Source organism: Chelonoidis abingdonii, chromosome 1 (genome assembly GCF_003597395.2).
Source record: "Chelonoidis abingdonii isolate Lonesome George chromosome 1, CheloAbing_2.0, whole genome shotgun sequence".
NCBI lineage: Eukaryota > Metazoa > Chordata > Testudines > Testudinidae > Chelonoidis > Chelonoidis abingdonii.
In genome coordinates this window covers 264,252,996-264,320,554 of record NC_133769.1, presented here as the reverse complement: position 1 = coordinate 264,320,554, position 67,559 = coordinate 264,252,996, and the positions used below count along the sequence as shown (strand labels likewise).

General features: G+C 41.0%; 3 protein-coding genes across 7 annotated transcripts; 2 read left to right on the top strand and 1 right to left on the bottom strand.

Moving 5' to 3' along the window:
* Nucleotides 1-9,436: 9,436 nt before the first annotated feature.
* LIG4 (DNA ligase 4) lies at nt 9,437-17,697 on the bottom strand. Of its 5 annotated transcripts, none has more exons than XM_032794328.2 (3): nt 17,576-17,644; nt 16,566-16,692; nt 9,437-13,377 (listed from the first exon to the last, which is right to left on the bottom strand). In XM_032794328.2, exon 3 carries the CDS (start codon nt 13,358-13,360, stop codon nt 10,619-10,621), a length of 2,742 nt encoding a protein of 913 aa, XP_032650219.1. In that variant the 5' UTR covers nt 13,361-13,377; nt 16,566-16,692; nt 17,576-17,644; the 3' UTR covers nt 9,437-10,618. The 5 variants fall into 5 exon arrangements, with proteins under 5 accessions (XP_032650219.1, XP_032650222.1, XP_032650223.1 ...); XM_032794331.2 differs by having other exon boundaries at nt 16,621-16,692; XM_032794332.2 differs by having other exon boundaries at nt 16,647-16,692.
* Nucleotides 17,698-30,994: 13,297 nt separating this feature from the next.
* On the top strand, nt 30,995-58,027 carry TNFSF13B (TNF superfamily member 13b). Its single transcript, XM_075061503.1, has 8 exons — nt 30,995-31,067; nt 42,016-42,475; nt 42,579-42,684; nt 53,240-53,296; nt 53,578-53,690; nt 53,783-53,933; nt 55,106-56,650; nt 56,726-58,027. The coding sequence occupies exons 2-7, from the start codon at nt 42,032-42,034 to the stop codon at nt 55,216-55,218; spliced, it is 984 nt and encodes a 327-aa protein (XP_074917604.1). The 5' UTR covers nt 30,995-31,067; nt 42,016-42,031; the 3' UTR covers nt 55,219-56,650; nt 56,726-58,027.
* ABHD13 (abhydrolase domain containing 13) lies at nt 31,030-36,361 on the top strand. The gene has a single exon (XM_032794338.2). The coding sequence runs from the start codon at nt 31,030-31,032 to the stop codon at nt 32,041-32,043; it is 1,014 nt and encodes a 337-aa protein (XP_032650229.1). The 3' UTR covers nt 32,044-36,361.
* Nucleotides 58,028-67,559: the final 9,532 nt, after the last annotated feature.

Below are 67,559 nucleotides of genomic sequence, written 5' to 3'. Positions count from 1 at the left end.
AAACTATTATTAAAGTGCCAATAGGCCGGCCCCGGCCTCTCCGCGCAGAGAGAGGCTGTCACGGTGGCAAGATGGTGATCCGAAAAGGGGGCCGGCCGAACGCCGGAGGAGTGGGCCCGTAAAAGGTGGAAACGAGATAGATAAATGCGGTCCAGCCGGGAGTGGCACGACCGATGGGCCTCCACCCGGACGAAGGTGAACGTCGAAACGTCATCCGGGTGGTGGTCGCGCCAGACGTCCACCAGGGAGTGGCGTTCGACAATCTCCCGGAGGACGTCCGCGGCGTTATCAGACACCAGGAGGTTATCAGACACCAGGAGGAAGGTCCTGTGGTGAGGATAAAGAAGGTGTTTGGAGAAGGCCATGGGGAAGTAGCCCAGGTAGTTGTAGCTGTCATGCAGCTGTTACAGGAGGCACTATAGACACTGCGATCCACAGGGCCCTGGGCTGGAACCCGGAGTAGAGGGCGGGCCCGGGTTCCCCCCAAACCTCCCAACTCCTGATCAGACACAGGAAGAGTTGACCCAGACTGTGGGGAAGATCACTGAGGTAAGCAAATCTGCCAAGAAGTGCAGGACCCACCAAGGTAGAGGAGGAACTTTGTCACAATGTGTATGCACAACTCTAATTTAATTGATTTCATGTTGTGTAGTGGCTGCTGTTTCTAACTCCCTGAAAGGAATCAAACTGATAAAACTTCCATAAAATACTTCTCCAAAGCATATAAAGACATCTGTACCCCTTGCATGGGTTCACATCGCATATTCTCCTTGCTCAATAGGCCTGCACTGGATCAGTTGCCTTTTGGATTGTATGATCCTGCGAAAGGAAAAAGGCTGGATCTGAGCCTATTAGGAGGGTGTGTGTGTGCGTGGAGTGGACAAGGGGCTGTTTTGGTGTGGTTTTCTTTATTAAATTGTTTTAAATATTTTCTTATCAAAAGCAACTTAAAAGATACCTGATACTTTGTGCAGTTAGTTATTTGTGCAACAGAAATGGCTTTGTAGCTGACCAAGAAACTACACCACCATAGATTTTACATTCAATTGCTTTAGCCCATCTGTATGTCAGGTGTTCCATTACAACAAATCCTGCAAGCTGCACTGTTCCGCTTTCTTTTTCTCCACTGACAACCTATCTGGAAAATGCTTGTCACAAGCCACTGAACAGGAAAAAGTTTCCCCAACAGCATCTTTTATTATGTTTTTTTTTCTTCTTTTTTCCTCTTTCCTTAAGAAACAGCATGGCCAGATATCACAGCATTAAAATCATCTTAAAATAAACATAAAACCATTGCATTACAGCGATCTGTTAGGAGGTTTGCTTTCGAGCATGATATTTGTTGAAAACACGGATATAAAATTTATGCCAAATATAAAAAGTCTAAGGAAATAAAACTAAAGGTAATCTCCTCCTACAAATTTCCTCTATACCCAAAAGACAATCCAGATACGAGTCAAAACATATCAAAAAACTGGCTGCACTTATTTTGACAAGAAGCACAACAGCAGCAGATAGGCTGATGTTTCAGTACTAAAGTAGGATCCTTTGATATTGAAACACCAGATTAATACTTTAACACTGAAACACCAGACTGCTGCCAGCTATTTCTGAAATTTATTTCTGAAATAAAGCAAGACCTTTTATATGATTACGTGACATAGCAGGGTACAATTTAGACTAAGAAACAGTTGTGCCACCCTTGCCCTGTAACCTTGGATGCCTTACAATGCCTTGCTGAAGTAGCTCCCATGTGGATCATAAACAGCCTTTGAGCATGCAAGCCACATCCTGAGTTTGTGTGTAACTGCAGCCTGCCAGCCACACTTGGGTTACACTCTGGCTCTCACCAGTCTTGGTTATACCACAGGGTGACCCCAACACACCACCAGTCTTACATTTTCTCCCAGAAATGTATGTCTCTGGGACAGTACAAGTTTATATGGAGTCTGTTATTTCTTTAATTGGAATAATATGAGAACAACTTGCCACCATAAATGGAGTTTCCCAGACACTTCAATTTAAACACACTGGATTAAATAAAACAAGAAAACAAGTTTATTAACTACAAAGAGAGAGATTTTAAGTGAGTACAAGTAATGAGACATAAAAGTCAGACGTGATTACAAGAAAAAATAAAGCTAAAACACAATTGGTACATAACATAACAAATTATGTTCAATTTATTACCACAGGCTTTCAGAAGTCTTACTGACCAAACTTCTTAGGTCAGAACCCCATCCCCAGTCCAACGGCTACTTACATTGTCACTTCAGGTGCAGTGAATCAATGGGTGGTGGTATGGGGCGGAGGGTGGGTGTGCAGGTGCCTTGAGCTCTTTGTTCCTCCTCTTTATAGTTTCAATCCCGCTCTTGAAAAAAATTTCTAGCTGGGCACCAGGAGATCAAAAGTCTATGAGGATGGATGTTCTCTGCTGCTTTTTCCTCATGTGTTTGAGTTTCTTTTGTTTCCCTTCCCGCTTGATGAGTCTGTTTACTGCTTAAATACAAATTAAGCAGAGCATCCCTTTGTTTGAGACACCCTTGTTTGCCAACTTCTGTTTGTAAGGTGTTAATAATACCATACAGTAGAATCTAACTTCACATACAATGTTGCCACACATAGTTTATCAGGATGATACTCATGACTAAATTATGCGTTTTTAAATGATACCTTAAAAAGGCATACTTTGAACAAAGATTGTTGCAATAGTGTATAGCGTGTAAACCTGGGTGCATTGTCATGATTACACTTTACTTTGTTTTTTAATCAACTTGATTTATTACTTGTCTATCTGGATGTGGCAATAGTTTTTTCAGTGGGTTGAATGATATTCACAATTTCTAGGTCTTGCTTATAGATTATAAAAATACTTTGCCCTTTGGATTTTTCTGTTTTGGAGTTCTGAAGTTCCTCACTTCTGAATATTGAACACCAGCAAATGTAAGAATTTTGTCAGTTCCACATAAACATGAAAAATGTTCAGCAAAATTTGGTTAATTTTTATAAACAATTGATCTGCTTAACACCACCCACAGTAGGAGGCTGACTACAGTCCAGTTATACTATATTACAAAAAGAAATAGACATTTCTTTTAATACAGTGTTTCTTAGAAGCTTCCATTGAAAGATTTGTAGCAGTGGTAGCTAGATCTTAAAAATAAAAACATATTAATAAAAGTTTGCATTAAAGGTTAAATCAAGCTTTAACAACCACCTTACAAAAGTTGAATGTCAATGTTGGCCTTACCAGTCAGGCCAGAGAATCTGGCCTGCCTCACAGGTAGTGGATTCCCTGACATTTGGAGTGTAAATCAAGACTAGGTGTTTTTCTAAAAGATATGCGTTATCACTATTAAAAGTTATGGGTTTGATGTAGGAATTACTGGGTGAAACTCCATGCCCTGAGCTATGGAATCATAGAAATATACAGTTGGAAGGGACCTCAACAGGTCATCCAGTCCATCCCCACCATGCTGAGGCAGGACCATGTATACCTGGACCATCCTTGATAGGCGATTGCCTGTTTTTAAAAACCTCCAGTGACAGGGATTCCACAACCTTCTTTGATAGCCTATCCCAATATTCTTATAGCTAGAAAGATTTTCCTTAAGTCTAGCCTAAATTTCTCTTGCTACAGCTTAAGCCCATTACTTATTGTCCTACCTTCAGTGGATATGGAGAACAGTTAGTCATCATCCTTTTTACAACAGCCGTTAATGAAGCTGAAGACTTATCCGTCTTTTCTTAAGCCTCAACATATCCAGGTTTTTTAAGCCCTTTCTCATAAATCAGTTTTCTAAGCCCTATCATCATTTTTGTTGCCCTTCTGTGGACTGTCTCCAGTTTACCCACATCTTTCTTAAAATGTAGCACCCAAAGATGGCCTCAGCAGTGCTGAGAGTGGGACAGTTACTTCCCGTGTCTCAATCAGGGTCCAAACTTCCTAAGGGTAGAATGGGGGTCTGAACCCCAAAGAATAAGTAATTGTTATCTCATCAATGTGTTATATACAATGTTATTGTGTATAAATATGTCAAGTAAGATCTTTTATTAAAGTGTGTAATGTTCTGAACTTGATGGTCATTAGGAGATACATATGCAGATTATGGTTTTGAATTTATGCACATATAGCTGTGTAGAACATTATAATTGTTACAAGGGTGCAACTACATTACCTCACAGCAATCAGACAGGGAGGGGGACTTCCCAGACTAGTTATTTGCACAAAATTAATTCCAAGCACCCAGCACAGGAAGACCCATAGAAAGGCAACGGTGGACCATTGAAGTTAATGGAAGGACACTGTAACGGAAAAGAAAACCCAAATCTTGGAAAACTAAGAAAGGATTAACTCTAGCCATGAAAGAAAAGAAAGCTCTCTTAATAGGAAAGGATTTTGAAGCCAAGGCTATCAAAAAATGGAAGGCATGCATCTAAACTGGATGTGGTCCATGAAATACTGGATTCCCTCTGCAATGGTGCCAAACTCAGGTCAGATTTTCAGAAATCAGGGTAGACACCTCAGACTGGTGGTATAGTCTATCATTAGATTTCACCAAGCCAGGAACAGATGTTCTCTTGGATCACAATATTTGTTTTACCATGGAGTGACAGACAGTCCTTTTATGATCTCTAACTTCTCTTTACCACCCCCACAAACGGGAATTTATGATGAAAGGTTATTAAAACCAAAATTAGTTTACTTCCAACCCCAAAGGGCCAGTCAGTTACCCCAGTCTCACCAAAGACAACACTGTAGCCAGTCCTATAGTAAATTAAAACTAAAGATTTATTAATTAGGAAAAAATAATGAGAGTTATAGCAAGGTTAAAGCAAATAAAATACATTGCAGGTGAATTAGCATTTGTAGGTTCAAAACAAAAGCAGAGATGTAGCAATCTGCCAGACTCACAGTCTCTTCAAAAATTCTCTCTGAGCTTCCCCAAAATGGCTTTTCTGGACCCCTATCTGACATCTTTTTAAGTGACAAATCTGAGGAACTATCCTAGATTGAGATGTCATTATGGGAGGTTTTGGAACAAATTGATAAACTACAGTAATAAGTCACCACAACCAGATGGTATTCACCCAAGAGCTCTGAAGGAACTCAAATGTGAAATTGCAGGACTACTAACTGTAGTCTGTAACCTATTATTTAAATCAACTTCTGTACCAAATGGCTGGAGGATAGCTAATGTGACGCCAATTTTTAAAAAGGGATCCAGAGGTGACCCCAGCAATTACAGGCCAGTAAACCTGACTTCAGTTCCCGGCAAACTGGTTGAAACTATAAGAACAAAATTGTCAGACATATAGAAGAACATAATTTGTGGGGGAAGAGTCAATGTGGTTTTTGTAAAGGGAAATCATTCCTCACCAATCTACTGGAATTCTTTGAAGGGGTCAGCAAGCATGTGGACAAGGGGGATCCAGTGGATATAATGTATTTAGATTTTCAGGAAGCCTTTGACAAGGTCCCTCACCAAAGGCTCTTAAGTAAAGTAAGCAGTCATGAGATAAGGAGGAAGCCCCTCTCATGGATCAGTAATTGGTTAAAAGATAGAAAACAAAGGGTAGGAATTAATGGTCAGTTTTCAGAATGGAGAGCAATAAATAGTGGTTTCCCCCAGGGGTCTGTACTGGGCCCAGTCCTATTCATAAATAATCTGGAAAAAGGGGTAAACAGTGAGGTGGCAAAATTTGCAGATGGTACAAAACTATTTAAGATAGTTAAGTCCCAGGCAGCCTGCGAAGAGCTACAAAAGGATCTCTCAAAAATGGGTGACTGCCCAACATAATGGCAGACGAAATTCAATGTGGATAAATGCAAAGTAATGCACACTGGAAAATATAATCCCAACTATGCATATAAAATGATATGGCAGGGGTCGGCAACCTCTGGCATGCGGCTCGCCAAGGTAAGCACTCTAGTGGCCTGGGCTAGTTTGTTTACCTGCTGCATCAGCACGTTCAGCTGATGGCCACTCTGAGCCAATGGGGGCGGCGGGAAGTGGTATGGACCAATGGATGTGCTGGCCGCGACTTCCTGCCTCCCCCATTGGCCCGGAGTGGTGAATCACGGCCAGTGGGAGCTGCAATTGGCCAAACCTGCAAAGGTGGCAGGTAAACAAACTTGTCTGGCCTGCCAGGGTGCTTACCCTGGCGAGCCATGTGCCAGAGGTTGCCAACCCCTGTGATATGGTCTAAATTAGCTGTTAGCACTCAAGAAAGAGTTTTCTGAAAACATCCACTCAATGAGCAGTGGCCATCAAAAAAGTGAACAGAATGTTGGGAATCATTAAAAAAGAGAGACAAGAAGACAGAAAATATCACATTGCCTTTATATAAATCCATGGTACACCCACATCTTGAATACTGCATGCAGACACGTCATCACATCTCAAAACAGATATATTGGAATTGGAAAAGGTTCAGAAAAGGGCAACAAAAATTATTAGGGGGATGAGCATTTGCCATATGAGGAGAGATTAATAAGACTTGGAGTTTAGCTTGGAAAAAAGACGACTAAAGAGGGATATGATAAAGGTCTATACAATCATGACTGGTGTGGAGAAAGTAAATAAGGAAGTGTTATTTACTCCTCGTAACACAAGAACTAGGGGTCACCAATGAAATTAACAAAAGGAAGTATTTTTTCACATAATGCCCAGTCAGCCTGTGGAACTCCTTGCAAGAGGATGTTGTGAAGGCCAAGACTATAGCAGGGTTCAAAAAAGAACTAGGTAAATTCATGGAGGATAGGTCCATCAATGGCTATTAGTCAGGATGGGTAGGGATGGCGTCTCTAGCCTCTGTTTGCCAGAAGCTGGGAATGGGCGACAGGGGTTCGATCATTTCATGATTACCTATTCTGTTCATTCCCAGTGGGGCACCTGGCACTGGCCACTGTTGCAAGACAGGATACTGGGCTAGATGGACCTTTGATCCGACCCAGTAAGGCCATTCTTATGTTCTGTCTGATACCTGGAGTCTCCCTGTCAGCATTCAGATGGATCAGAGGTAAGGATTGCTCCCAAGGCTACCCCTTTATGGTTGAAATAGGCTAGCAAGCTGGCAGGCATCTTCTCTGCATGGGCTTCGATGAATAGCAAATGCAGACAGTTTGTGATCATCGTTTAACAATCAACAGCCATTCAAAGATAATGTATTTTGTAAAGGCCATTCAGACGATGAAATGTAAAATGGTCTACAGGTAAATCAACAAGTTTCAGGTAAATGAAGACATTAGCATTTCACTAGTTTTCATACATTAATTAAATCATCTAAATGCTAATACATCCTTTGATTTAAGTTTAAGCAAGCACAGGATACAGACATGAAAAAGGACATTACAACAGGTTAATTTAGTTGCATTAATATACATCATACAGGATACATATACAATGTAAATAGCATTCAGCTGATTACAGACAATGGTAGGGAATAATGTTAACATTTAACAGACAAGTGAATTGGGACACTTAACGCTGCCTTGAGGTCTTGACCTGAGCTCAGTTAGCTGCTAGTACCACATCCTCTCTGATAAACAGCACACTTGGAAACTTTTCAAAGGCAATAGGTAACTTGTTAGAGAAGGGAATTTAGCTAACATAGTTTGCATCTTTATTATTATTTTCTGTGTACCTTTTATGTGTTTGCTTTTCCTTACTATTTCATCTTTAAAACCATGATTTTTCTATTAAATAAACCTTTTGTTATTTTTATTCTAAGCAGGTTTCTGTTGTACAATCTGGGTGGTTGGTCCCAAGTGGACAGATAACTGGGAACACGTTTCACATCACAGGGGGTGACAAAGCAGAAGGGGATGTAAGGTAGTTAAGAATTTGGGGGAGTAATCTGGGGAAACTCAGGACCAGAAGGACTGTTGGAGTCACTCTGCAAGGAGTAACTAGGCAGGCGGAAGCGTGTTACATTTTTTTGCTTAAAAGCTTGCTACTATTATCAGAGCTCTCAGCCATAGTAGCATAGCTTAAGCGTACCCAAAATTAGAAGGCTAGCAGCGACCAAATGTCTTACTGATCTGTGTGACCCCCAAACATCAACACTCCTGTTAGAACACCCAGGATTTGCTCTTGTATCATACTTGAACCTAAGCAGCATCAAAGTCCTCTCTACCAGGTCTTCCTCTGAAAGTACCACTTTGCAATGTGTGATAAACCATTCCTGGGGGCTTGATGGCCCTCACATATATTTAGTTCAGAAGGTGGAGAAAGCTACTAGGAAAGAAGCTGTTCTAGATTTGATTTTTGACAAGTAGGGAGGAACTGGTTGAGAATTTGAAAGTGGAAGGCAGCTTGGGTGAAACTGGACTACAATTAGGATTAAACTGATTTTATTGCACTTTGTATTTCATTGTACAAGTATGAAATGAATATAGAGATAAACCCTTAATAAGGGTCAAGAAACCTACAAACAGTGATTCAATCTGGAATATCTGTATGAATTACGTTTCCAGTAGCAACTCCATGGAAGAGGGTACCAGCAGATTGTTCCAAGTTTTATTTTTGACCTTCAAGACCACACTCCTCCCTTTTTTGTTTGTAGTATATCAGACTTGGGATTAAGGCAAAAATATTTTTCTTGAAAGACAAGTTAAAAATGGCTTAATAATAGATAAGGTGGAGAGAAAAAAATTTAAATATATTCAGATTTAAAAAAATGAGAAACATTTTGGGGTTGGAAAATCTCATGTATTAAATCTGCTATAATGCTTTCCATTACACATTACCATTAATAATGAGCTAATAAAGTAAATTGTATCGCATTGTAAGGGACCTTTTAAGATGACTGTGTGTCAGGAGTGTTATGTACCGTATAAACTCCTTCATTAGCCCATTCGTTTATAAGCCGACCCCCCAAAATGGCTAGGTAAAAACAACAAAAAACTATATGACCCTTTCATAAGGTGACCCTATGTTTCAGGAGTTGGAAAACTTTGGCTCCCGGCCCGTTAGCGTAAGCCACTGGTGAGTTGGGACATTTTGTTTACTTGGAGCGTCTGCAGGCATGGAGCCCCTCAGCTCCCTGTGGCTGTGGTTTGCCATTCCCAACCCAGTAAACTACATTATAAACACATTTTTTCTTATGTTTACAAATTATTCTTTCGTTAATTTAGTTTTTTAAATAAAGTTAGCCCATCATATTTATACTAATAAAAAGGAAGCAAGAAAATGAGAAACTTACTTTCTTCCTCTTTGGTTTTTGATATAATGTTCCTAATTATTTATGTAACTGTTCTTGAAAAAATCCATGGTCAAATACTGTTATGTGGCACCTGATCATGATTCCATCGAAGTTAATGGCTAAAGTCTTATTTACGTTAATAGGGCAGGATCAGCCAGTAAAGGTTCATGTATTTTTTCCCTCCATTAGAGAAATATTTTTCCATTACAATAACATTTCAGACTGGAATAAAAAAATATCGATCTTTATTTCAATCATTCAATACAAAGTCTTGATTAAAACTAAACTGTTTTGGGAAATAAAATGCTATACATTACTGAATACCTTAAAGTAACTCATATATCATCACTTATAGAAAGGTAAGCTGAAATCAGGGTAGAAATCCTAACTTCGTTGAGGTCAATAGGCAATTTGACTTTGACTTCTATGGAGCCAAGATGTCACTCAAGTTTTTAAATATGTGCATATTTTCAATATACAAGTCACTTTGATATTTTATTCACCCTTCAACTAAATCTTTGGATCCAGGCCTACGTCTACTCACACAGTAGCACTTATACAAGGAGTCTTATTGAAAATGAAGTGTTACTTAAAGGACCCAGTTTGCAACCCCTATTCATGTTAAGTACAAAAATAATTACAGTTGTGATACAATGAAGGGATGATAAATTTCACAGCTTTTAGAGTATATACAAATTTTTTTTAAAAATTGTAGTTATGACTATACAATTATGATTGATGTTATGTTTAACACTTAATGAAAGTTCTAGAGATCTGTTCTAAACAATTGAAAAAAATATTCTTAAAATGCATGAAACTCATTTTCTCTAAATTTACACACAGCAGATTCCGAAAGCTTTCAAACGTGTTAAATATCTACTTCAGAATGTTAAAATTTATATAGTACTATCACTATTTAATGATTAATGTAGAACTGTATAAAAACATTTAACTGTGTTAATGCTTTGGTTTAAGAGGCTTTTTGTAATTTCTTTATTGAATAGCATATTCTCTTTAAATATTATTGATTTAAAAGTTCAATCTCACACCTCAGAAAGATCAAATGGTATAAAATAGCCAGCATTTAAATAATGGCAAGTTTTGTCGGTGGTATAAGATTATCTTCATAGCTATAAGTAAAACAATCTCGTATGGGAGATCTTTGTAAAACACAAAGCATGTAATTATTTCTTTAGCACTGGACATTTACTCCCACAGTGTAATGTAGTCTGAAGTCTTTCCCTCCTTCCCCAGCACAGGAGATGCTACCTTTCCTTTTCCAATATATAAAAATTAGAGGTACTCTTTAACCATAGATTAGGTATACACCTGGAAACATGCAGGAAGACCTCACCAAATCTGGAGTCCATCAAGTTAATCACAGTACCTTTACTTCCAGTTAAAACCTGCTTTAAATTAGGTATGGATTTTCATTCTGTAACTTCTCCTCCTTTATTGAATCTGTTACCCACAGCTCAGATAGGATTTTAAATTTTTTCTCAAATGTTCTCCTAAGTGCTTTTATCTCTTTCACATGAGTATGATCTTCTCCCATAATTACATGGGACACGCCCTCCTTTAGCTCCGAGACTATTTTTGCTCCATGAAAACGGAGCTCCAAAGCTCTAATTGATAGCATTGTTCCATGGGTCTTGGTACTGGGGTCATTAACAACAGCATAAAGGTCCAGATAAATGGTATTTTGCCTGAACATACAGAGTGGAGAGCTATTCCACAAATAACGTTCTTCTAAGTCAGCAATCATGTCCAGAGGCATCTTCTCATCATTCTTATTATTAATTCTTGAGAATACTTCCTTTAGTTGGATCACATCTGTATCTGCTGTGTAGCTGTCACCATAACGATCGTACTCACATGCAAAATGTTGTTTTGTATCTGGAGACATGTGAATCATGAAGGCAGGCTGCCATGGTACGAACATTTTTGTTTTAAAACACTGTAAAAGCCACTCTGCTCTCACAACATCATGCTTGTTGGAAGATATAATATTTTTTACTCTGACATTCTCAATTCCTGCAATAACACAGTAAGTGTCTGGTCCAGGATTTTGCACCACATTACCACCACTTTCTGCTACTTTACTTTCCAGTTCAGATTTTGAATGGTTTTCTGTTCCAGTCATAACACAAAACTCAACATCTTCAAATATATTAGAAATCTTATTTACATTGGAAAGATCGGGGGCTTTAAAATGATCCATGATTCCAATTATTTTCTTAATCTTTGGTACAGTTTTCCGTTTCTTTTCTTGTGGTTCATCACCACCCATATCAAGGTGCTTAGATGCTAACTTCCCTGATGCTTTACCTCTGAGCTGTTCTAAGAAATCCAAAGTCATACATTCATGCCACTCTTTGTCCTCTCTTATTTTCTCAATTCGAGGGAATCGCAAAGTGCAATCAGTTTTGTACATATCACTAGTAACAATCTCTGCTGCCTTAATCTGAACTATGACTGAGTTACAAGGCTCTATGTAGACTTCAGGCTTCTCAGTTCCACATAAAATATTACAAGGAGGATCTCTTTTACGGTAAGGCTTCCAGTGTTTGGCCAATTTCAAACCAAGATCGTATAGCTCCTTCATAGTGTAACCAGAACCAACACGACAAATAGAATAAAAGACAGATGGTTTTTCACCAGGAGGGGAACTCTCAGCAACAGCACACAAAAAGTGAGACATCATACCACCACGCAAACCTTTCCCCCAGTAACCGCCAATAATTAATAGGTCTAGTTCATCCACGAGCCCATTGACATACTCTGGTTTTATTTTTAACCACCCTTCCCCACGTTTGTCTGGCTTGTAAAAGGACATAGGATCTTTTATCACGATTCCTTCTTCTCTGTTATCTATTGCTTCATTTAGAGCATCAACTACTTCTTTCCTGGTGCTAGCCTGTGTTTTATGCACTATGTGTATTCTGCCTGTTATTGGTGTAAACAGCTCATTTAGAATCTCATATCTTTTGCTTAGTATCTCATGACCCAACTTCTGATCATTAACCATTAATACATCAAACACACAAAAGCATGTCTGCAGATCAGAATCATCTACCATTCTTTTTATGTCAAATTTGTTTCCCTTCTGCATAAAAGTTTGTGTATTGGGATTGTAGGCCATCATTTCACCATCAAGAATGCAGTTTTGTATACTATTTTTAAACACATTATGAATAAATGGAGTTAATGAACCTTCAAGGGGAGAAGCACCAAACTGCTGAGTATAATCAAACCCGTTACGAGAGAAATACTTGTATACATCTCCATCTTTGTGCATCTGCATACGTTCACCATCTAGTTTAGTTTCTATGTAAAAACTTCGGTAGTTCATTTGTTTCTCAATTTGCTGGACATTAGCAATAGCAGCAAGCATAGGTTTAAAGGCAGAAAACAACATGATGGAGGCATTACTGAGTGATACAGAAGGGTCATGCAGTTGTCTGCAAACTTTCTCCAGGTCAGTTGTGAAATTGTGTAACTCAGCAGCATCAGGATGGAAAAGGGAAAATATGGTTTGCTGACTAATACCAAGTTTTAGATCCTTTATAATCATCCGGATCAGCCACTTTTGTTCAAGTGCTGAGCTCTGAGTTATTAACTGAAGAAGACTTTTCTTTACTAGGTCCTTCCTTTTGGCAGCATTATTACTAGCAACTGAATCCAGGAACTCAGTCACCTGTTGTATGGTCAGTCTGCCTTGTTTTGGGCACCTCGGTTTCAGTACAAAATAGGCAATCATTGCAAAGTCTCCAGTATCTCCACGGGAGCCAGTAGGTGTTCTATAATTTAAAAGTTTTAGGGCATCTTTTCCTTCTTTGGGTAAATTGAGCAGTTCAATATAGAGCTTAGCAAGCATGGTTTCTTTAATTCCATAAGCCATTCTCTCTCTCTCCAATTGTGGAAGAATAAGTCGCATTGCTGGATAAAAAGAGTCTGAGACATCTTTCTCTTTTTTATGAAGAGCATCATGAAATTTCCTCCATGAATCTAAAAATTCCTTGAAATACTTGGTTTTCTCTGGCCGGGATTTACATTTCTGTATTCGTTCTAAAATTGAACACAGATCTGCAAAAGGAACTACTGAGGCCACAGTTCGTTTAGGGGAAGATTGTGAAGTAGGTGAGGAAGACATCAGGATTCACTTTTTCACTATAATAAAAACCAAAAATATTTCAAGTGAAAGACAACATACCACCAAATTGCCCTCTTTCTCTAAAGAATTAGGTAGGTTTTTAAAAATTACTTTTGCATAGAACACTCAGTAGATATTGCTACACTTAGTTTAACTACCGTTATTATCATCACCTATATTACAATACCACCCCACAACCGCAACTGAAATCAGGGCCCTCCTGTGCTAGGCTCTGAAAAAAAAAAAAAAATGCAGTAAATCCCTGAAGAGAATACATTTTACACTGACAACACAGTTAAAAGGATGGAAAAAGGAAATATTATCCAATTTTTACTGATGGGGAACGGAGACACCATGAGATTACAGGTAAAATGTTTGAAAGTGCCTAAGTGATTTAGGAGCATAAGGGCCACTATCAAAAGTTACTAAGGCTTGGTCTATACCTAAAACATAGGTCAACATAGCTCCATCACTCAGGGCTATGAAAAATTTCATGATCTGTTCAACATAGTTAGGATAACCTACCACCTCTTGAGGGGAAGAATTTCCTACAGCAATAGAAAAACCTTTTCTGTCACTAAAGCGAGTGTCAACATTACTGCGCATAACTGCAGCATTTACAGTTGTGCTGTCACTGCACTTGTAGTATAGACATATCCTGAGGCACTTAGGAACATAAGTCCCATTAACTCAAGGACACACAAAAGTCTGTGGCAGACCTTCAAATTGATCCAACATCTCCTGCCACCCAGCCTTAGCCTCAAACCATCATCTCTCTTCTATCCAGACTCCCATACTTGAGAGGAAATATTGCATCATATAACAGGACTGTCCAGGACATTTAATCATTCTTATTTTCAATTAAACTGAGGTATCAGATGGTTCAAGGGACAGTAATGAATTACAGTCTTGCATCTCTGTGACAGATTTAAATATAGTGCAGGTTAGTAGTACATAATTAGATGGTTCTTAGGTAGTTACTACTGAGCACGTTGAGGCATGACTAAAACCCATAACCCAACAGAAAATGATGCATCCTGCCAAATTTGGCACCCAAGCCCCCTAATTCCATCACCTAAAACACAACTTTGGAGAAGGAGACACAGAAATCTGCATGTCCACTCCCTACTCTGTATTTTTCCAGTGTCAAAATGCTGGGTTCTGTTATTTTTTGGGGACACTAATGGCAGTTAAAGATGTTCTTTATTTGGGGAGTGTAATTTTGACTCCAGCACAAAAAACAGCAGGATTCAAATTTTACTCTTTACTTCTTCTAGTGGACAAGCGGTTAGGGAGTTCGAGCACTACAATCATGCATTATTACAACTACACACATATACACACACCCCAGACTGTTTGATGTATATGCTTATTATCTCTGGTCTTACACTGTGGCTACATCTACACAGAAATGCAAGCCTAGTGCTAATGGGACTTGAGTCAGCTGACCTGTGTCATGGAACCTGGGGCTTGAGCATCTACATTTAATTTTAACTGCAGATTAAGAATTTTCTGACTCATGCTCCAACCTAGGGCTCTGGCATCCACACTGCAGTGCGCAGTCCCAAGTCATAGTATCCAGAGCCCCCACTCCCCAGTATCGACACTCTAGCCCTAGGAACATGTGCATTGTGGGAAACCTCTACGGCCCATTCTGTTTCCTAACTGCGGGTGGTGCTATTGATGGGACTCATGGCCACAAGGAGCATGAGTACACAAACCACATATTTAGCTCCTTTGGTGGCTGTGTCAGTAGACCGACTGCAGTTTGAGAAGGCTTTATACTGAACTATCATCTAATCTGAGAATTGGGCTCTATAGCTCTAGGCTGAGTCACAGTGGCATGAAAATCCCCACGAGCACCTGTTCTGAGTATAATTAGGACATCAGTCTCCAGGCCTGTCAACTATTAAACTTAAACTTTGCAATTCTTAATTTTTAAAACTGGATGTTCAATGAAGATGTGTTTATTTGTTCATTCATTCCTTTTTGTTTTGAAGTCTGACATAAAATGAAGGTATCAGAGGAAAATGACATCCCTGGCTGCTGCTGATTGCGGAACAGTTAAGTGCATCCCCCGGGCTTGGGGTGCAGTGTTCTCCAGCATTCTGTGAGGATCCCTTATCCCTGCCCCCTCTGTACCCTAGGAGGTTGCAGGGAAATTTTGGGGCTGTTTCCCACTCACCACCCAGGCTGTATGCACTGACAGCATATACAGCCTGAGTGTCCCTGCACACTAGGGTGATCAGACAGAAAATGTGAAAAACCAGGAGGGAGAGTGAGTGAGTGAGTGAGTGAGTGAGTGAGTGAGTGAGTGTGTGTGTGTGTGTGGTGGGAGAGGATAATAGGAGCGTATATAAGAAAAAGACCCAAAAAATTGGGGCTGTCCCTATAAAATCGGGACATCTGGTCACCCTACTGCACACACAGCCCCAGGGAGGGCAAGGGAAGCCTGGGCGCAAGGGCCAAAAAGCAGAAGAACAGGGATCAAGTGCTGCCCTGCAGGGATAGGGAGTGGTAAACCTCCTGGCTCAGAGCAGCTCAGAATAGGATGACCCCCAACATTCCAGCAGCTAAGAGCTACCTCTCCTTTGTCAAATTTTGCTCCTTGCTTCGGGCAAGTTCCATGCTTCAGCGAGGAGCCGGAGCCGCAGGCACCACTGCAGGCAAATTTGGGGGCTGGCACCCACTCACAGTCCTGAAAGTGCACACAACCTGGGTGCGCACACACCCTCCAGCCCCAGGGAAGGCTGGGGGAACACTGGAGCAAGGGCCAGAGAGTAGAGCAGGGACTAACCACTGCCCTGCAAGGGAGGGAAAGCAGTAGAGCTCCTGACTCAGCCTGGCACAGGGAGGGATGAGCCCCAACATCCTGGAAGCTGACTCTCACTTTGAAACTTTGCTCCCTGCTCTGGGCAAGTTCCACACAGCAGCGAACAGGAGATGGAGGGAAGAGCAGGAAGGGACAGCGGACTTGGCCAGGCATTAATGTTGATTCTGGCCTGCTGCATAGCAGAGCCACTCTGCTGTCAGGAACCACGAGATACATCTGAAGGACTCCTGAGATGTGAGCCAAGCCAGGGCCACATGTACATAGGAGACCAGTAGGGACCCTAGGTCCCGGCTTAACATGGGCTTAGACTCTCCTACCCTGAAAGGTCCTGGGCCTGAGCTCTAGTTTAGCACAACTGCAGTGTGGACACACAGGTTTTTCTTGAACCCAGGCTCAGACCCAGGCTTAATCTGTTGTGTGGACATACCCTGAGAATCTTTGGACAAGAACGACCTTCTGCGTTGTGTGTCCAGCACTTGGTACTTTGGGACCCAATCCACTGCAATACAAATTAATAATAATTAGCCAAGCTTGCAAGGTCTTACATTTCGCTTGATGTATACAGTGTTGTTACAGCTGTGTTGGTACCAAAACATTAGAGAGACAAAGTGGGTGAGAGATCATCATTTACTGGACTAGTGTCTGTTGTTGAGAGACAACCTTTTGAGCTTACATAGACTTGAAGAAGAGCTCTGAGTAAACAGCTCTCTCTCTCACCAACAGAAGTTGGAACCATAAAGATATTACACATAGACAGGCAGAAATGCCATCAAGCTGAGTGGGTGAGGTAATGCTGCATCCCATCAATTTCAAAACATCGGATAATGTTGCAGGCATAAGTGACCAGACGCCTCTTGATTTGGGGAGAAATCAGGGACATACAGCACCCACCGCCTTCTTGTTTTTAGCATAGCCAGGGCTTCAATCACTTTTAAAAGTTGTCTGCCCAGCAAACCACCAGTGATGGCATCATGAACACTTCCCAGGACAACAATCGCCCGGCCCAGCTCTGCTCGTGCTCCCAACACAGACACCCGGAATTATTTACAGATAATACTACAACGGCGACAAGAGTGGGCGAAGGGGAGAGGCGGGTGCACACAGAGCCCCTGCATGGCGGTGGGGGGGGGGGCGTGACGGCGGACTTCGCATAGCGGTGGGGACACCCCCCCTCAGCTGCGGGGTTCTCGGTAGGGGAAGACTCGGACTGAGGGGGGCCGCGGGGAATCCCTGTCCTGGCGGGGGATGGGAGGGCGGCACGGGACTGGGGGGGGGGGCGGGGGCTGCAACCTACACACCCAGAGGCCGCTACGGGTAACGCGCCTGCGTCACAACGGTCCCAACGCCTCCTGACCCGCCGCCCCACCTTCAGCCCAACTCACCCGCCACCGGCAACGAGCCCGGCTCTTGCCCCACCACACGTCACAACACGTCACTGGGGGGCACGCACCACCCCGGAAGCTCGTTCCTCGGACCCGCCCATTCGGAAGATGTAGGGGGGGAGTTTCCCGACGACGCCAGGTCGAGGGCCCTCCCCGCGCGCAGTGATTCAGTCCTGGCCGGGACTAGCTCTTACACCCGGTGGGTTGGTTCGTCCCAGGAAGAAAGGCATGTTGGTCCCGTTCTACCTCCCTCCCCCGTCCTACGCAATAATTCGTTGTCCTAGTATCAGGTCGGGGGAGGCGCCACAATGATGCCTTTGACCCCGGAAGCGGAAGTGGCTGCGGCGGTGGTTTCGTTCCCGGAAGCGGTGGTGGTTGAAGTTGGAAGTCCCGGCTTTGGCCCGAGCGAGCGTGGCGGGGGCGCGTGCTCCAGCTGCGGAGGAGAATGAGTCGCGGGGGCCCCGCCGAGACCGATTTCAGCCTAGGAGCGGTCCCGGCAGCGCGGCGCCTCTGAGTGAGTGAGAGACACGCGGGGAGGCGCGAGGGCGGCGTGGAGCTGCGGGGGCCGCGGGGGCGTCTTCCTGCTGCTGGGAGCCATCGCAGGGCTGCCCTGGCCCCTCCCCCGCGCCTGTCACTGGAGGAGGGAGGCGTCGCCCCCCCTCCTCCCCGCGGCTGTTCCGTGCTTGGTGCTGGGCGGGCTCCTGCCGAGACCCGCAGATCGGAGCCCAGCGAGACTCCCCCGGGCGGACCCTGCCCCGGCCACGCTGGGTCGGTAGCTGAGGCTTCGCCGACCCCGTGTCTCGGCCGCAGGGCAGGTCGGTGCCTGTTCTGCTCCAGACCACGTGAGGCTCGGTCGGGAATATTTTTCCTGGGCCAGAATGATACGGAGTCGCCAGATAACTCCACGCTCTGTGCGGGGACTGGAGCGGAAACTCGCAGTGAACACGAGTGACCAGGAGGAGGAAGCGTGTAGACAAAGCGTGTGCGTGAGGAGAGCACGGCACGGCAGAGGAGGAAAAGCAGCGGGACACAAAATGCTTTTTCCGGATGTATTAAATCGATCGAATAATAATGAATAATCTAAGCTTGATAAATTAAGTAATCAAAGGTTAGATGTGTAGCTCAGTTTAGTCAATAACCTGTTTCTCTAAACAGTTGGATAGTCATCTGTGCTTAAATATTCTTAAATTATTTCTTTTCACTTATGCATTAAGGTAGCTGATTTCCACAAGATCCTCACATTTATTGTACAGCTTAATTTTAATAAACTATCCAATACACTAATTACTAGAGGCTATATACATTTTATAGTAAGTAATTTGTTAAAAGTTTCAGATGTCTTGGGATTTTCTCCTCTTCAGTGAAACCAAATAGTATTTTATAAGCTTTTAGAACTTTCTGGCATGCAAGAATTGAGGTTGATGGGTAGAGCAAGAGTGTTAAGAAACTAACTTGCAGGAGTAAAGTAAGTAGGTCTAATCTTTAGGACCACCAATGTTTACTGCATGCCTCTTAAAATCTTCCCAAATAATCAGAGAGAAATCATCCTTTTTTAATAACTTAAAATTACAAAGCTCGCAAAACTCATTGATCTCAAAAATAAATGTTTGTTTAGAATCCTAATACCTGGCTAGCCAGATCTTGGTTTCAGTGTCCAGTGCAGCTTGTCGGATATGTCACTGCAAAGGTGGCTATGAGTGATGTATGTGACTGTCAGGTACCAGTCCAGGTCTGAGAAGCAATGGAGAGTGGTCTCAGACTGCTCTAAATTGTGCAGGCTGTAATAGCTCCCACGGGTCTATAATAGCAAAAAGGGCTCAAGTTCTCTTTCAGCCAGCATCACCCCCTAGGCTGGCATTAGGATGGAGGTAGTGTAGAACTGACACTATGCCATCTTGGTACTCTTCTTTGCCAGGAGTATGTCCAACCAGCCAATTAAGTTGCCTTTGTGACTGTCTTGCAGGTACCCAATATCTCATACATATTTTCTATTTACATTACTAAACTCTTAGATATTGCTACTTACTGCTAGTCAAGAACAGTTGGCTTCAGGAAACTCAAAACAAAATCTTTGTGAAAATGTTAGTAATGCTCATTAAGGATTACTGATTTTGAGGTCTGCATGTCAGTCAGAACTGAGATTTCCATAACAAAAAAGTGAATTTTAGATACTTGTTTCATTGTTCTTGGTACCCCAGGCTCTGTTTTGGCCAATGTAATAGAATGTGTGTGTAGTGTAAAAATTTCAAATATTAAATTGTTTTAAGAATTTTTTGATAAACTAAAACATTTGACTCTCATCATAGTTTTCCAAGAGAAACAGTGCACTGTTACTTGAAACATTGTGGACCATGACTTCTCTCTTTAACTAAAATCATTTGGATTTTTTTGGCCATGACAAGCAACCACTTTTAGTGGTTATAAAGGGCTAGTATTTTATCCAGGAGTGGGAAGGAGGCACATGTAGACAATATAAATTCAGTTTCTTATCTGCTGGCCCACGAGTCAGGAGTTGTCATCTTAGCTCTTCCAGTAACCCATACAGTCACCCTTGAACAAGTCACCTTATTCCTCTGCTTCCTAGCTTTCACATCTGTAAAATGAGGAAAATACTTATCTTCTTTCATAGGGCACTCACATTTACAGATAGAAAACACTATAAATGGATGTCTTGTACTTAAAGATAATATTGACTATTTGTCATATTTGGGGAAAAGAAGAAATATTGGTTAGCTGAAATTTAGTATTTGAAAGGGAATGTTGTTAGTCTGGAAGACACTGAAGGAAATTACTGTTTGGCTCCATGATTAATCCTCGGGGAATTTTGTGCCAAAAAATTAAAAATTCTGCATACAATATTTTAAAATTCTGCATATTTTAATTATCAAAATAATACAGTATAATCATACCAGTTTCAATTATTCTTGGTCATTTATTTCAAAATACCTGTCAGCAAGTATGTCTGTGACAATACAGAAGATAAAATATTGAGGAAATTTTTTTTTGACAGATTACTTACTCAGCATATAAGTATAGAACTTTGAATAATTCATTTAAACTACAATACAGAACTGTATCTTGTGCCCCCTGAGAAACAGTGCAGAGTCACTGATGGGGAAGTCAAGGATAACGGAGAGGCTGAGGGAGAGGGAAGGAGCCTGGGAGGGAACCTGGAGGGTTGTTGGATATGGCGGGGAGAAATAAGGAACAGATTTCTTGGAGGGCAGAGAGGGATTGTTAGGGAGCCTCCCCCATGCAGATCCTGGTGTACCCCTAGCCTTTCCCATTCAGTCAGGCACATCTGCCCCTGTTCCCATGTGTTCTTGCACCCCTTCTCCCCTGTGTCCCTCAACCCCTACTCAGACACCCACTCTCCCACCCTCATGTGGCTCTGTACTCAGTCACCCCCGTGTGTCCCTGCACCCCCACAGCCAGCTCCCTCCCAATCCCCATTGAAGGGTTAAAATCCATGTGCATTTTATATAACAACCAGGTATATGAATTGTGCTGGCTCTGTTCCAAACCCAAAGTCCAGAGTATGGTCAAAAAAACAAAGGCCTAGCAAATAGTAATCAGCTAAGAAAAATCTGGGGTAAACAAATAATCTTGTTTTGCTAAAATAAGACCAGTCAGTAGATTGCCAGATGTTAAAGCTAAGAACTAAATAATTGCAACTAAAAACTTGCAAATTAAACAAAGAATCCCTGTTCCTATTGTGATAGTTTCTTCTGTAGGGAGACATTCTTTCCACAGATCCAACTTTGAGTTTATAAAAAGTTGGCACGTCAGTATAAAATATGGCACCCTCCCTTTCCCAGGGACCAGTACCTGCCTTAAGACATAAAGGAGACAATCTTTATTGCTGTATACTTTCCCTGTTTCTTTTCTTTAACCCCTAGAAATGTATCTGTTGAACAATCAAAGGAGTTGCTCCATTCCTATAAACCCCAAATCAAAATTCAACATATATATTTTATACTAATAACATTTTATTGAAGTATTAATTAAATGTTAACTTGCTAACTTAAGACCATGGGCGAAGACATTATGTAACCTGTTAACCATTGGCTAATGTGCTGTCTTGTCTTGCGGCTAAATCTATCCCAGGATGTGAAACTACCTTCCCTGTCACTTTTCCCTGCTTATGAAAAATCCATATATTCTATTGTAATCAATTAACAGTGTCTCTAAGCCTAGTAAGCAAGGTAACACTTTGCCAGCGCTGTGTGTAATAAACTTCTATGCATAGCCTCTACATGGTGTGAATTTATGTCCTTTGCCCATGTGTCTCTATACCCCCTTCCCTGTCCCCATTGTGACACTGCACCCCATATTCTTCATAGAGATATTATGATATGATAATGGCCTAATTCTGATCTATTTTATTCAAGATAGTTCATGTGGGAGAGGTTATGATTGATTATCCTATTTGTATGCATGTATCAGTTTTGTATCCGATTTTACTAATATTGACTATATATCTGTATTACAAATGTGTTTACATTTGGGGAATGCCCACTAGACAAAACACTGTCAGTCTAGATGGCTGGCTGGGTAGGGCCAATTCAGATTAATATGCCATTAGGAGAAAACAATAGGCCTTAAAATAAACTTATCTCCCACCTGAGGACCCTACAAACAGCGTCCAAGTTATGGCTGCTGTGACCCTACAGGGACATGTGATCAGGTCACCTGGTGCTGGATTCCATCTTGGGATACCAGTGTTTTTCCACTGTCTGGCATGGGAACCAAGCTTTGAGACAAAGGGTTCCCACCATATGCAAAAGCTATTTAAGGCAGAGACGTGACATCATCATGGTTCTTTACTGACTCCCCACCCAAAAAGACTCTTGGAAACACCACAGAACAGAGACACTGAACTGAGGGGAAGTGTTGGATCCCAGCTAAAGAGATTTTTAGCCTGTGAATGGAACACCTGGAGATTTTAAACTGTAAATTAGTGCAGCTTGCCCTTTAAGAATCTGCTGCCTGCTGGTATCATGGTTTAGGATGAGGATCTGCTGTTCATATTCAATCTCTTTAGTATATTAAGCTCAGTTTGCATGTTTTGTTTATTTGCTAGATAATCTGCTTTGATCTTTTTGCTATCCCTTGTAATCACTTAAAATCTGTCTTTTATAGTTAATCAACTTGTTTTTGCTTTGTCTAAAAGCCAGTGTATGGGAGTCATAACTCAGGGCAGAAAGTTGTTGAATATTTCTTCTCCACATTGAGGGAGGGGGTGACTTTCATGAGCTTACGCTGTACAGTTCTCTGTGCAGCGCAAGACAGTATAATTTTGGGTTTACATGCCAGAGGGGTGAGTGTGTATGTGCCTGAGTAGCTGAGAAGTTCCTTAGCTAAAGCCTTCCTATGCAGAGCTGATCACAGCATCTGCATGCAACTGCAGCTGTGTGTGTGTTTGTCCCTACCTGTATGTGTGTTGGTGAAAGTGTAGGCTGGAGCCTGGGAGAAGGCTCGGCAGGCAGGTCACGCCAGTACAGCATAAAGTGAGTCCAGGTTGGTGGGTGAGGGGGGCTTAATGGTATCCCAGTTCCAGGTGGCACCCCAAGGGGTAACCTATCACACCCATATGTTCCTGTGCCCCCATTCAGCCACCCCTTCCCCATGTGTCCCTGTGTCCTCAGCCACCCCCATCTGGCCCTGCAGTCCCTCCCCCGTCCCCATCTAGCCCTGCACTTCCATTCCCATTCAGCCTCTTCCCCAGTCTGTCCTTCTCCACTAACCCTTATTAAGCCCAGGCTGTGACCCCCACTCCCCAGATCCCAATGTGCCCCACGCTGTTTGTTTGCCCCCTCCCACCCTATATACTTGGTCTTCTGACTTGGCCCCACTGGCAGGGCGCTGTGCTGCCAGGAAGGCAGCCTCTTTTCCTTCCTATCACAGCTGGCTAGGGCCCTGGAGTGGCTGCTGTGTTTGGTGCCACAGTGACCCCTAGTGGGTAAAAGGCATAACTGCAGCTGCTTTTTGGCAGAAGTTATTTTCTGCAGGGGGATAAAAATTGTGTGTGGCACATGAATTATGAGCAAGCCCTGTGAAGCAGAATTCCCCTATTAGTATCCATGATATAAATACAAACGGTGAGGGAGGCTTTTGACATGTTGACTGAAAAAAATGAACAGCTGTACAGGAGTTTGATTACTTTTAGGTACGGCATATTTGCTTTTACTTGCAAAGACTAGCAGTTAGAATTTTTTTGGTAAATTTCCCCATGCAGATAGCCTCATAATAAAAATAATTATCTTCAGAAAATGAGATGGTGTAAAGCATAATTTTCAAGGTTTATTTTGTTTTCATAAACCTTGCTTTGTCCTCTCGACTATCACCCAAGCCTGGTTTAAAGTATTTTTGTGGGATCCCTGAGTATGATGGAACAGAAATTGAGACTTGAAATCTGAATTGGGCTTTATGTCTTCAAGGGTTATATATAATGTAAAGTTAACAAGATAATTATTGCATGTTGTTTTTATTCTGCCTGTCACTGGAGTTAAGGTGTGATAGTCTTCCCTCTCTCTCAAAATGTAAATAAATGTAAGAATAGTAGAGGGGGTTTAGGACATGTTTTTGCTGTGGGGTGAATTAATGAGCTTTTTGGCGTGTAATTTAGTAGCTGGTCTTTGAATCTTTTTAGGGTTCACACTGAATTAATGAGGTCTAGCTGTGATACTAGTGCACTTTCTATAATTACTTAACAGCTCATAACGTGTTTAAAATATGCATTCCACCCAGCTTTCCCATGCTCTGAGTGTAGGCCCGGCAAAATTGTCATATTTGGCAGAGAGAATGTAAAGGCCCGGATGTAGAAAAGTCACAGGCCTGAGAAAGAATTCATATGTGGCATTCAGGGCCGGCTCCAGGCACCAGCGTAGCAAGCAGGTGCCTGGGGCGGCCAGTAAAGAGAGGGGCGGCACATGTGGCAGTTCGGCGGCAATTCAGCAGTGGGGCCGTCACTTCCTCTCGGAGTGAAGGATCTGCCGCCAAATTCCCGCAGTAGAAGAAGCGGCGGTAGAGCTGCTGCCAGTCGCGAACATGGCTCTTTTTTTTGCTGCTTGGGGAGGCAGAAATGCTAGAGCTGGCCCTGGTGGCATTCAGTTACTTTAAAAACTCTCAGGAAAACTGCAGCAAGTGTGCTCTTGTTCAACATTGAATTATCTTGGGTCTTAAGACATTTTACTGTAAACTGATTTAAAAACCAGTCTCAGAATGTTAATTATGTTTGGGGAATTTTTTTGACACTTGACGTACTTCATCTTAATGTTAATATAGTACTATTTGAAAAATCATTAAAATATAAATCTGAAAAGAGAGAGAAAAATGGTCTCAATCCTGCAAAATGAGATTTGCAGGTGTTCAGCATGAATTTCATTAGGCTCTCTCATATGGCAACAGGAAAAGCAACATTAAACTTGAGGCCACTCAGCATCTTGGCGGATCAGGCCCATGGGCATAGCAGTTTAGTCCAACTCTTAGCTAATACACTAGCAATTAAAGAAGGCCAATACTAAAGCACTACATTTAAAAAAAAATCTTAAAATGTAGAGTTGCTTTTACCCTCCAAAAACTTGGAATTTGGGGCCAAATTCTTCTGCTTTTCAGAAGGGTAGCCTCCTTGGCGTCAGATGGTCTATTAGCATAAGAGAAGTGGGATTTATTTGGCTTCTTTTATATAATATTGTTTGAATGTTTAAATTTCTTTGAACAAGAAACTTTTTAACTGATTTTAAAATCACTCTAAGAGCTAAATAGTCAAAGGTAGAGAAGTTCTAAGCCTTCTTTGCTTTTTATATAACTAGCAGTTGTAGTTGTATTCTGAGCTATGTTATATTTCAATGAGAGAAACTTTTGATATAAGTGTTTCTCATATTGAAGTTGGTTTTAAACATCTTGAGAACTCAATGTTGGATGTCCATAAGGTTTTGCTCTACTCTCAGCTAGCAGTTGTTTAACAGTGCAAAATATATTTTCTATTTCTAGCTGAATTTAATTTCCAGGGTGGAGATTTTTGTTGCTGTGATTTTTTAAATCATAGTTTAGTTTTGAGTATTTATACATCAAAGATAGATGTGTACTTTTATTCTTCAAATATCAACAATATAAAACCTTAGTCACAATATATTTATATTGTATCTCATGGTTCTGTGTGAAATTCCTTGCTTTCAAATGATACCTAAGTGTTGACAGCATGACCATTATCTTACAAAAACAAAATTAACATGGATTTCAAAATGTGTGGCTTTCCCAGAGATGCATTTGCCATTTTATTCTAAGAGCACCATGATTTGTAGCAGAGGTACCACTTCAAAGGGTACGAAAAGTTGTGTCAGTAAATAGAACATTTTGTGTTCCAAATAGCATCACAAATGAAAAAAGCTAGGCAATTATTGCTTAAGCGTGTCCAAAGTCAGTGGGGGACAACTGCCCGCTTTGCACCATAGCAAGTGATGCTCCTGATTTGTAGGTTTCTCTTTCTCTGAAATCCATCTTTGCCTGTTTTTTCTTCCATTGTCCAGATCAGATTAGAGTGTGTGTGTGTGTGTATTGTAGTAAGGCATTTTACAGCTTGATGGCAGTACTGCTCTCTGAAGAAAATGTTATTTGTAGCTTTCTTTAAAATGATTTTATGTTCGTATCAGCTTACATGGTCTCTTACAGGGGTTTAATTTCAATTTTGCTCAGAAAAAGAACCTTCATTACCCCACATGTATACACTCTTTCAAATGGTTTTGGGGGAGAGAAGGAAAATTAAAAATCCTATGGGACTCTTTCATTTGGATTCTTTGGGTACCAATTTAATGACATCTCTTCCACCTCTGCTCTTGTGGTGCTAATATTATGGAGGGTCTGCAACTGCTCTTCTATCCAATCTCCTTCAGACTTCTGAGATAACTGGCACTGTGGATATGGGGAAAGCAGTGGACATGATATACTTTGATTTTAGCAAAGCTTTTGATATGGTCTCCCACAGTATTCTTCCAGCAAGTTAAAGAAGTATGGATTGGAAGAATGGATTATAAGGTGGAAAGAAAGCTGGCTAAATCATCGGGATTGTTGGGTAGTAATCAACGGCTCGATGTCCAGTTGACTGCCGCTATCAAGCGGAGTGCCCCAGGGGTCGGTCCTGGGGTCGGTTTTGTTCAACATCTTCGTTAATGATCTGGGTGATGGGATGTATTGCACCCACAGCAGTTTCGCGGATGACACTAAGCTGTGGGGAGAGGTATATATGCTAGAGGGTAGGGATAGGGTCCAAAGTGACCTAGACAAATTGGAGGATTGGGCCAAAAGAAATCTGATGAGGTTCAACAAGGGCAAGTGCGGAGTCCTGAACTTAAAACGGAAGAATCCCATGTACTGCTACAGACTAGGGATTGAGTGGCTAGGCAGTAGTTCTGCAGAAAAGGACCTAGGGGTCACAGTGGACAAGAAGCTGGGTACGAGTCAACAGTGTGCCCTTGTTGCCAAAAAGGCTAACAGCATTTTGGGCTGTATAGGATGGGACATTGCCAGCAGATTGAGGGATGTGATCATTCTCCTCTATTCAGCATTGGTGAAGCCTCATCTGGAGTATGGTGTCCAGTTTTGGGCCCCACACTACAAGGATGTGGAAAAATTGGAAAGAGTCCAGCAGAGGGCAATGAAAATGATTAGGGGGCTGGAGCACATGAGTTATGAGGAGAGGCTGAGGGAACTCGGATTATTTAGTCTGCAGAAGAGAAGAATGAGGCGGGATTTGATAGCTGCTTTCAACTACCTGAAGGGGGGTTCCAAAGAGGATGGAGCTAGGCTGTTCTCAGTGGTGGCAGATGACACAACAAGGAGCAATGGTTTCAAGTTGCAGTGGGAAAGGTCTAGGTTGGATATTAGGTAGCCTGAAAGTGATTACTAGGAGGTAGGTGGATCTCATCTTTAGAGGCTTTTAAGGCCCAGCTTTGAAAGCGGTGGGATGATTTGTTTGCTTGTCCTGCTTGAGGGGGCGTTGGCAGATGACCTCTGAGGTCCCTTCTCACCCTATCATTTATGATTCTGCTGGCTATAATGTGAGACCATAATGAACAGTGTGGTAACTCGGGGGAAGTTTCAGAAACTCTGGGGAAAGAATACGTGCAGCCAGCTGACACAATGTTGATGACGATACTCAGGAACAGATGGAGGTATATATCTGCGTAGCTGATGTGGCAAAGAGATGGTTATGGTCCTGTTCTCTCCTGCCTCCGCCCCCCCCCCCCGCTTATTGTCAGATTAAACAAAGTAATATTGTTTTCAGTCTGTAAAGATTTAGCACTGCAAGTCTATTTTTAGAAGTACTTAGCATTTAATTTTCTTGCTTTTAGTGGGAGAGTAGATTGGCTTTGCTTAACTCACTTTAATTTGTACAAAGGTCTTTATGCAGGTTTAATAACAGCATACCGAGAAGCTCCGTGGATACGGCAGCCTTTGGATGGCCTTCAAAGCTTTTTCTCCAATAAAGGCATGCAGAATTGAAATAGAGGTTGCTGCCTCCTGTAAAGTTTCACTTGAATGCTCAGTCTTCAGTAGGAGTATTGTTGCGAACAGAGCGTTCTGAGGCAAGAACAGTGGCGTTCGTTGCCTGGAGTGCGAAGTGCGATACACAACAGGTGGAATTCTCAAAGCGGTGCTGGGAGACTTAGCATGCCTCAGATCCAGCACACCTAATACAAGCGGCTTTTCCCTTTTTATAAGTTTTTTTTCTCTTTCTTCCCCCCCCCTCCTTTCTCCCCCTGTAGCAGTTACGTAAGCGCAGGTGCATTAAGTAATCTTGGCCGCGGCAGCTCGTTAGAAAGTTTTCCTTCTGCAAGTTATCTTGTCCTTCTGCTAAAGTGCACATGCCTTATCACTACTGCTTTAGACCGGTTTTAGCTGTGCTGCACCTGATAACTTACTGTTACACATTTAATTTCACAGCTGCTAGCTTTCTAGATCAAGTAGAGTTCAACATGAAGGAGCTTTGTTTCACTGAGGCCTAGATTTATGCCTAGTGACAGCAACAGTATGGTGTCTGATGTTGTTTATTCAAGCGTTCTTATGATTTCCAGAGGTTCTTGAGATTTTGCTCTATGCTGTGACAGTTTCTCTTTGTGTTTTTTTTCTGATCATGTTAGTAATAATGGTAGCCTCATGCACTGGATCACAGGTATTTCCCTCACCAGTGAATGGCTTATATCAAAAAAGTCTTTGGTGTCCCTTTCCTTCTTATTTCAAGGGCAATCATTTGTCGTCTTCCTCACAGAATAAAAGCACAGCTTTTCTGCCATGCCATAGTCATCTGCTTTTTCATTATCCCTGCAGTTCTTGGCACTTGAAGACCAAACCATGGGTATTTTCAGTCAGGTCTTTCAGTCAGCGTGCTTAACATTTTTCTGTACGTACTCTTGTGGTTCTATTTTCTTGTATTGTGATTCAGTGGCTGCCCAGTGTGAATTCCATTTTCAAATTTTCAGATTAACTCAGGCTAGAAATAAGAATAAACACACATGGAAAAACGAATAAAACTAGAGTGGTCTAGAGAGAGAAATTCAGTGAATGCAGTGATATCTAAGGATGATATCCTGTCCAAAAGCCAAGATTGTTTAGTGCATGAACCTCAGGTTGGAGCTAGCATGTTATGTTGTTGATGTATGATCACCTTTGCAGCATAACAGGATCCCATCTGGAGCCAACAGTCACTCAGACTGACTTTCTTAGACGTCTTTAGTAATTAGATAAGAACTCTTTAGGGGTTAAGTCCACTTCTCATTATTACTATAACTCTTCTAATTGGCATCTGTCTCGATGCATATAGTGGGCTATGTTCTGGATCTGGTTTATATATTGGGATCAGTAGTTGGAGAGAGAGTTTACTCCCATGTCATGGACTGACGACTGCGTCTCTCATTTTGATCTCTGGGTGTACTTTTCTCATTGGGGCATGAACTTGCTTTGGCATCCTGACCTTCTCCTGAACCATTATTGTTTCTGCTGATCACGAGGTATAAACAACTGACCTCTCAGTAGCCTGGATGATGATACAACTACTGCTAAATACCTTTCCCACTTGGTGGCCTGTAACAAATGAATCAGGAGGAAATATGGCTAGAAAGCTGGTAGCAGAAATCTTAAACCAAATCTGAATAACTGTGGCATTAAGCAGCATAGGCACAAAATCGGTGTGCGTGTGTGTGCGGGGGGCAAGGGGGAACAAGTAGTAGGCATCCATCTACCTAATGGTGAAATTCACCATTTCATCTGGTCATGTTAATCCAGCTATAACACTTTTTAGGTAACTAAGGGCTATAGTTGCAGCAAGGCATTTGCAAGGGATTGGGGAAGTTGGTCTGTGAAACTATTTCTGTATAACTTGTCAAAGACTGAAGACACTTGCCACGGGTATGGAAGTAAGAGTGATATCGTTTTTGTTTCTGTATCCTAGAGCTAATGCCTAGGAAGCAATTTTACAAACTGATCAAATCACCATCTGTGCCCATGCTTTGTTCTGCAATTTGGATGGGAATAAAGTTGCTATCAGCCACTGTATTTGAGGGGATTATTAGTACTAAGTAGTATTCAGATAAAAACAAAAGAGAATTCTCCTAGGAGTTAAAAAGCTTATTTTACTCTTCTCACTGATTATCAGAGATCCTAGTTTTCCATGATGATAAAACCAAAATTCTCTGACTTAAAAACCCCCACAAAAATCCGCTTTTTCCCGCAATTAAAATGAAATACTGAACTTTAGTTTTTCTAGCCACTATATATATAATAGAGAGAGAGAGAGAGAGAGGGGTATCTGTTGAACAGAGTCTTTTTATTGCTGTACATTGGAACTCTATTTTTCTGATCTAATTGGCACTGGGGCCAGATGAGATAATAAAAAATGTGGATGATCTGGCAAATGGGCAAAGAGCTTCAGCCCCAGGCAAGCAGAGCTCTCACTGTCAGCTGAAGCCTGAGCTCTGCTGCCTGGGGCTCACAGCCCTGGTTTGGTTCAGATAAACGGTTCCACTGTAGCTAATGGTTTTTTTGTTTTTTGTTTTTTTCACAAAACTAAAGATTCTGTATAAAAACACGAATTCCATGGTTTTCCATGACAAATGAATTTCTAGGAGCCCTGCTGATTATTAAAAGCAGCAAAGAATCCTGTGGCACCTTATAGACTAACACACGTTTTGGACCATGAGCTTTCGTGGGTGAATACCCACTTCGTCAGATGCTGCTGATTATTATAGTTGAAGTTTGGAAAGTGATTAAAGTGATGCAGTTACGTAAAAGATGAAATAAGCAGTAGTTTGTTGTTACCTTTTGTTTCTGCAGTGGTTTGCTACTAATCTTCAGGAATATGAATGCTTGCTTGACTGTTTTCCATGTTTGATATTTATGTATGTATATTTGGGTTTTTTGCAGGATACATATGGACTAAAAGATCACTCACTACTGCAATGGAAAAGTCATGGATGCTTTGGACCTTTGTTGAAAGGTGGCTACTGGCTTTGGCATCGTGGTCTTGGGGTCTCTGCCGTATTTCTCTCTTACCTTTGATAGTAACTTTTCATTTGTATGGCGGCATTACTTTACTTATGTTAATATTTGTATCAATAGCAGGTATACTATATAAATTCCAAGATGTATTGCTTTACTTCCCAGAACAGCCCTCTTCTTCACGCCTTTATGTTCCTATGCCTACTGGTATACCACATGAAAACATCTTCATCAAAACCAAAGATGGAGTTCTTCTCAATCTTATTCTGTTGAGATACACTGGGGACAATGCAGCGTATTCTCCTACTATCATTTATTTTCATGGGAATGCAGGCAACATTGGTCACAGGTTACCAAATGCTTTGCTGATGCTGGTAAACCTGAAAGTAAACTTGTTTCTGGTTGATTATAGAGGTTATGGAAAAAGTGAAGGAGAAGCAAGTGAAGAAGGTTTATATTTAGATTCTGAGGCTGTGCTAGACTACGTGATGACTAGGTCTGACCTTGATAAAACAAAAATCTTTCTCTTTGGCCGTTCCTTGGGGGGAGCAGTGGCGGTTCATTTAGCTTCTGAAAATTCCCATAGGATTTCTGCCATAATGGTGGAGAACACATTTCTTAGCATTCCACATATGGCCAGCACTTTGTTTTCTTTCTTCCCAATGAGATATCTTCCTTTGTGGTGCTACAAAAATCAATACCTGTCCTACAGAAAAATCTCTCAGTGCAGAATGCCTTCTCTCTTCATCTCTGGGCTATCTGACCAGTTAATTCCACCAGTTATGATGAAGCAGCTTTATGAATTATCCCCATCTCGGACAAAGAGATTGGCAATATTTCCAGATGGAACTCATAATGACACTTGGCAGTGTCAAGGTTATTTCACTGCACTTGAACAGTTCATCAAAGAAGTAATAAAGAGTCACTCCCCTGAAGAAATGGCAAAAACATCATCTAATGTAACAATAATATAATTGATATTCCCTTTTTTCTGATAAAACTGCACTGTACCTTGATTTGTGAAAAATTGTAAAAGAATGTCAATTTTTAAATGTATATTATGTCTGTACTTGCCTAAAGAGTGAAATTAAACTTGGAAAGGTCTAATACTTTATTATGATGATCCAGATAGTTTTTACATTTGCAATATTGTAAATGAGTGAACAGTTCTACAGGTCTTTCCCATACACTTTTTGGATATGTTTATTCTTCCACTTGTTCGATATATACAGTGAAGGCTATTAAAAACTTCTTGTGACTACATGATTACAATTTATATTAGTTTTAAGATGACAGAAGGCTCTTCAGTATTCTCTGCTGTATGTATCAGCTATTTGGCCAATCACGATTAGGAAAATATGTTCCATAACAGTATTTCTCTTTTAGGATTTAGTTTAAGTATACCATGCGTGAGTGTTTTATTCCTTGAATTTCTGTGTTATGCAAGATATGCTTAGTAATGTAAATAGTATTAATGGCAGTGTATACCTATGGGTGTATGACCCTGATTATTTTTATGATTTATATATATTATATTACAAATTCAAGGTTAAGAGGAAAAGCCAATTTTCTATATTAATTTCATTCACAGTGTATTAGTGCTCACAAATTTGAGCGTCCATGCGTAAAGGCCAAGAGATGTTTATTTTCCTTGTACAGCCTGCTGTCTGAGAAGAGAATTAATGGATGAAGAGGGGGAAAAAAATGTACCATCCAAATATAACTCTTTCAAAACTATTATTGTTTGTCCACAGCTCTTCAACTTAGCCATTATTAGTTGTTATTTCTTGTTGGCATCGCGATAGAATCATCAGTTTAGGTAGGGTATCCCATGTCTGTGGGGCAGGATAGCAGAAAGAGCAACTCTATTTGTTGAAGAGGTGGCGGGTGGGGTGCTACATGTAAACTTACATTTGATTTAAAATGTGATGAACTTAAACATGTTTGTACTCCCTCTACATACACTTCTAAAACAACTAGTCTGTTAAAACATTAGAGTTTGATTTGTGGAGTTTCTATGATAGGGATAAGAAAGCCACATAAACATTTAGACTCAACAGATTTAGGATTTGTTAAATTCTAGTGAATATAGATCATTTTATTTTAACTCTTTTAGCCTTTTGTTTGTGGATTTTTTATTTAAATTTTATTGTATAGTGTGCAGACAGATTGTAAGTACCATCAACAAAAATGTGAATTTCTTCCAGTCACATTAAGAGTTAATGGTGACCACTTTAGTGTCAGCAGTGTTGAATAATAAGATAAGAACCTGATTGTGACCCTCCTTCTAGAATGAGGATCCTTGCTTGAACAGCTATACCAAAGCTGTCTGGCATCAGCTCAGTTAACATGTACAAATATATAAAATACCTTGTCTAGGTTTAATTACTCATTTGCTGCAGATGATATGCAGTTTGCCTATTCAACAAGTATACTTAGTCCGGTTAAAAAAAGCTATCAGTGAAAAAAGATTTTTCCATTCAAAAATTTGTACTGTTGCTGTTGTAGACTGAATTCTCTTAAGCCCTAATTCAGGAAAGCACTTCCATACATGCTTGAATCCATTTCTGTTTAGGAGTGACACTTAAGCATGTGCTCAAGGTCCATTAGCTTCAGTGAACAAAGCTGCATTCCTGAACTAGTGCCTTAATGAGTGTTTTATTATATGGAAGTACAGGTATTACACATGGATATGTAGTTATCAACAAATTAAATATGGACGTGAGGGGTGAAATTTCTCAACTACAGAAAATTTTCAACAGTGGTTACTCTTTTCTTAATAAAGACATATCCTATATTGCTGCCATCTCAGTGACAAGTATTTTTTTAATACTGAAGTCAGAATTCCTTTAAAATGACTGGAGTCACCTTAGAACTGCCTCGTTATAAACTCTCCTTGTCTCCTATAATTATTTCAGTGTTGTGTGGTATATTTCTTTTCCTTTGTGATGTAGAAGTGGCAACCTTAACGGCTAAAAGGATTTAATTGATCATAATGTTCGTTTACTTGGTATATTCCTATCAGACCGTGTATATTTTTCACAATTTTTTTTCTTGTGTTGTACTATTTCAGCTGCATCAGAGATTTGGAACTGACTAAATTCCTACAGAAAATACTCAGATATTTATTTATCCTAAGTGGGACAAATATTGCTGTTCTGAAAGAAAAAGTTTTTAATAGTAGGAGCTACTCATGCAGATTATTTGTTGAAGGTTGTAAATTCACCTCTGTAAATAGCTGCTTCAAAAGTTGTCATGTCTGGCAATTATCAAATTATGCCCAATATAAAATATGGATTTCCAAAGCAAAAGCTGAACATAAATTAAATGTGTATTTTTAGTGTAAACTCTGACTCCATAAAGGGCTCTTTCTGCACTTGTATTATCTGAGTAGGGAATGCTGAATTGGGCCCATAGTTGCAAAAGCAACTGGTGTGGGGAGGGAAGGGGCAGGAAATCGTGACAAACTAGAACTGTTTAGCAGTGCACTCTTGATCTCCAAACCATATGTTTTCACCATAGCGACTGTGGGTTTTCAAGTCATATATCTGAAAACCTGCACATTGTGATGACTATTTATCCCAGGTATGAGGTGTCTATATCCACAGGATTTATTAAACTGAATAGTGACCCTCCCCTTTTTACTCCTTCAACCACATACACATGTTCAGACTCCTTTCCTGTGCCATATAGGGATAGGGTCATGTTAAGCAGTGTGAATGAGAAACTGAATCTTTAACAGAAGTTTACCTTTTCGCTTTGAAATCCATCTGGGGCAGGTGAGGAGGGAATACTTAAACCAGTTTTGTTTGTTTTCTGTAAATGCTACACTGCTGTCAATATGATTATTTATTGAAAACAAAAGTGGAACATCTGACAAGTCAAGACTTTTGTCTACAGCAGTGCACTCATTCTGGCTCCAAATTGTACAGTGACAAACCAGTGTTTTGCTGTTGAGTTTTCAGCTTCAGAAGCAGCTGTTATGGTTGGGTATTGAGAAGAATCTTTGCCATTTGGCTAAAGTATTCCTGCTGTTATATCATTTGTGTTTAACTGAAAAAGTAAATGGAAGGGTAATTAAGTCAATTGCACCTTTGCCAGTGCTCCTCCATGTAAAATATTCCCTCTTGCAAAAAATAACAGAGGAAGTATTTAACTGTGAACAGTATATATTCTTATTTTGTATGATTACCAATCAGAGTTGTTTGGGGAGAAGGGACTAAGTAGTCTGGATCCAGGGTTTACAGAGGGGTCACTCTTAGGTTTAAAGATTATAGTAGTACTATGCTTGAGTAGGAACTGCCTATATATATAATAGACTTCAAAAGAATTGGGAGTCAAAATACAGTTGCTGTGCCACTAGTGTCTTTGTGATAAATCCCCCCAGGCAAGAGTACTTTCTTTCTCAATGTAATTAGTGGAAACACGTAATGCTTCCTATTGGCCCATGTTTACATTCCCAATATCTAGTTCTGAAACTGTGAAATGCAAAGATATAAGCTGTGCTTTCAAAGCAGGGGGGAAATAACTAATATAGGTGCCCTCATGTCCATTCTCAGGTAAAAGAATACAGCACAGACATATTTGGCAGACTTGATATTTGTGGACAGTCTCCCAGTTGTAAGGGTAGATGCATTCTCAGACTCATTCTCTCTCTCTCTCCTGGCTAATTAGTAGTGTCACCTTGGACAAATGTACAAGTGAATAGTTCTCTGACCCTAAAATCCTAAGATTTGACAAGTTTACAAGATTTTGACACTTTCAGTTAGCAAAGCGATGCAGATATACCTCCAGTTATATTTCATAAATCACTTTCTTCAAGTGCATTTTTAAAATGATGTGCCAATTTGCAAGAGTCACTTTGCCAAAAATAAAACTAATGCCTCCTGCACAGGACGGGATCAAACTACTATTGGTGTGTCCCGTTTAGAACAACTTATAATGCTCTCCTGTCTGTATAGTTTACAGTAGAATCATGCAGAAGAGAAAAACCTATGTAGCTAAAGCACATTCAATAGCTAAATAAAGCTGATATTCTGAATTTAAAGTCAGTCACTGAATGTTCAAGGAATGAATTTTCTTTAATTTTTTAGTATTCAGTTTAAGTATCCTATGAAGTAGTACTTCTAATTCTGTATTTTGCCCACTAAGCATAAATGTCAGTATATGTGCTAACCATTGCAGTTTTTACAAACACTTTCATTCTAGTCTGGCTTTTACAATAAAATTGATTTTACAAAACACATTCTATTTTTATGTACTGATGTGCAATAAATTGATACATTAAAAGTGCCATTAATGTCTTGTTCCAGTTTGTGATCTGTCTTCAGAATGAATTTAGGCTTTTTTGGATTGCCTGGTAACTTCTGCTGTTTAACAGGTAATATATTTACAATTTATTTACAAAACAAATCAATATAAATGGAATACAGATTACCCATATTAGATGTTCTGTTACTGCACAGAGATATAATTAACAAGGTGTTTTTTTAAAAATTGCAAGCATCCAATTCTAGAACTGCTAACCTGTTTTCAGCTTCTCAGAGTGACAGAGTACAGCTCATAATCGGTGACCTTCTGCTACCCTTTTTCATCTTTATATCTTTCAGACTTCCTCTTCTTTTGGCCCCCTTATATTTCCTCTTTCAGACTGAACGATTGTCTGAATATTTAGTTTCTTAATCTGGATTAAAAGCAAGGTGAAAACCATTCTGAAATCTGTACAGGATGTCTTCCATCCTCCCAAAAAACTTTCACTAGCTCCACTACCTGATCATCCTGAGAAACAAATTTAAAATGTGTCAGTGGCGTACTTGATTTTATGCAGTTTATGTAATCATACTTAGCTTTTACCCTATACTTGCAAAACTATATTATATCATAGGCAAACCCCTACTTACTGCAGAAGACTATGAAAACTACTGCTGGGGTTTTGTTCATCACTATTACTCAGTGACTGAGGGATTTCTTGCCCTTGTATCTACAGTTGTAAACTCAATATTACCCTCTCCAGGATCATAAAAGGGTTATTATGGTATGTTTTTCACCTTTTGAAACACCTAGAGGACAGAATTTAAAATTCATCATTTGAACTTCCAGTCAAAAAGAATTTTAACTTGTTTAGTTCTCAGAAAGGAAATTTAAAAGGGAAAATTGCAAGGAAAAGTCTTGTCATATTTTTTGTTATTGTTTGTTTGTTTGTTTTTTTTTAAAAAAAACCTACACAATGCACAGTAGTTCCCTCAATGTTAAGCATATTCCACATGTAAGTAATCCACGTGCAAGTAGCCACTGCCCAGAAGAGCTTGGCATTAATTTTTGAAAGGTTAATGGTTTATCTACACTTATCTTAACTACAAAAAATCAATAAACATGTAACTTAAGAAATGCAGTGTAATAGAAGTGTCTGGATTGCATGGTACAGGAACCTGAGTAGAATCAGATTTTATATGTATATCTTATAAATAGTATCCTGTAACAGTTTCATAAAGCAGTTCATATTTAATAGTTTTCTGTGCCCCACTTGAGACATCTTTAAAGGGGTTTTATTTTTCAAAGCATGGGTATTCAGTGCGTCCTGAAAAAGACTCCTTTAAAAATCTCTCAAATTGGTGACCTAAAACCACTAAGGAAAACCTCAGGCATTAGCTCCCGTCCTCCCCCCCACCCCGCACTAATCTAAACAGTTGTGAAGTAACCATGTTGATCTTTAACTTGTCATTAGAATTGAGGTTTTTCTCCCAAAATGTTGATTAATGGGAGCAGTTCATCTTTCTCAGCTATTTTGTCATTCTGTGTGCAAGCTCTGCATATGGTGCGGCATGTTTATTTTTCGTGCACATTTTGACGATTATCTTTTCACTCATTATACTTAAGCTTTTACTTAAAAGCTAAGCTTAGGTGCTGGAGCACAATAATAAAGAAACTTTTTAAAATGGAAAAATATGCAGATGTTTGCATAGACACCCGCAACTGCATTATACACAGAGCCATGCGTGTATATTGCCTCTAATATAAGAAAAGTGCTGACCCCACCTGTTATCTCAAGGAGGCAAAGACTTCAGGTTTTGTAACTCACAATGCAGTGTGCCAACTGGTTGTGAAATTTGAAAATGAAATACTATGCCCGTGCCAAGGGCATAGTATTCAGTGTTCCATGAAGACTGCAGCAGCTCAGTGAGAGAGCTGGCTGTGTGTAAATGAGACTCTGACTTGACACTACTAAGATCTTTAGCCCTGTGCTCTCCTTGTTACTGGGTCTGCAGGGACCCCAACTACTACTGTAGCCCATGAACTCAGACTCCAAGGCCATAAGGTACTGTTATGATCTTCTAGTCTGACTTGTATAACACAGGCCCTAGAACTTGCCCCAAAATAATTCCTAGAGCATATCTAGAGCACCCACTTCCAGCTGAGGAGGGGTGGCTTCCTTTTAACTTCATCATCACAACTCATTTTAGCTCAGATGTACAAAGTTTGTTTGTGTTTTACATAAGGACATGGGGAAAGGCAGTAATGTTATGTTGCTAGGTAACCAAACTTCGGAATTCTGTATATTGTAAGCTTTGGTTTTTTTCATGCTTCCCCAGATGAAGCAGTGTGACCCTTTTCTAAATTCCTTTTCCAGCATGCAAACAGAGGAAATGATTGCTAATGGTGGCTTCAAAATATAAATCCCATTTGTTTCTATTTGATCCTATTTTACTTTCTGTATGGGACTTGATCTTTTCTTGTTCTACAGTGTGCTTCGTAAAATAATCTTCTGCTTATTTTTCTTCCCTGTAGTATTCCTGTTCTCTTTAAAAGGCACTCTAAAATAACCATGTTTACAGAGCATTCAATGGTACGGTAGATGTAAATTGCCCATCTATATAGTTTACATGACTTTTGTGCACTGTGGAGTGAAGGTCTGAACTTGCAGTTCTTGCTCAAACAAAATTGCTACTGACATCAGTGTGAATTTTGTATGAGTGGAAATGTAGATGGTAACTATATGAAAAAGATAAACAGTGTGGGATCGCAAAAGAAGAAAAATAACATTACTCAAAATGCAACATATAAGCCAAGCTGCTGTTTTATACTTCCCAAAAAGAAACACATACCGTGAAGAGACAGTTTTGAATTTGGTGCAATATTTCTTGACTTGTATACTGCCTTTCAAATGGGGTTTGTTCAGGCTGTATTTTAATACATAATTTAAGTAGGATCATAAGGAGATATTTTCTCTAAAGCTGGCTAGAGAGGAAGCCTCTATGTTTCACTCATTTGTCCCCGTCCAAAATGTGTACAGTACTGCTTAATTATTTCTAGCTTTTTTAAAAAAAATTGCGTTCTGTGATTATACTTAAATTGCCAGCCCCCCAGACATTGCATACATAGCCAAGATAACAGTGAAGGAACAGCTTTAGCCGTACTGGGCCCTGTGTGAGACAGGGACTTCCTTTTTATTTACTGATTCTTAAGGGTTGGCCTTCACTACTGGGAGATTGATGCTGCCGCAATATTTAGCGGGTCTACTGAAGACCTACTACATCGGTGGCAGAGTACTCTCCATTCGACCCTGGTACTCCAGCTTTCTGGGAAGAGTAAGGGAAGTCAACTGGAGAGCATCTCCCATTGACTCAGTGAAGTGAAGACCCTAGCTGCGTCAACTCCAGCTACGTTATTCATGTAGCTGGAGTAGTGTAACTTAGGTCGACTTACCCCCATAGTGAAAACAATCCCTCTCTCGTGTGGTCCAGATGCTGGTACTTGCAAATTTCCCCTGAGCACCTTCACTTCATCTCAGAGGATGAAATATTGGCACATTACCCTTTTTTTCCAGTCCTCTGAAATTTCCTCTGTGTTTAGCAGATTTTTTTTTAAATCTTGGGTTACTACTTACTACTCTTCCGTTGTCCTCCCTGTGACAGTTCTGTCTATTTAGATTGCAAACGCTTCAAAGCAGGGACTGTCTCTTATATGTATATGCGATAGCTAGAACAATGGGACCCTACACAGCTGAGGCCTCTAAGTACTATGTAATACAAATTATATTTCCTGTTTATGTGCCAAATCAATACTCTTTATCAAATAATATATAATCATTAAAATACACAACCCATAAAATATATAACTAAAATTACCCTGAATTTCACTGGGGGGAGATCATGGGATTCTGTTCTACATATGTTCTCAAACTACCCTAATCGCCATAATATCTGAGCACCTTCCAGTAATACAGTAAGTGAGATGGATGACATTTGTCATGTGTGGTTTGTTCTTCTTCTCATTCTCTCCCGAGGGAGAGAATTTGTGTGTGCAGTGTAGTGCTTTGGGTACATACTGTTATGTATTTGTTAGAAAAGGCAAAGTTGAAAAAAAGTATACATTGCACTTAGAGTGAGAAGATGTGACGTTTATGATGATCCTTCGTTCCTGAAGGAGTTCATTCCACAGTCTGAGACCATCCCCAAGATCCTGTTTCTTACACATACGAGTTTTACCCTTGTAGTAGGAAGTTCCATTATTCCTGTTTTCCATAGTCCTCATCCTGGAGCATCAGCTGAGCTCTTAGATGTCATGGGCCCAGACTGTTGAGTCCTTTGAAGATGAGGACTGAGACCTTGAACTTAACTTTTATGGGAAGTCAATGCAGAGTGTGGTGGACGCATCTGACATTTTCATGGTTGTCTGTGTTGCTGAAGGGATGTACTGCAACATTCTGTTGCAGCTGAATTAAGCAAAAGATGGCAAGAGTGTAAATTACAATAGAACTTCAGTTACGTACACCGCAGGAATGGAGGTTGTTCATAATTCTGAAATATTCGTAAGTCTGAACAAAATGTCATGGATGTTTTTTTCAAAAGTTTATAACTGAACATTGACTTAATACAGCTTTGAAACTTTATTATGCAGAAGAAAAATGCTGCTTTCCCTGTATGCTTTAGTAGTTTACGTTTAATACAGTACTGTACTGTATTTGCTTTTGCGGGGGGGGGGGCGTGGCGGGAGGTGAAGAGGAAGCCCTGCTGCTGCCCGATTATATACTTCTGATTTCAAATGAGGTGTGTGGTTGACTGGTCAGTTTGTAATTCCGGTGTTCGTAACTCTAACTACAGTAGAACCTCAGATTCCCCTCACCCCCATTTTAAGATTCTGTCTGAAAGCTCAGAGGGATGCAGTGATTAATAGGACCATAGGAAGAAATGAGCCCAAAGCCAAGCACACAGGTTTACAAAGTAAAATTAAGCAGACAGGTTTAAATTCCATGAATTATCTTTGCCTTCTAAAGTGCATGGATGGTGGAACAAGTTCTTCCTCTTTTTGGAATTCTCCATACACTTCCTTTCTACCATCCCCTTTGTATCAATCCTTGGTTAATTCCACATAATGCTTGAACTCTGCAGCAGAATCGGCAAATTTATTAAACAAATTGTAATTAAAAGTTTGTTCTCAAATTCTTGGGGAACGTCTGGCCCTCCATTGAGCCTGCAACTTCACGCAGTCAAAGAAATGAAATGCTCTGCTACCTGTACCTTGGAAAACTTTTTGTTCTGTTTTTAGGATACAGGATAACGATAGAAATTCTGTCAGTCCATGCACTGCCATACATTCCATTTTCTTGAGAACTACTGTATATTTCTATTTTTAGAGACCACATTATGTGTTAGGTTGCAACAGGATACAATACTTTGACAGAGAGTCTTAAATCTCTTCTGCACTATTTCCACATATTCAGGATGCAAATGGTATCTAATGTTTTAATCATGTCTGGGTACAAAGATAACAGGAGATGGTAATGGGCAAGTTGCCATAAAAAGTAAATAGCTGAAAGTGAAATGAGGAAGGTAGATTGAGCAAGCAGCTGAAGAGAGACTAATAATTTGCCAAGATGCAGAGCAGTGAAGAAAGCCTGCATCTTAGACACTTATCCTGTACATTAAACTTAATGTTTGAATCAACAGCTCCATATGACAGGAAATGATCTGGGCGTTTTGGTCAGATATTTTGACTGCCCTTAGTTTCAGCCAGCAACTGGCAAAATGGATTACACCCCAGAAGGAGACAGAGCTGAATGTTCCGTCTGGCTTTAGTAAGGAAAGAGCAGAGATGAAATCCATGGACTGTGTGCACATCATCCAACAGAAGGGTATCTCCTCCTCTCCTGCTCTCTCTGGTGCTGGTTTGGGCAGGAAAGGACTGCTCTCGGTCACATTCCTGTGGCTTGCAACGCTCCTGTCCTCTTGTCTTGCAGCAGTGTGTCTTTACCACGTTCTCACACTTAAAGCAGAACTAGCAACTCTCCGCAGCGAGCTGATCTACAGAGTCCAGGCAAGAGCTCCGCTACCCCAGGCCCAGGATGAGAGTAAAGAGGGTACTGTATTCTCTTCTTCCTTGCAGTTAACAGCAGCCGCTGTCAGGCAGGTGAGTTGCAGTGGCCTCTGAGACCCGCTTTTGTTGCTAGGATGAGGAGGGGATGAGTATTTGGAGCTGCTTTCCCTGGTCTAACCTTGTTTGTCATTGTCAGGAAATCAGGCTGCCTGCTTCTGAGGCAGGTGAAGGCAATGAAAAGAGAGGCTGGAGTACAGACAGAAGCAGAGGGAGAAGGTCTGCGCTGCCCACAGAAGAAATAAGTAAGTGACAAGATGGGTTGAACTGCTTGGAGGAAGATGTATAGATACTGGAGAGAGACAGAGGATGGGGTTGGGAGGTGAGGAAAACAGCAGAGCTTGACTCATGTTCTCAACTGGAAGAAACAGCAGCACAATATCCCCCTTTGCTGTACACTCTTGTTGTAGAATGAATGGTGTTAACTCTAAACATAACCACCCAAAGGGAATATTGATCCCCTGCCCAGTTTTTGATCCCCTTTTGGCAAGTTTTTGGATATGGATCCCAACCTGCTTCTCATAACTCAAGCACCTCTCTATAGTGAACCAAACCAGAGCAGTAAATTCACACGACTCTTTGAGTTTAGATTTTTTTTTTTTTTTTAAATCATAATAAAGTCACTTTTCTGGTAATACTTACCAGTTTCCTCATGAAAGAGAGAAGTTGCGGGACAGCTTCACAGCTTTGTTTGGGGAAGTCTTAAGTTTTCACAAAGAGCAGCTAATTTGTACCTGTCAAAAGAGGCAGAACAAAAAGAATCCAACAGACTAGTCACTCTTGCTCAAAATGTTTCCCTTTAAAAAATATAAATACTTCTGTTGAAAAGGTGGTGCTTTAAAAAAATTTTATGTCAGAACTCTCTTGTGGCTTTAACTCTATTTGAGGCTTCATAGAAAACTTTTAAAACTCTTTAGAAATCATTTTGTGCGTGTTACAATTTTAATGGAATCATTTTTCTGTTGATGAAAGACCAACGCTTTATTATCCTCCCAAGTCTGCTATGTTTTAGTCACAGGTATTTTTAGGAAAAATCCTGGACAGGTCGCAGGCAATAAACAAAAATTCATGGCCTGTGACCTGTCTGTGATTTTTACTAAAAATACCTGTGACTAAAACTTGGTGGGGGAGGTCTGGGGGGCGCCGCAGGTGCTGGGAGGATGGCCAGGCCACAGCGCGTGGCCTGGGACTCCTGCTGGTGTTGGGAGGGAAGTGTGTGTGGGGGGGAGTGGGAGTGGGTTGGTGGGGCTGGCAGGGGCTTCCTACCTGGCTCCACATCCCTAGAGTTCCTAAGCGGTGGAGGGGCACAAGTGCCAGCTGCCGCAGCTCCCATTGGTTGAGAACTGCAGCCAAGGGGAGCTGCGTGGATGGGACCTGCAGGCACAGGCAGCAGGTGGTGCAGTGTCTCCCCCAGCCCTTTCGCCGCCTACTAGCTGCAGGGCCATGCCAGTGGAAGCTCCCCATCCTGAGGAAAGCTCTTCCCCCACTCCCCAACTCCCTGCCCGTAGCCCTGAGCCCCCTCCCACACACCCAAACTGCTGCTGCTGGCCCGGGGGCTGCCTGGCTCGGGCATCCCCTGAGCCAGCACCAGCTGCTGCAGAAATCACAGAGGTCACGGAAAGTCACAGAATCTGTGACCTCCATGATAAACTCACAGCCTTACTCATGACCCGTAAAATTAATAGGCATATAAGTGCATGAAGAGCGCTAAAGTTGTCCCTATAGTTCCCAAAAGTCAATGTGCTTTTTATTTTAATAAAGACCCAGTTTACCTCCTCACATTACAATGATTTAACTAAAGGCAGTTTGTAAATTTATTAAAAATCAGTGCAGTCCTCATGTGGACACTCTCTGAAATTAGTTTGACTGGATGTTGATTTAGTTTAGTTAAATCAACAATTTGTGTGTGTACATCAACCCTAAAGCAGACTTTAAACTATCAGCCAAAGACACATTTTAAGTAAAGTGAGATGTTTGTTTAACTGAAACTTCATTTAGTAGGCTAAGCCCAAGTTACTATATATTCACTTACTTTCCTCTGAGTCCCCAAAAAGAAAATACTGTATTCATGGAGGACCTAATCCAAAGCCTATTGAATTCAATAGGATTATTACAGTTGACTCAATAGACTTTGGATTAGGCCCTTAGTTTAATAAAGCCCTCAATACAGTGCAGATTCAAACTATCATTATTTTTTCTTTGTATTACCATGGTTCCTAGGAGCCCCAGTCATAGACCAGGATCCCACTGTGCTAGGCTCTGTACAGAACAAAAGGACAATCCCTGCTTCAAAGATCTTACAATCTAAGTATAAGACACGAGGCAATAGATGGAGACAGACTGACGGGGAGCACAAGGAAATAATGAGACAGTATTGGTCAGCATGATAGGCAGTGTTCTCAGCACACCAGCAGCCTAACCCTTGTCAAGTTCTTGGTAGGCATCATCGCAAAGGAAAGTTTTAGGAAAAATGTGGAGGATATTGAGGTCTCTTTGTGGATGTTTATGGGGAGAATCTCCCAAGCATGAGGGACAGCATGGGAGAAAAGCATGAAGGTGCTTGAGCTTGGAGGAGGTTGGCACTTTTGACGAATCAGAGCTGGGAGTTGATATATTGATAACAAATGCAAAATGAGGGTAGAGTGGAGGTAGGCTGTGAAGGCCCTTTAAAGTGAAGTCAAGTCACTTGTGTTTGATGCGATAGAGAAAGGGCATCAGTGGAGAGACTTGGTCAAAGCAACAGGCTAGAAAAATGATCTTTGCAGCAGCATTCTGAATGGATATGAGCAGGGCAAGATTGCATTTGTCAAGTAATCAAGACACAAGATGATGAGGCGAGTTTTCACGGCTAGGAAAGGCTGTGTCTTGGAGATCTTACGAAGAAAGAATCTGCAGTTTGAGAAAACTTAGTGCTCTTTGTGCAGCCCCATCAACTTCTTATGGCATGTCACCAGAGCCACTTTTAGTATTGTTCTATGCCTAACACTTAAATACAAGCAAAAACACCTACCGAGGTTAGATACCAGCTTTGGTAAATGTAATTGGACTTAGCACTCTGCAGACTTATTCAGCTTTCTCAGCCACAGGTCTCTGGTGGCTTTTATCAGTCCCTCTTCAAATTTTCTTTGGAGAGACCAATTGTGTTATCCCTACTCTTTCTTATTCAGCCTCCTCTGAAGTCAAAATTCAGGTTTATTCTCTTCAAGGTGTCCACCAACAAGTATCTCCAATTTACCTGTCTTCACATCCGGTTTCAGTTAGCTTAAATAAAGACAACTTTTGATTGGCATAGTATAGAAAATAGAAAGAATCACAAAGTGAAAACTGATTTAAAAGAAAAATTATACTAAGCTAGTTATCGCTACAAAAGTGTCACTAATGAGGCCCCACAATTTACGTTACAGAGTACTGGGGAAGTGAGTTGAAAATCTTGTATATTAAAGTCCCTTTGTGGCTCACAGGAATGTCATTATGTCTATTTTTTCAGTCCCAAAGGTCTCCATAGTCTCCAGCAAGAACATCATTAAAACAAATAACTTTTAGAGATATGTCAAAATGAGGCAGATGCCAAAATGAAAGACAGATCTTCATAATAGAATTGTCCCTCGTCTCTCTTGTGTACAATGTTGCAGTGACATCAGCGTGCCAGTGTTCTCTAAGAAACTGTGTGTCCCTGGATCAAACTTTCTGGCCAGTGAGGTTCACAAACAGCAGTGCAGATAGTCTTACAGCAGAGGGGCTGGAGTAACCAGGAAGGATGGTGGTGGTCATGGTGCTGAATCCTCTCACATTTAGTCATGGTAATGGTTGTCGCTGCAGATTCAGTCTTCAAGTCGTCACACATTTTGGTGCCACCCCAATCCTTCTAGGCCAGTGTTTCTCAAACTGGGGTCACTGCTTGTGTAGGGAAAGCCCTTGGTGGGCCAGGCCAGTTTGTTTACCTGCCTTGTCCACAGGTCTGGCTGATTGTGGCTCCCACTGGCCGCGGTTCACCGTGCAGGCCAATGGGGGCTGCTGGAAGCGGCAGCCAGTAAGTCCCTTGGCCCGCGCTGCTTACAGAAGCTCCCATTGGCCTGGAGCAGCAGCAAACCGCAGCCAGTGGGAGCCGTGATCGGCCAGACCTGCGAATGGGGCAGGTAAACAAAGTGGCCCAGCCCGCCAGGGGCTTTCCCGACACAAGCGGTGACCCCAACTTGAGAAACACTGTTGTAGGTGCTGAATGACCCTATGGATTCTGTTTCTTTCATATTGAAGTCATGAGCTTAAGGTTAAGCGTGTGCCTAAGTGCTTTGCTAATTCAAGGCCTCACAGCAACTTTTCAGTGAAGTATTTTTATGAATATATTAGTTTCTGATGGTCTCACAGTTTGCTTTAACTCTTATGAGGTCATTGACCATAATTCACTGATAATTTCATTGGTTTATAAAAAGTTAATAATAGAAAATGTCATCTCAAATATTATTGTTGGCATCTCTCTTCATTAGGCTGCAGATAAAGACAGTATTTTAAGTTTAATTAAATATGAAGAATCTAGTTTTGATAATGTTTAAATATTTTATCAAACTTTTTAAAATTAATTTTAATATATATTTCGGGCAGTAGTTTTCTTTTATATGTACCATTATTTATCCCATATGTCCAATGCAGCAGCTGTTGCCTGCATAGAACTCCTGCTTAATACTTTTCTTTTCATTTCCTGGGAATTCTGCATGTAAAAATGACCACACAGTAGGATTTTGATTACTATGAGGAGTGAAACAAAAATGAACACATCACAATTATGGTCTTTTAAAAGTTTATTTTGGAGGACACTATTATATCCTTATAATATATAATCATCAGTGCTAGTACAATATGTACCCTTAAGTTAAAGCCCAAGTAGATGGGAAAGAAGTGGTTTCGATCAACAATTCCAAATATAGCAGTATGCTTATCACTCAAAGTCAGAATTCTTGCTGCGCTGAGTGGAAGTTAATAGACGATTGCCAGGAGTACATATAATTAACACCCAGGCAGAGAAATCATCAAACCATTTATGACAGGACTTTTTTTTTTTTTTTTTTTTTTTTAAGAGCAATGAGTTTCTTTCTTTCTGACAGAGGAAAATATAGCGTCTTCAGCACAACTGAAACTAGCCCCATATTAAACACTATGGTTACATTTGTTCATTTTGTGCCAACATGTTTTATGCCAGAGATCCATGCACCGTGATGTCCAGGAACAAGAAGGTGGTTTTTGGTTATCTGAGCCAAACTGTTAGTTCCTGTGTGTGCCAAAGTTTCATTCCCATGTACTGTGTGGGCCTGATGTACTATGTGGGCCTGATTCTGATCTCATTTCGACCAGTGCAACTCAAAAATAACTTTGGTGCCAGAAAAAAATAAGGGATATTAGAATCAAGCCCTTTGTCAGTTTAAGATTTGGTAAAGGGTTTTTTTGTGGTTATTCCATGAATTCACAGCAAATATTTATTGTGTTGTACTGAGAAGTCACAGAACACCTGCTCCAATTTCCCTAACAAAAGGTTCCTTGGGTTCCATTTAGCCACAGAAAATTTCCACATCATTCAAACATCAGTGCAACAGCCTAATCTGGCGTACAAGATAGCAAATTCACACCCACAACTGTCAAGATCCTCTTCAGCAGATGCCCATGTCCAGACTTAATAATTAACAGCATGCAAACTTCAATGTTAACTTGTTATAGCTATCACCCTTTGTCTGTTCCTCTAACTATTCCAGGCTTGCCAGAAGAGAGGGAGGTAGTAATGGATGTGGTTTAATTAGGCCACAGCTGTATTCACATAAAATATTTGGGTGTACTTGGCAATAAATTCAGGTCGTCATCATTGCTTAATCATTTCCATGTAATCCTCATCCTGGTCCCAGTCATCCCATAGCTAGGACCTTGCCACCCTTTGCTTGTAGGAGATAAAGGGAGCTATGAAACGAGAGAGTTGGTGCCCCACTCCTCCAGACACGGGAGTCCTAACCCCACTTTCTCAGCTCTCTTTAGGAATGCCTTTTTCCAATGCTTTTCCAATCCATAGTGTTTGACAATCATATCCCTTCTATAACAAGACCCTGCACTGGACATCTGCTAAGAGTCTTCTATGCTAAGTTGTGATGTTATAACTAAGGCTACAATTTAGTCATGGGTGTTTTTAATACAAGTCATGGACAGGTCACGGGCAATAAACAAAAAGTCATGACCTGTGATCTGTCCATGACTTGTACTATAAATACCCCTGACTAAATCTTAGCAGTGGGGCCACTGGTCTTGGGGGCAGGGGGATGACCTAGGTCCAGCAGCACCAGCTGCTGGAGGGTCACCCCACCCCAACCTCTGCTCTAGCTGCTGCCAGGAACACAGCCAGGGAGCAGTGGCCAGTGTGGCTGGCTCTGGGGCAGCTTCAGTAGCGGCCGGTGTGGCTGTCTGCAGAACCACTCCAGCAGCAGCAGGTGTGTCTGTCCCCGGGGCCAGCTGGGGCTAGCCAACTGAGCGCTGCAGAAGTCATGGAGGTCAAGGGAAGTCATGAAATCCATGACTTCCTCAACCTCCAGGACAGCCACAGAGCCCTAATTATGACCTAAGCCTCCTGCCCTTCCCCACTGTTTTCTAGACCTGTTGTGGGGAAGATGAAAAAACCCACCCTGCCTTGGCCAATCTTTCCTTGCCATCCCCAAAGGGGGAAAAAGGGTGACTAGCATAATGCCCCCAGCAGGTCATGAGGATACCCAGTATTTTTGCAAATGTCATGGAAAGGTGGATACAGTTCTCAAGTTCTACTTCTGGTCTGGAAAAGAAAAAAAAAATTGTTTTGTCTTTTTTCTGCTGACAGCAATGTAAGTCAAAGAGGATGCAACTACTCCTCGACCACATGGCATAAAGAGATTTAATCCAGGACATGCAGTTTAGCATGAAAGATCCAATTTACTGCCTGGATGAATTAATACTATGCATATTATGTGAAATATTGAGCACTCAAAAATAGCTACACAAAAGTAAACTCTCCCTTATAAAAGACAAATTCCATTATGTGCAATTAATATGTACATAAAATATTTGGGGTGAATTACACAGCAAATCACTTACTATGTGGAACATAACACAGTAATGGTCAATCTATTAAGATGAATATACTGCAACAAATATTTTGGGGATATATGTTAGATCTGAGTCACATCCCCTAAATACAACTAACCTGCCCTTACAATGGGATTAGGCTGTCTTTACTAGTTTAGGTATCTGAAGTATTTCTAGTACTGAATGCCAGATTAACCCGTTTTAAAAATGCACAGTTGAATCATATAGGGATATTTCATCATTCCCTTCTATGGATGAAAAATAAAGCAAGAGCTCCTGGAAGAAAAATGGGATAGAAACAAAATCCCACTTTATGTAGAATTATACAGTACTCAAGCATGTTCCAGAAAGTCCATGGAGAATAAATATATGAGGGCCATGAGAGAAAGAAAGGATGTGTGGAAATCCTTTTAGCAAGCATCTCTCTAAAGATACTTAGGGGGCTAATGCCTGTGTGTTCAAACTTGGGTGTACCCTAAATTGTGTGCCTAAAGCCATGTTTAGGCAGCTACATAAGTAGTTTGTTTTTCAAAGTTACTAAACTCTGCCAACTCTATTTGGCATCAATGGGAATTGTTAGTGTTTGGCACCTCAGGCCACTTTTAATTAGCACCATAATCTATATGTATGTACTTAAATTTAGGAACCCACGTTTGAAAATTTCTTCAAGAATTAATACACTTGGAAGGTTAGGTCCGAATTTATTAGGACGTGGGTAACTATGCAAATAAGATCTTATAAAGGCAGCATGGGAGGGGATGTGATAATATTGATACAAAGTCTCTGATCATGCATGGATGTATACATAGACCCAGTCTGCAGTCTCATGTGTAAGAAACATGTTACTAGAGCAACAGCTTCACTAGACACACAGGACAGTCCTTCCTAGTGTTTTGGAAAATAAACATGCATTGCTCAGACAGGCCACATCCCTTTAAGTTCTGTTTGTGGTTTGTTAATGCACCTGAAGTCTCTAAGGTCAGATGTCTCTTCCCTGAGCTAAATGGATACATTACATTCTGAAACATGGTTACTATAATTTTTTTCCCCTGGAGGTGTAAAAGTTAGAAAAACTTGTCTTACAAGAAGAGCAGTTCTTTTCTGTATGAGGTCCCAAGAGATTATGCAAGTTTTGAATACTCCAGATGCAATGCATACTGTCGTTATGATGATGATGTAATCTGTTTTCTTTAGTTGTTATAATATGTTTTTAGATGATTGTAAACAATTTTATACACATTGTGACATTATTAATTATTATTATATTTATCATTTGGGAAGGGCCTAGCCCACTCAGATCTCAATTTACACAGAGATTAGGGTGTTCAGATAAGGAATTTTTTTTAATTCATTCCAATCTATAATTATTAATAGTTATTATTTGTTAATTCTGTATTTGTGTGTTGTATGTGTTTGGCGTTGTTGTCTGAGTAAGCCATCCTTCCTTCTTGAAATAGATTGACTATCAGAAGTAATGTGTTGCTGAGGAACCATACTGATTCCTCAGAGAAAATTGTTTTCTTCCTTATTTTCTGTTTAACAAGCAGTAATGTTACTCCCTATGGCCCTGATTCAGAAAAGTACTTAAACGTACTCAGGTTTAAATATGTGAATATCCCCATTGAAGGTAACAAAGCAAAGTATTTTGCAGGATCGGGACCTGTTGCTCCTGAATTTTGAATGTTTTAAAAAAAACTGTTGCTGTTGGTAGTTCTGAACTAGACATTAGCTTCTTGGACACTGCTGTGGTTTTAAATAAGAGGTTTAATTTGCCAGTTAACATTTGCTCTAACACCAGTGAACAAAACTACATCATCTTTTGTCCCCTCCTTATAAAAAGTAAAGGATTATATTCCAAGGAATATAATCATTGTCATCTCGATGCACAAAAAGATTAGACAAACAGATGGTTTTCTTTAGGTCATAATTAGGAATACTTTATACGTGACAATAGACGTGGTACTTGTATTTGTTATGAAAAAGTTTCTTAGATGATATCAGACCTTTAGGATATTACTGCTTTAATAATTACATAGCAGTGTCCTGGAATTTTTTTTATAGAACTGGAAGGGACCTTGAAAGGTCATTGAATCCTGTCCCCTGCCTTCACAGCAGGACCAAGTACTGTTCCTGACAGATTTTTGCCCCAGATCCCTAAATAGCCCCTTCAAGGATTGAGCTCACAAGCCTGGGTTTAGCAGGCCAATGCTCAAACCACTGAGCTATTCCACCCTATGTCCTGGAATGATGAGTTTTTATTACTACCATCACAAAACTATACAAGCCCAGATTTTCAGCATGTGCACATAAGCATAGTTTAATTGAAGTCAGTGGCGTTAGCTGGCATGAATCAGCCTATGTATCTGACCCACTATAGTTTTAGTAAAAAAAGAAATGCTATAAAAATCACCAGAAGTAGCCGTGATAGAAGCAGGACCACACATCTGACGCCAGATCTCTTCTCGTTCTTTTAAAAGATAGTTACATACGCAAAAGTGACTGACTTTTCTGAAGGTCGAAAAGAAATTTTCAGTGTAGTCTACTGCACAGTAAATAGTTAATATGGCTCAGTAATAAGGAACATAGGTCTTAACATTAGTTTTTAAAAAAATAGACCTGCTTGTGGAGCAGTTTGAGTAAGGGTGGCAGAATTTTCCCACAGAGTTGATCTGCTTCAGGAAGTGAGAGTCAACAAATTAGGATTTTCTTCTCTTTGTTTTTGATAAATTACTAGATTAGCACATTCATCCACTTTCTGGACAGTACTGTAGACATTTTTTTATTTAACACTTTCATCCTTTGAAGTAACAGTAAAGAATAAGGCTTAACTGAGATCTGTGCTTAGTGAATGCAACTTTATAGACTCCTTTATTCTTTATTATGATTCTTGACACTTATCTGTGGCAGATTTTTTTAAAGTGCCTTAAATTGTATTTATCTGCTATCCAACACTTTAAAATACCACAGTATTTCTTATTTTTCTATAACTAAATTTGTATCCTGTATTTCTATCCAATGCATGCAGTGTCAAAGCTTTAAGGCAATGGATGAGTTTTGGCAAGTACTAGAAGTTTTATAGCTGTAAATGCAACAATTTCTCTTACAAACATTGTATCAGCACTTTCTAGATTAGGCAATTTCACTAAAGTCCTGTTGTTCTGGAACATGGGGAAATCTTAATCTTTTAGGAATGTAATAGGAAATGAATTTGTATTCACTCTTGGCATTTTTTTTTTTTATATTATGTGAAACTAAAAAACTCCTGCAAATACTAAAAAAAATAAATCTTTTGAAAGCCTGACCTCGATCACAACTGAGAATTGTCTGGTGGGGTTTCAGTTAGAGGTGTAACTAAATTAATGGAGCCAATAGCATCTAACTCATTTGACTTAACGCTACATTGTTAAAGTATACAAGAAACCCAGATGAAAGACCAGTGTTTTCTCATAGTAGTCAAGGTTGGCTGCATGATCTCTGAATTTCTCCAGGACCCTTTAATGTGAAAATCTGGTGGCTGTTCTGCACATCTGACAAGTATCTGCCACAAGAAGAAATGGGAGATCCTGCTTTCACATAGTGAGAATAAGAGTGTTTTCCTCATGAGTATGCTTTGTCGCTTTTTACCCTTCCAAGATCTTAAACCATTCTCTTAATTACTTCCTCTCATTTGTTTTCTTTAATTACAAAAGGAGTCTTGTTTTTTTTTCTTTTCAGTGCTACAGGCCTGTCTGCAATTGATTGCTGATAGCAAAAGTAACATCCAACAAAAAGGTAACAGTGCCTTCCATGTATTCACATATTTTTCTACTCAAACTCCGGGCTAACTAACAAGCACTATTCTGATTAATATAATGCCAGTTACAAAAACTAATGAAAATTTTGGATCTGGATAAGTCTCGCAAATCTCCTCCCCATTTAAATTGGAAAATCCCCCTCTCTAAATTCTATTTTTCAAGAGGTCAGCACTGTTGATTTTTGACCAAAGGAAACTAGAAGGAACTAATTTTGATTTTTTTTCTTACCAGAAATTATTCTCTCTCTCTCTCCCCTAGATGACTCAAGTATTGTTCCATGGCTTCTTAGCTTTAAAAGAGGAACAGCTCTGGAAGAGCAAGGAAATAAAATATTGGTCAAAGAAGCAGGTTACTTTTTCATATATGGTCAGGTAAGAATATTCTTTTCACTTTAAAATTGGACTTAGGGTGCTTAACAGCTTCACAGTGTATGTCTGAAATTTGTTTCTTTTTTATTCTTCAGGTTCTATATACAGATACAACATTTGCTATGGGACATCTAATACAAAGGAAAAAGGCTCATGTATTTGGTGATGATCTCAGTTTGGTGACATTATTTCGTTGTATCCAAAACATGCCTCATTCTTATCCTAATAATTCTTGCTATACTGCTGGTAAGTATCTGAGCTTTTACCCTTCTTATTTATAGTAAAGCAGTACCAAATACAATTTGCAGTGATACATGATTACATATAGTGAAAATGTAATGGATTCAGAAATCACCTTGCCAATAAAAGTATGGCATACTTTGGTATGTGCTCAATTAACATATATTTTTCTTATGATTGAAATTCCATGGAGTCAAATTTTCATACTTAGATGCTCAAATCTGTATTTACTGTAGATACTTCAATAGCCATTTTAGGCATCTTTGTTCTGCTTTAGTCAATCAAATATGGATTTAAGCATCTTTAGGATGAGGCAGTCAGTATCAGCCTAACTCTCTGCTCCTAATAAAGATGACTGGAGTCTCAGTATTGACTTAAGTGCAAACAGAGTTAGGCCAATGCAGAGTGTGTTTGACAGTCCCATCAGAAATGTTGCGTGCAAGTAAATCAAGATATGCACTACAATACAAAAATAATACTTTTATATTAGCAGAGTTCCAGCAGTCTGCAGTAAACACGTATGTGTTATATTAACCCCTGTGCAAGATTTAAAGAACCACTGTTGCAGCCTGTCAGACTATATTTTACCCAACCTCTTTTAATTGCCTTTACTTCTCTAGACTTCTTTTCCCATCGTTGTTGTTTAGCAAGCTCTATCAATGTTTTCTTCCGTGTATTTACCTTGTATCCATGTGCCTGATATATTCATTGATGCCAGAGTTCATTGTATATGGCATCACAATTCACCACAATAAAAGCTGTTCTTAGACACAGACACTGGATTGTGCCATTGCTAAATGACGCATGTAGCAGGGAGCTAATTAGAAAGGAAAAATTCTTTGCATATAAATATTGTCATAATCACCAATTAGAGGACAAGAAATACAAGGCAATTTGTTATGCTTATGGTAACTTTGCTGAAGTGTGGCAGTTGTTCTTTAAGAACAGAATGTAATCATTAGGGAATGACATTCAAATGTAAGGTCAAAATCATATGTGAATTTAAATGTGAGCTTTGCCTGAGTAAAGATTGCAAGATTGGACCCAATGATATTAATTTTTTTGTATTGCAAATAACGTGTGTTTAGGTAATACAAAATATACTCTCTGAATGCAATCTATTAGACTACTACCATATGTAAAATACCTATTTAAAGATATTCCAAATTCTTTTCCAGGCATTGCAAAATTAGAAGAAGGGGATGAACTTCAACTTACAATACCACGGAGAAGGGCCAAAATATCATTGGATGGAGATGGCACCTTTTTTGGTGCAGTTCGACTCCTGTGATACTCTACAGTTTTGCATCGTTCTTATCTCTGTTCTCTTTTTTGTTTTTATGTAATTGAAAAAAATGGAGATACAGTCAAGCTGCCAATCAATCTTTTTCTTTTCTTTTCTTTTTTTTAAACCCCCTTTCTTTGGTTTGATGAGCCAGCCCAAAACAGGAAACCCAGCAGACATACTTATGATGTGACTGTCATGTGAATTACCAGAAATATAGGTTATTTTAGGCAATAGAGGAATAAAAATACCAGTGGCTATACAGACATGTCTTACAGCTTTGAAACAACTTCTTGTCCATGAGGTGTTACTCAGGGCCTTGATACTGTAGAGTTTGACCCAAAATATCTCAAATGTAATGAAGACCATTGTGATTAGTAAATCATTATCCAGGAGGTACTAAAGTAACATAAACAAGTCAACGTAAACACTACTCAGATTCATATTAAATTTCACAAGTGTTTTATTGTTAAATAAGAAAGAATCACCGAAGAGTAGAACCCTCAGCATACATATTAACATACAGTGTATGAGAAATTGCTAAATAATCTGCAGGCGAAGATTTAGCTTACAAATATACAATTGTCAGCCCCGTTTTTAGCATTGACTGTGAACTTTTGGAGGAAACTGAAATCAGATGAGGAAATAGGGGTTGGGGAGGAAGACTGACCGGGGCAGTGGTGGGGGAAGGACATAGGATTGGGATAGGAAATCCAGAGGGGTGAGACTAGGACTTCCTGAGGAAGGAGACTGGGATAAGATGCCTGAGTGGACACTAGGATTGCTTAGGAGAAGAAAATGGGACTAGGTGAGGCCAACAGGTGCGGTGAAAAGATAGGACAGAGACAGCCTGAAGGGGAGCAAGGATAGTGGAAATGGAATTAAGCTTGAGGGAAAATGGGCAGAAATGTCTTTCCTCCAGACCCCAAATACAACCCAAGATACCTGAATTTCACCATTCCTCTGCTGTCTATGAAACCCTTGTCACAGAATCTGGAATGGGTCACAGCTGAGAGTGCCAATCTCAGTTCAAACTGTCAAAAAACAGGGAAGACAGATCCAAACTGGTGGTATATTCTATAATTAGATTTCACCAAACCAGCAACAAATGTGTGCTCCTCAATCACTATACTAGCTTACCAAGGAGCCACAGCCAGTTGCCTTAGACTTTTCTGCCTATATTATGACCCAGACAAACTGCACTTAATGATGAAAGGTTATTAAAGTCAAAAATTGTCATGCTTTCGGTTACTCCCAGCCAAAAAGGGCCAGCCACTTACCCCAGGTCAAGGTATACTTCAAATCTCAAAGATGATTAGTAAATTAAACTAAAGAAATGAAAGATATTGAGAGTTTAAAGCAGGTAATATACATAACAGGTGAGTCAAACTTTGTAAGTCCAAAATAATAGTAGTGATGTCTACTAGCTTCCATAAGTGTCTCAGGGTTTCCCAAAATGTCTTTGGTGACCTCTGTCTTGTATCTGCAATGTCCCCTGACAGCATCCAAATAGATCATTCCCAGGGCTCACTTTTATAGCTGTTTCCCCTGAAAAGCACCCAAGCAAATGCTTGTACTCAAAGCATAGACTCTCCCTCTGAAGAGTGCATTTTGAGTTTTTCATCTCAGGTCATCACATCAAGGACCACTTGTTTTGAAATTAACATTTTACTTCCTATGCATATACAAGTAATCCAGTTATAGTGATATACATATGCAGTTACCTGCCATTACATTCTAATAGGGATAGATAAGTGAAAACAATACAGATGACATTCATTAGCTTTCAGGAAGTTTACACATCAAGCAAATTCTCCTCTTACAGCTGACACAAACCTCTGATCTAGGATTAATTAAGCATAGAGTATACATATAATGCAAATCAAATTACAGATGTGTAGACAATAGCACTAACATTTATTTGAACTATTCTGACAGACAGATGAATTGGCTTGATCCCATTATAATGCCTCTTGGCATTCTCTTGATTCCTATCAGCACAAGTGAATGGTATGTTTGGTAGCCCACTTAACATCTCTTTGGTAACCATGCACAGGTGCCTTAGCACTCCTAACACTTCTTTGAGCTGGCTAATGGTCAGCACCACAACGCTCTAGCAAAGTGTATGTATCATTGCCATCATAGAAGATGATGACAACATACTGCTCTCTTTTACTGCATTAGCTCAAGTGGCAGATGACTGTAATGGATCTAAATGTTCTAAGTTTGTTGATGACCTGTTTGAGTGTCAATCTGATGCCACTCATTGTTCCTTTACACACTTGCTATATGATATTATGACTATATATCACGCTTAACATTTTCATGCTGTGGTGTCAAATACCTGGTCCATTTGGTATATTTCCATGGACTGCATGCTATGGTCAGATTCTAGAGAATCTCAGCTTTCATTTAATACAAAAAGTAAGTTTCTAAGCCTCATTGTTGTGAAAAAAACCTCCCAGATATGAACAGGCTGGGAACTGATAATGACTGATTTCCTGTACTTGACCCCAGTCTGAACCAATCTCTGAAAGCTGTGAGCTCCTCCATCTCTAAGTTAGTCTAATTTGGAGCAAAACTAACTCTAACTCTGAATGATAACTTTTCTAATGGCAGCATTGCCTCATTGATGAGAGCATGAAGCCCACTGAGTGGAGAGTAATGAGGAATAGCTGCAGGGAAAGAAATGATAGAAGGATAGTAACAGCAAAAGGAGGATGAATTAAAAAGAGGAAAGTGGTGGTCTAAAGAGTAGACTATTCTTCCACTGAATGTTGGTGAATGCATCAATAAAGCCATGTCTAAATACTAATTACAAGTTGTATTACTACTGAAAGCCATACTCTACTCTTGATCTTTGTACAAACCTGCCATTGGACTGAGGGTAGGAGATAATCCTAAATGTATACCACAATTCCATTACTATAAATTACATTTGGCCCAGAGGGAAGAAAATCAAATACATTAGGGTGAAATTCACCCCCAAACTTGCACAAAGCATGAGAAAATACATTTTGTGCAGGAAAATATGGAGGGGGCTGGAATCTCTAGCACATCAGGTCCACATCCCCTATTCTAGTTCCTGCCCTGAAAGAGAAGCTGCAATTCCATAAACAGGGCTTTATGGCCACTGGGTCTGTATAACTGCAGACCCAGTTGCTATAGTTCTATCCCTCCGTGGCCGTCTCCCTGCTCCATTCAGGGCTATATCCAGAAAATTCAGCATTCCCATGTACTCAGTTTGCAGCTGCCCTCATCATGTGTTGTGGAACCATAGCAGTTATACAGCTGCAGGGGTATTAGGCAGCTGCTATGCTGCTGGGTACATCTCACCCACAGGGAGTATGGCAGCAGGTGCCTTCTGGGATACAACTAGATTAGGTCTTATTAAATATTTTAATTCCATATCTAGGTGAGAAGTTAGCACATTAATGGAGAATGTAGCCAAGGAGTGGTCAACTATTTCTTGTCAAGGTCCAGGTTTCTTGGTCAAGGTATAGTCAAGGTTCAGACTCCGAAGAAACATTTTTCACACCACAATAATGCTAATATGCCAATAAAAAGATTTTGCAGTCATTGAGAAAGTTATGGCTACACTACAATTAAAAACCTAGGGTACTCATGCAGCTCAGGCTAAGGGGCAGTTTGATTGCCCATGTAGATGTTCCGGCTTGGGCTGCAGCCTGAGCTCTGAGTTACTTCCCCCTAGCAGGCTCCAGCCTGAGCCTGAACATCTACATTGCAATTAAACAGCCCTTTAGCCTGAGCTCCAGGAGCCCAAGTCAGCTGGCACTGGCCAGCTGCAGTGTAGACATACTTGTAGAGAAGTTAGAAATGTGGGCAGGAAATAAACTGAGGTTTGACTTTGGAAACAGAATGCAAAGTTGTACATCTGGGAGAGGAAGAAGCTGCAAGACAGAGTAAGCATTAATACCAATAGACCTACAGAGCCTACGAGAATTAGAAACAAGTTTGTGGTAAAATATGCAAATAACAAAAAAAAGACAACCCATGATTTGGGGCTTTGTATTCAGATTCTTCACATCTCTCACCTGGAAGATAGGTGAAAGCTGCTCTTTCTGGGTCTGATGAGACTGTACCTAGGATAGTGCATTCTTTTCTGTGCACATCAGTACTAGAAAAATGCAGACAAACTGGCACAATTTCAGAGAAGGGCAGCAAATAAGATTTGTGAGCTGAAGGGACTGACCTATAAAGAGAGAATAAAAGAGCAAAGTATTGATAACTTAGGCAAGAAACAGCATGACAATAACCTGCGGGTACTAGAAAGATGTAAACCAGGCACACGTACAACACAGCATTCAGACGGTGCTTGGATTCAGTGGCACTCATTGATATTTGAGGTAGTGATCTACTTAGAACTAAGGACTGGGAGTTCTGGGTTCATTTTCCAGCTCTGCTATAAACTTACCCTGTGATATTGGGCAAGTCGACCTATTTATGTTTCCAAGTTGCTCATCTGTGAAATGGTGAGAAGAATACCAACCTGTCCTCTCCAGCTGCCCAACAAGAGTGCGACTACACCCTGACCACTTCCTCTCCCATCAGATGAAGCAATTGCAGTACATTTTCCTCAAATCCTAACCCTAGAAGAACAGCAGCAGTGGTCAACAGAAGCAGGGTGGGGGGAGGGGCACATGCAGGACCCTGTTGGCCCTTTGTCCCCAGCACTAATTCATCCGCATCGCTTCACATTCCTGTCACCACCTTGAAAACATCATTTGACTCCATCACTCTCTGCCATCACCAGCTGTTCTCACCAGTCTGCAGTGGCTCACTCTCATGGAGTCAGGTCCGATTGTCATTGCCACTGACTGTTCCAGCTGCACTGCCAGTCTAATTTAGTTGCTCTTCAGTACTCTGATTTTAATCACGCTGCCTCCACTTATGGTTCTGTTGTTTCACCACCTGTCTCAGATTTACCCTGTCTCTGTTCTCTCCAAGCTTCTCTCCAGCTGGCTTCCTGCATGGTCATGTTTCCACTTGCTTCCTTTACCCCATCTCCACCAATCTTCACATAAGTGAAAGGATAGAAGAGAGAGGGAGAGAGAGAGATTTTTAAACAGAGCTGTAGTTACATTAGCTCATTTACCTTATTTATTTTGGGAAGCACATCACAGGTTGTAGTTATGGGCTTCTTGGTGAATTGCCCAATGAAGTGATTTTAAACGTACAGTACACATGCCACATGGCCACTAGAGGGCAGCTGTGTCACATGTCAAACCCATGGCTGCTCTTTTGTGTACCAACCATAGCACAATACAACCTTGATTTGAATGTATAGGTGAGTGTCTCTCTGACTCACTGCAGGTCAACACAACAAGGAAATTCACATTTCTGGAATACCCAGGATAAGGAAACCTATTAAGAAATACTCTTGTGCCTAGGAACTGGAAGGCTCCTTAAACTCTCTAGTCTTTGTTTTATAACAGAGAAGATGATTTTTCCACTCCCCTTTTAGACAAGAGGCAGAAATTGGCTTGTATAATTAGCCTATTTTATTTTTTCATTAAATAGTAACTTAGGGGAAAGAAGTCTAAGATGAGCAGAACTGCTTATCCTTGCACTGTGCACTCAAGGGCCTGAGTAAACTAGTGTGGCCTGCTTAAATTCTGCAGAACTTCAGCCTTTCCTCCATGCTCCCAGACCTGAATGAAAGGAGCCAGTGTGCTTAGGGCTGCCAACTTTCTAATTGCACAAAACCAAACCCCCTTGCTCCGCCTCCTGCCCTATTCCTTCCCTTAGGTCCAGCCACTGCCCTGCGGCCCTGCCCTCCCACTCTCTCCATCACCCTACCTTCTGTCACTTGCAGTCCTCCACCCTCACTCACTAGATCATTTTCACTGAGCTGAGGCAGGAGGCTGGATGATGCTCTGGGCTGGATGGTGGAGCTGAAGGGTTCAGAGTGTGGGAGATGGCTCTGGGCTGAGGCAGGGGGTTGGTGTGTGGGCTCTCGTAGGGAGTTTGGGTGCAGGAGAGGGCTCAGAAGGGGGTACAGTGTGCAGGCTCTGGTAGGGAGTTTGGGTGAGGGAGGTGGTGCGGGTTCCAGGAGGGAGTTTGGGTGTGAGAGGGGGCTCAGGGCTGGGGCAGGTGGTTGAGGTGTGGGAGAGTGTGAGGGGTGCAGGTTCTGGGTGGGGCTTACCTCGGGGGGCTCCCCAGAAGCTGCAATATGTCCCTAGGCTCTAGGCGGAGTCATGGCCAGGGTGCTCTGTGTACTGCCTCTGCCCACAGGCACCACTCCCACAGCTGCAGAGCTGGAGCTCAGGGTGGGGGCAGCATGCAGAGCCTCCCTGGCCACGTCTCTGCCTAGGAGTTGAGGGACAAGTCACCACTTTTGGGGAACCACACGGCGCCAGGTAGGCAGCCTGCCAGCCCCACCAACCAGACTTTTAACCAGAGCCACGATGGTCCTTTTTTTAAATCAGAGATTCCGGTCAAAAACTGGACACCTGGCAACCCTAGGTGGGCTGTGACCCCTGCCTGTCATGCTCATCACCTTGTTACTTGGTGCTACCCTCATTTGACTTGGTGCCTCATGGTATTTTAATTAAAAAACTAGAATGAGATTAAAATTATAACATGGCCCATGTTAAATAGGTTTAAAACTGGCTAATTGATGTCTCAAAATGTGATTGGAAATAGGGAATCATCATCATCAAAGGCGTGTGTTTCTAATGGGGTCCTGCAGGGATTGGTTCTTGAACCTATGCTAGATAATATTTTTATCAATGACCCGGAAGAAAACAAAATCACCACTGATGAAGTTTGCCAATGACACAAAAACTGGGGAGAGGTAAATAATGAAGCAGACAGGTCGCTGATACAGAGCAATCTAGATCATTTGGTAAGCAGGGTGCAACCAAATAATTTGTGTTTTAATACAGCTAACTGTAAATGTATACATCTAGGAACAAAGAATGTAGGGGATTCATTCAAGATGGGGACTTTCTCTTAGGAAGCAGTGACTCTGAAAAAGACTTGGCAAAAGCAGAGTGCCACAGTTCTGAAGCAGCTGGTGGGTGCTTCTTACTGTATGGACAAGGAAAAATCTTTAAGGCATCCTCATCTGCACAAGTAGGTGTCTCTGGTACAAACTGAGTAAAAAAGTTTGCTTCTGTTTGAAGGGGCTGGGGCTCTTGACTCCTACTTCCCAGTCCCTTTAGTGTGGTCCCAGATTCCCTAATCCCAAAAGGGATATAGGTAGTGGGACCAATTCTAATGGCTCACCCTGGGGCTTGCTGAACCTATCCTACCTAGCAGAATACCAGAGTCATTGTCTCCTTGCAGCCATGGGGCTGGAGGCTGGTAGCCTTCCTGAGGCCAGATGCCCTCAAGGCTTCCAGGAGTCTCCTTTGGGAGCTGCAGAGCCACCATCTGCTCTGTCCCAGAGCTGCCCAGCAACTCAGGGGAACTTCCTGCTTTAAAGCACTTATTCCACCCCTTACATGACTGACAGGATCAGAAGCCGGGCTGCCTTGCCCACAGCAGCTCTTTAAACTCTCCATTACTGATATGGGGTTTACCCGTCTAGGCACAAGGGCATGGGATAATCAGCTGAACATGTGTCCCCAGTGTGACACTAGCCAAAAAAGCTAATGCTTTCCTTGATGGATAAACAGGGGAATCTTAAGTGGAGAAGCGAGATTCTGGTATCGACAGTTCAAGAATGATGTTGATAAATTGACGAGGGTTCAGAGAAGAACCATGAGAATCATTAAAGGATTAGAAAACCTGTCTTATAGTGATAGACTCAAGGAGCTCAATCTGTTTATTTTAACAGAGAAGATTAAAGGGTGATTTGATTACAATATATAAGTATCTCCATGGGAACAAATTTTGATAATGGGCTCCTCCCTCACTCTGAACTTTAGGGTACAGATGTGGGGACCTGCATGGACACTTCTAAGCTTAATTACTAGCTTAGATCTGGTAACACTGCCACCATCCAGAAATTTTAGTGTCTGGAACACTTCCTGTCCCGCCAAAACCTTCCCCTCCCTGGGAAGCCTTGAGAGGCTTTTTCACTAAGTTCCTGGTGAACACCGATCCAACCCCTTGGATCTTAACACAAGGAGAATTTAACATCGCTTCTTCGGTCTCATAATCCTCCGCTCCACTCTTAATTACCTGGTAGAAGTCCAGATCAATCTCCATGGCTCTATCACATAAGGAAAATCATCATAGGTTCTTAAAAAGGGAAAGCTTTTAATTAAAGAAGAAGTTATAAAAATCATCTCTGTTTATAAATCAGATTGGAAAGATACCTTTACAGTTCGGTGTGTCCCTGGTATATCATTTATTCAATGGCCCAAATGGAACCCCCTCTAGCCTTATGGTTCAAAGTTACAGCATACAGAGGTAAAATCCTCCTTCAGCGTAATTAGGAACATCTTACAGTTCGATAGAAATTATCATAAAATAGACTATACACGCTTGCCTGCTGTTACTTACAAGTTTGAACATGATTGGACTGATTACAGAAAGATTTGGGAGGAGCCTGGATGGACTTGCTTGGTCTCCTCTCAGTCCCTCAATCGTGTGGAACAACCTCACAAACAATAGACACACAAAAAAGTCCTCTCCCTCTATCCAAGATTTTGTAAGTATCTGTCCCCCATTGGTCCTCTCCTTGTCATTGGGTTCCCGCCAGGTTTACTGATGCTTTTAACCCTTTTACGGTAAAATGATGACATTAACCCTTAACTATTCTGTTATAACAGGGCTCTTTCCAATTTTAGTCAGAGAAAGGATCTTGTCATTGTACATGTATCAATGAGTGGAAAAGTTATGGTGCAAAAATTACATTTTTTAACAGTGAGTGAGTAATGAACATTGGAACACTTTACCAAGGATTTATGTGGCTTTATCACTGAACAATATTTTAGCTCTAAGATGGATTTTTTTTCTCTTAAAGACTACACTCTTCCTATTGATATTATTCGTTATGGGATTAGGTTTCTATGGACATTGTGTAATAAGCCTCTTTCTTTCCCCCCAAATCTTGGACCTTAGCGTCCAAATATCTGGACTGTTCTTATACATGAACCTTCCCCCAAGCTTATTATAGCTTGGGATCTGATATCTCGCTGCTCACCAATCAGGATTCTGGAGCTCCTGATAAACTTCTCACGTGGGTTCTCTCCCAACCTTTCCCTGGGGACCCCAAGACCAGAAGTGCCCTGTGATGTTCTTTACCGGAAGGGAAAACCTCCCAACTTCCTTTCTCCTCCCTCCCTCCCCTACCCAGACTTTCCTTCTCTGCTAACTTGGGAGAGGCTGATGTCAATTCCTCTTTTACATCACAATACCAAGAAGCCTGTCCCCTTTCTTCCCTCAAAGAGACATAACCTCACGCACAAGTGAAAACAGAGATGATTCTCTATCTCTCTTTCCCCCTCCCACCAACTCCTGGTGCTGCTGAGCTTCCCTCCGTTAGCTTCTAACACAAAGAAACCCCCTCTCCCCCGATAAAGAAACCTCAATAAAGAGTCTTAAAATGAAACTTTATATAAAAAAGTATAAGAATAAATACATAAGAATATAAACTCTGCTATCAAGGATGATCATTTACAGGGATATTGTCTTATTAAGAAATAGGAATATACAGTCTGATTCTAAAAGATATTCCATTTTACAACATTCCAGCAAGATATATACACATATAAACCTACAATAAATACTAAACCTATTGCTTTTCCTTCTGTATCTCACACCTGTATACAGAAGGGTAGTAAGATAGCTTGATGATAGAAAGGAAAACCTTTCTTCTCATTAGCGAGAGAAAACAAACAGGCAGAACAACTCCCAAATCCAGAAGTTCCCTCCCTCACTTTGAAAAATCCGGTTTCCTGATTGGTCCTCTGGTCAGGTGTTTGGTTCCCTTTGTTAACCCTTTACAGGGAAAAGAAACATTAACCCTTAGCTATCTGTTTATGACACCATGTTATACTGGAAGACAGACTAGATGATCACAATGATTCTTTTCTGGCCTTGGAAGATATTAATCTGTCCATCCGTGTCCACCTGTAATCTAATACTTAAGACTGAAAGTTCTTAGAAGCAGAAACTGTCTTTTTTCTGTGTTTCTACAGTACCTGGCACAATGGGGTTCTGGTCCTCAGGCTCCACTGCATAGGGTAACCAGGTGTCCGGTTTTCAACTGGAACACTCGGTCAAAAAGGGACTCTGGCAGGTCCAAACAGCACCGCCGACTGAGCCATTAAAAGTCCGCTCAGCAGTGCTACAGAGCTAAGGCAGGCTAGTCCCTACGTGTCCTGGCTGGCACCACGCTGCACCCCGGAAGCGACCAGCAGGTCTGGCTCTTGGGGGGGTGACATGGAGCTCTACATGCTGCCCCTGCCCCGAGCACCACACCAGTTCCACCCTCCCATTGGCTAGTTCCCAGCCAATGGAAGCTGGAGGACAGTGCCTGCTGGTGAGAGCAGCATGTGAAGTCTCCTGCCCTCCCGCCTAGGACCCAGACCTGCTGTCTGCTTACGGGGTGCATGCACCACAGTGCGAGGATAAGCAGGCAGCCTGCCTTAGCCCTCCCCACTGCCCCATTGACTCGGAGCTGCCCCAACCTTGAGCTCCCCTCTGCCGCAGCCCTGAACCCCACCCAAACATGGAGCACCGTCATGCACCTCAAACCCCTCATCCCCAGCCCCACCCCAGATCCCACACCACCAGACAGAGCTCTCACCCTCTCCCACACCCCAACTCCCTGCCCCAGCCCAAGCCCCCTCCCACACTCTGAACCCCACATTTCTGGCCCCACCCCAGAGCCCGCGCTCCCAGTTAGAGCCCTCGCACCCTCCTGCACCCCAACCCCCACCCCAGCACACTGAAAGTGAGTGTGTGTGGGGAAAAACGAGCCACTGAGGGAGGGAGAATGTAGTGATTGGGGGCGGGGTCTTGGAGAAGGGGCAAGGCAGGGGTGGGGCCGCAGGAATAGGCTGTGCTAGGGTGTTTGGTTTTGTGTGACTAGAAAGTTAGCAAGCCTACTACTGCAATACAAATAATTATAATGATAACTGACCTTGCACAAGGAGTCTAACTGGGGTTCAGAAGTAAGAAATCTACCCCCTGCCCCATCAAAAATTAACAGCTCAGAGGTGAGAGAGAAATCAACTGTCCATGCTTGTTTAGTCTTTGGTCTCTCTACACAGATTGCCAGTCAGTGCCAATTATGTGATGTGGCCACATGTCCACAAAGAACCATTCTGGGCCCACCATTTCATTTGACACAAAAACAGGAAGCAGCAAGTAAGTGGGCTTGGGCCAAAAGTGAAAGTATCTGCATCTTCTTATCAGTCCTCTGAGCCTTCCCTTTCCTATTGTCTCCCAATTTTTTCTTTTAAATTAAAGGAAGCAGATTCCTCACCAATTAAATGTTATAAAGGGTATTATTTGCATATCTACAACTAACACGTTTCTTTGGGGTTTTCCAGGCTGTCTATTACTTTCTGTTATGAATTTTCACACGAGAGTTACAAAGCCTTCAAACAGGCTCTTACAGCCAAACGCGTGCAATGCAAGTCACATCTCTACAATACTACTGTCAAATTCTCCAATGCTATAGCCCAACACATAATGGTTTAGTCTCTAAACATATTTGTCTTTTTGGAGAAGATGACTATTGTCTATATTTTGATTATTTATTTATAGAACAATTAAATTAAAACTAGACCGCTGAGATACACTGCTGGTGACACAGAGAGGACACAGAATGGCAACGTTTGTTTTCGTGCTCCAGTTCTTCTCACCCCTGCACCCCTCCCGATAATGCAGGAAGCAGAGCATATTAACCCCCTGCAGACACTCAGTGACTACTGCGGCAGCAAGTAACAGAAAGGCACAGTATTGTGGTTTTTTTCTTTTGCGGGGAGCTTCCCAGACATGAAGTTAGTTTTATTACTGCCAAATGTTTCATTACTACCAGTTGCTTCATGATGAAAGGAAGGGGAAGTGGCAAGTACCAGAAGGATGGGAAAGCAGGCAGAGAAACCCAAAAAGGGAAATGAAAGGCTATTCAGTTATACGCAATTGCCAGGCATACGAGTAAAATAATTATTTAATTAGACACAAGTGTGGAAGGAGAAGTGTGATCTAATTAGAATAAATTGCTTAAATCAAGACATTGGCTGGGAGATTAAATGAGTTGAGGCAAGGAAAGGTTTACAGATGGGAAAGCCAAATATAAAATCTGCAAGAAGAGTCAAATGGATATAACAGTGAATAAAAATATGTGTTAACTGATGCAGTAAAGTCTATTTGGTTTCAGGTAAAAATAATAGGGTCATCTTTGATTGTCCGTTATTACA

Coding starts and splice junctions, on each gene's coding strand:
- ABHD13 (XM_032794338.2), top strand. CDS start 31,030: ATGGAAAAGTCATGGATGCTTTGGACCTTTGTTGAAAGGTGGCTACTG.
- LIG4 (XM_032794327.2), bottom strand. CDS start 13,360: ATGTCTTCCTCACCTACTTCACAATCTTCCCCTAAACGAACTGTGGCC.
- TNFSF13B (XM_075061503.1), top strand. CDS start 42,032: ATGATCTGGGCGTTTTGGTCAGATATTTTGACTGCCCTTAGTTTCAGC. Junction 42,476..42,578: donor CAGCAGCCGCTGTCAGGCAG/GTGAGTTGCAGT, acceptor TGTCATTGTCAG/GAAATCAGGCTGCCTGCTTC. Junction 42,685..53,239: donor GCTGCCCACAGAAGAAATAA/GTAAGTGACAAG, acceptor TTTTCTTTTCAG/TGCTACAGGCCTGTCTGCAA.